Source organism: Bubalus kerabau, chromosome 3 (genome assembly GCF_029407905.1).
Source record: "Bubalus kerabau isolate K-KA32 ecotype Philippines breed swamp buffalo chromosome 3, PCC_UOA_SB_1v2, whole genome shotgun sequence".
NCBI lineage: Eukaryota > Metazoa > Chordata > Mammalia > Artiodactyla > Bovidae > Bubalus > Bubalus kerabau.
In genome coordinates this window covers 26,540,187-26,612,275 of record NC_073626.1, presented here as the reverse complement: position 1 = coordinate 26,612,275, position 72,089 = coordinate 26,540,187, and the positions used below count along the sequence as shown (strand labels likewise).

The 72,089-nt window shown below is 40.1% G+C and overlaps 1 protein-coding gene and 2 pseudogenes across 1 annotated transcript; all 3 read left to right on the top strand.

Moving 5' to 3' along the window:
* Nucleotides 1-9,379: 9,379 nt before the first annotated feature.
* LOC129645787 (DLA class II histocompatibility antigen, DR-1 beta chain) lies at nucleotides 9,380-21,514 on the top strand. Its single transcript, XM_055571194.1, has 6 exons — nucleotides 9,380-9,554; nucleotides 16,292-16,561; nucleotides 18,716-18,997; nucleotides 19,740-19,850; nucleotides 20,327-20,350; nucleotides 20,635-21,514. Exons 1-6 carry the CDS (start codon nucleotides 9,455-9,457, stop codon nucleotides 20,646-20,648), a joined length of 801 nt encoding a protein of 266 aa, XP_055427169.1. The 5' UTR covers nucleotides 9,380-9,454; the 3' UTR covers nucleotides 20,649-21,514.
* Nucleotides 21,515-35,327: 13,813 nt separating this feature from the next.
* Nucleotides 35,328-45,447, top strand: LOC129645790 (DLA class II histocompatibility antigen, DR-1 beta chain-like; annotated as a pseudogene).
* An 8,590-nt stretch (nucleotides 45,448-54,037) lies between these two features.
* Nucleotides 54,038-65,258, top strand: LOC129645791 (DLA class II histocompatibility antigen, DR-1 beta chain-like; annotated as a pseudogene).
* The last annotated feature ends 6,831 nt before the right edge of the window (nucleotides 65,259-72,089 follow it).

Genomic DNA, 72,089 nt, shown 5'->3' with positions numbered 1-72,089 from the left:
AACTATTTTCTGGATTTCTGAACTTACACAGAACTAAGTTTGGATCCTAATAATTATGACCTTATATTTCTTAAATTCACTCATTCTTAGTTGCTTATTCATTTATTGATTATTTGCCTAGCTAGTTATTGCATGTTAAGAACTATTCTGGGTGCTACAGATTCAGCTATTAAAAAAATGCAAGACTGTCATGATGATTAATAGAGAGAGATAATACATCTGGAAGCACTGCTTCTCTAGAGCAAAATCATCAGCATGTGGTAATGCGACTTTCCCCCCAATTGTCCTGTGACAATCAGCAGGTGGGCTTGTGGACTTTTTCATAATTTCCATCTCGTCCACCACAGGTACGTATGCATCAGAAGCAGGGAAAGTTCAGTGTCATAACTGTTTCCTCCTCTTTAAAACCTGAGCAGGGACTTCCCACAGATGCACAAAAAAATCAGGTTCCCTCTTCTTTTCCACCCAACACTAAATACTTAGATGTGTGTATGCATGCTCAGTCTGCAACCTCATGGAGTATAGCCTGCCAGCCTCCTCTGTCCATGGGATTTTCCAGGCAAGAATACTAAAGTGTTCTTGCCATGCCCTTTTCTAGGGGATCTTCCTGACCCAGGGATCGAACCCACATCTCTTGCATCTCCCTCATTGGGAGGCAGATTCTTTATCACTGAGCCACCCTGGGAAGCCCCGTACTTAAATACTCATCATATACTCTGCTTCAAACTACAAAATGTGGTTTCTTGGTACTTAAACATGGAATATCATTTTTTCCCCATAACACTAGGTTGTCAGCCACTCCTCTCACCATATATGAGTCATTCCATCCCTTCAGCTTCTCTCCAAGACCTGGGATCAGATTGCTGCTGCTGCTGCTGCCTTCTTAAAAGATTCATCTGCTTAGAGACGAGTGATGCTGCTTCGTTTTCTTTTCCTATTGGTTAAAGACAAAGTTCAAAGGGGTGGGGATTTCTGGAAATGCTTTTCTTTCTTAAAATGCCTCAATGTGAAAAGCTCTAATACCTTCCTAAAAAGGAATTAACCTGGACCTGAATGAATGGATGAGGCAGATCCTGGGTTTGAGTGCTGAGCCTGTAGATGCTGCCTTTGAAAAGATATGATTCAGAAGAACAGTAAGGAAAAATAAATAACCATGAATCACATGAGCAAAAATAGTACTGGCTTGGGGTTGGAAGTACTGGAGGAATGAAGGGTGATGCAATTTAAGGAGAAGCCCTGATTGACTGGAGTGAATGTCCACATTGAAGAACAGTGTGGGATAAGAGTAGGCAGAATAATGCTACTGCAATAGTCCTAGTATTAGTCTGGTTTCAAGATTCTGTGAGAAAGGGACGGGTTATGAGTTATCTGCTGAAAGGAGTTTGTGAAAAGAAACAGGATATGACTATGTGGATTGCCAAGAACTCTCGCCTTTCGGTTTTAAGCATAATTTAGATAGGTGTAGGGCCATCTATGGGGTCGCACACAGTCGGACACGACTGAAGCAACTTAGCAGCAGCAGCAGCAGCAGAGTGCTATAAGGGTTTTCCAGGTGGCGCTACCCGCCTGCCAATTTGGGAGACATAAGAGACACGGGTTCAATCCCTAGGTCAGGAAGATCCCCTGGCGGAGGGCATGGCAACCCACTCCAGTATTCTTGCCAGGAAAATTCCATGGACAGAGGAGCCTGGCGGGCTACAGTCCATGGGGTCACAAAGAGTCAGACACAACTGAAGCAACTTAGCACACGTGTGTACACACACACACACACACACACACACATGCAGAGAGTGCTGTAATCAGGATATCTGTTCCTTTTTGAGCATCTCTGGAAAGCCCCTGGAGGGATTAAATGGAAAGGAAATTGCTATGATACTATTATCTCATTGCTGGTAAAAATTTAATCTTTGGGGTGAGGATAAGATGGAAAGGGGAGAGAGGTATTAAGGGCTATCTCTCCACCTGCTGGTTATCATGAGAAAGTGCAGGGACAATGATAGAGAAATCAGTAGTTCCAGGCCCTGATTAAGCATTTTTCAATTGTCTCATTAGCGACCCCATGGACTGCGGCCCACCAGGCTCCTCCAGCCATGGGATTTTCCAGGAAAGAGTGCTGGAGTGGGGTGCCATTGTCTTCTCTGTTAATCTTTATAACAGATCTGCAAATAACATTTTATACTATTTTTTGGAAGTGATAGTAGGAGTAAAGAATTTCTATCATGATTTCAAAAAGAAAAAAAGATTCTTTCTCTGGAAGCTATAAATTAGTAAAAATGTATTAGTGTTGAAAATTGAGCAAAGTGTTCTTCAAGGCTTCCTGTGTGGCGCTAGTGGTAAAGAAACTGTCTGCCAATGCAGGAGATGTAGGAGACTCAGGCTGGATACCTGCGCCAGGAAGATCCCCTGGAGGAGGTCATGGTAACCTATTCCAGTACTCCTGCCTGGAGAATCCCCTGGACAGAGGAGCCTGGTGGGCTACAGTCCATAGGGGCACAAAGAGTCGCACACGACTGAGGCAACTTAGCACACACTTAGCACACACACACGTTCTTCAAGGTGCTGGCATTGCCAGCATGAATGGGACCTACAGACTTGTACCTAGGAGTTCAGAGCCTACCTACTCTTGTTATAATGCACTGTAACAAGAGCTGTGATAGATTTGCAGTTAACTGAAAATATAATGTGATACGACACAGCTATTTCAAGGTTATGATGAGAACTAAATGAACTAAAGCTTCTGGAAGTACATAACTCAGTGCCTTGTAGAAAATAATTGACAATTTGTTATTTGATTTTCCCTTCATTTGTCTGTGAAACCAGAGTTGGGACAGTAGACCTCATTCACAGTCTCCATCTCTTCTAGGCTAGGAACAGTGGGGAGACACCAACATCACAGCTTTTTATTCGTGCTTTTAAATCATAGGAAGGGACTTCTCACATAGTTTGAAAAGTCAGGCATCATATCTCTATTATTCTAGATGCTTATCTCCTCCAGTCCTCATTCTACACTTTGCTTTACTCTGCAAACCCTCTTTCCTTGACAACCACCTAACCATGTCCAGGATATTTTTGGCTTTTATTATCAATATCTAAGTTAGTCATCCCATCCTTTCCTAATTTCTATCCAAGACTTTAAATAAGACTTTGTGGTTGTGTGTATATTAGTATCTGCTGGAGATAGGTGATGCTGCCTCATTCTTCATCTCCATTGGTTATATATATAAACACAGTTATCTGAGAAAGGATGTGGTTTTTCCAGAAAATCTTTCTCTTTCTCTTTATATTTCTCCAAAGTCTTACTCAGAAGAAAAGAACCAACACCCAGACTAATACGAGGAATGATCTTTTGGGTGCTGTATCCAAAAGGAAATAAGAGACACTTATTAAAGACCTCAGGTTCCTCCCTTTTTTTAAAATCCAATATTAGTTGTAATACATGCCTGGAAGTCCAAAAATGCATAATATTCCTACTGTTATCACACTAATCTCTTTGCCCAACTCATCATAACTAACCTTGTACTGCTAAATGTTTTCCTAGTAAATATTTTTTCTAATCTCATTCCTTCCTTTCTAAACAATGTAACTTCTTTATACTTTTTCAATGCCTTACCTAGCATAGTTTAAACTTTGCATATCAGCTCTGATCGCCCAGTGTTACTAAGGAAAAAATTTTAATTCTGTCAAAAGGACTCCTCACTATTTACCACCTCCTGACCATCCCTCCCCCTAAACACATGATTTCACTGTGGTTCATAATCCCCAGATGCCTCTAGACAATCTGAAACATAACCCCTTCCTCTATGTTCTAAGTCTCACTTCCTCCAGAACTCACATCTCTACAAATACTTCCTTTTTGTTGTAAAGTATGTTTTTACTTATTTTTAATTACTTTGTTTTATCTTAAATTAGTGTCACCAAGTTGTGTTTTGTTTGTTTTTTAACAGATGTGTCTATGGTAGGTTTCGTCACATTAAAAAAAAAAAATTTTATATCTCTATCTTTACTACGGGCTTTAGTCTTTTTAAAAGTAGAATCTAAGTCATGTGTATATTTTAAGCCTTAGCATTAGAAGAATTCTATGCATATCGGAAGCACTCAATAAACATTGTGAATTGAATACCCCCAAAACTAGGGCTTCCCTGGTGGCTCAGTTGGTTAAGAATCTGCCTGCGATGAAGGAAACCTGGGTTCAATCCCTGGATCAGGAAGATCCCCTGGAAAAGGAAATGGCGACCCACTCCAGTATTCTTGCCTGAGAAATCCCATGGACAGAGGAGCCTGGAGGGCTACAGTTCATGTGGTTGCAACAGTCGGACATGACTTACTGACTAAACCTACCTACCTAACTAGATTGCATGTGTAATGTACCTGTACATGTGGTAGGTTCTCAGCTAAAATTTGTTAAATGGTGGTGAATGGTTAGTATCATTAGGGAAAATATATGAGGGATAGGCATCAAGAACATTTTGATATTTGGCAAAACTAATACAATGATGTAAAGTTTAAAAATAAAATAAAAAAAAAAGAAGAATATTTTTTTGACTGAGAGGATATGAGATTCGGAAATATGTGAAAGAGGGACAACCCAAAATTGTCTTTTCACCAAATTACTGCTTCCTACTGCCAATCTGTGTGATGCCAACAATTTCTCCTGTGTAGAAACAGATAATTATTTCTTCCTAGAAAATCAGAGAATAAACTGACTAGTGACCAAGGGTTAACAATCTGGTTAATAATCCAGTCCCAGGATCATTTCCCAGATTACACCCAGTGCTCCTCATTTCATAATTTCTTATTAATCACAAAACATTTTCTGGATTTAGGTTGTTTGGTCTTTTGGATGTCCTTTATTCTACTTTCCCCGACTCCTCAATGTTTCCAAAAAAGTCTCATCAAAACATAATTCTGATATTTTATAGAACTATCTGTTTCAGAGTGTCTTGAGATTGATCTCTTGTCTCTATTCTCCTATACCAGTGGAGAAGTGAAAAGAGACTCTTAAAGGGCAGATTCATTTGCTCCAGGCACCAACACCTTAGCAGACATTGAAAAGTGCCCATGTGCAAAAGATACTCAACCTTAGAGCGTTGACCTGAGGGACAGGGACCTGTTGGGATCCTTTCTAGGGACAGAGGCAAGAGCAGGCTCCATTTTGACCTCTCCCTCTGCCTTGCTAAAGCTGGCAGGCACTATTTTATTTTATTATAGATTTTACTCCAATTTTTTTTCCCTTGGTGAATGCTACTTCACATTTCAACCGACAAGCATTATCTCCATGCTCTCGGTCTGCCTTACTAAACCTAGTGGGCACCATCTTTTTTTTTTCTCCTTCAGCAGGTGCCAGCTTCATGCTGTCCATCTGTCACACTCCACAGATCCAGTGTCTCCCAGACTGGGGCTCTTACTCATGTCTGGTGCTCCTGCTTTTATGTCTGGTGCCCTGGTTTGTGGAACTGTGACCAGGGGATACCTCCAGATTAATTGGTTCTGGTGGTTGTCAGGGTTTATGCTCACAGGTCCTGCAGGACAATAACCAGCAGAGAAAGATTTCTTAAATAGCTCCCACCCTTAGGGCGCAGCAAGAGACAACAGACCCAGGAGCTCAGTGTTTTTGTGAAAGAAACCTCTAATTTATTATCATACTTGCAGCCTGAAGGGCGCGGTTTTCGTTAAATACACACCTAAGGGCTAACTGGGATAAACATCTACTTCTGCTTTATTGACTATGCCAAAGCCTTTGACTGTGTGGACCACAACAAACTCTAGAAAATTCTTAAAAAGATGGGCATACCAGACCACCTGACCTGCCTCTTGAGAAACCTATATGCAGGTCAGGAAGCAACAGTTAGAACTGGACATGGAACAACAGACTGGTTCCAAGTAGGAAAAGGAGTATGTCAAGGCTGTATATTGTCACCCTGCTTATTTAATTTATATGCAGAGTACATCATGAGAAACGCTGGGCTGGAAAAAGCACAAGCTGGAATCAAGATTGCCAGGAGAAATATCAATAACCTCATATATGAAGATGACACCACCCTTATGGCAGAAAGTGAAGAAGAACTAAAGAGCCTCTTGATGAAAGTGTAAGAGGAGAGTGAAAAAGTTGGCTTAAAGCTCAACATTCAGAAAACGAAGATCATGGCATCTGGTCCCATTACTTCATGGCAGATGGGGAAACAGTGGAAACAGTGACAGACTTTATTTTGGGGGGCTCCAAAATCACTGCAGATGGTGATTGCAGCCATGAAATTAAATGACACTTGCTCCTTGGAAGAAAAGTTATAACCAACCTAGACAGCATATTAAAAAGCAGAGACATACTTTGCCAACAAAGATCTGTCTAGTCAAAGCTATGGTTTTTCCAGTAGTCATGTATGGATGTGACAGTTGGTCTATAAAGAAAGCTAAGTGCCTAAGAATTGATGCTTTTGAACTATGGTGTTGGAGAAGATGCTTGAGAGTCCCTTGGACTGCAAAGAGATCCAACCAGTCAATCCTAAAGGAAATCAGTCCTGAATATTCATTGGAAGGACTGATGCTGAAACTGAAACTCCAATCCTTTGGCCACCTGATGCAAAGAACTGACTTATTAGAAAAGACCCTGATGCTGGGAAAGATTGAAGACAGGAGGAGAAGAGGATGACAGAAGATGAGATGGTTGGATGGCATCACCGACTCAATGGACATGAGTTTGGGTAAACTCCGGGAGTTGGCAATAGACAGGGAGGCCTGGCATGCTGCAGTCCATGGGGCTGCAAAGAGTTGGACGCGACTGAGCGACTGAGCGACTGAACTGAACTGAACCAAAGGGCTAACTGTAAATCTTTCCAGGGACCCCAGAAGGCAGGGGCTGTCTTTGTGCTCTTCCTGTGCCACCCCAGAGCACCAGTGTCTCTCAGAGGGACACTCTTACAAATATCTGGTTTTTCATCTGCTTCCTTGTTTATTTTTTGTGGCTGCCATTCAGGGATACCTTTTGATCTCTTGACTCTGGTGGCCAAGGGGGCTTGAATCCCTGTACACATTCCCAAGACAGTTTGTATTTAGGCTCAACAGGTGATATTATGACACTGATTTGCCAGAGGAGTGCTAAAGATTCATACTGCCACAAGTTACTCCCAACATTTCAAGGCCTCCTTAAACATTCCTGAAACTATCTCATTTCAGTTCGGTTCAGTCGCTCAGTCATGTCTGATTCTTTGTGACCCCATGGACTGTAGCACGCCAGGCCTCCCTGTCCAACACCAACTTCCGGGGCTTGCTCAGACTCATGTCCATTGAGTTGGTGATGCCATCCAACCATCTCATTCTCTGTCATCCCCTTCTCCTCCTGCCTTCAATCTTTCCTAGCATCAGAGTCTTTTCCAATGAGTCAGTTCTTTGTATCAGCTGGCCAAATATTGGAACTTCAACTTGAGCATCAGTCCTTCCAGTGAATATTCAGGACTGATTTCCTTTAGAATTGACTGGTTGGATATCCTTGCTGTCCAAGGGACTCTCAAGAGTCTTCTCTAAACTATCTAGAATTTTACAATTCACTTAACAGTTTGAATCGCTATCTTAACTAATAGAAAGGGGCAAACAGAGATACCCTTAGAATCCTATCTAGGTATACACTCCAGTGAATTGTTCATACAGGAACAAAACAAGAAATTGTTTTGGATGGTGTGAAGTCACATAGCTATAAGATCATATAATAGATGAAAAGAACACTGTCAAGACTAGAGATATTGTATTTAAGAAAAGCAGTAGCATTGAAGGAATTGTAGACAGCTAAACACTCCTGGTGTTTCATTCCTGTTCTGAAAGGAAAATAAACCAACTGCTATATATTTTGCTTGGATGGCAGAAACAATCCGGTAGGACTGATTCTTGTCATGCTTTTGCGTTTCCCATAGCTTAGAATTTTTATTCAGTAAAAAGCAACAAGTATTTGTCACTCCTGAAGAAGCTTAATATTTTGAATAGTCATTATGTTATGTTCTGCTATGATTATTAAAAAGCATTTTTCTCTTGTTATTGATGTAGGCATGGTTTAGATGATTTTTTAAATTAACTGGCCACTTCATTCTTATTTTAACAGTTTACTAAACTCCTCTCTCTTCTGAAAGTATTTTTCAAGGTCAGATTCCAAATTCTGAACTACAGCGACTGACAAGCGTTTCTGCACCTGGATCACCTTTAGCATCTCTGAATGGGTATTAAATAACACCAAGTTTTCCTCCTTTACCTTGCTTGTGTAACATATGGTATGAACATATGACTTAAAAGTGGATGCTAGCAATAATTATTGAGGGTCATTTGCTTCAGTGTTCTCAAAATTGCTCTACAGTATTGAAAAATTGATTTTTTTGACAGGTACACTACGTAGGAAGAAATGTCCTTTCCCACTGAGGGAGAATCATTACTAATAAGCTTACTTTGTGAGGGTACAAACTTGTTTATAAGGATGGAGTACTAGCGAAATAACTGCTGAAATATTTTATTGTGTATTGTGAGTAAAACAGACAACATTCCAGACATACACCTGAAATCACCTGGGAATTTGCTAGTGGAAAATCTGAGTGGAATTTTGAAAAATAATTAGACCAGTATTTGTACTTTTAGTAAAGAGGTGGATAGTTTGACACAGCACAGTTAGATGAATATTCTGGCGATGCCACTAAACTCAGTGACAGCATCAGGAACAAATGTGAAAGATCTTTTCATTCAGGTTAATTATTGACTAACTTTAAATTTTCTTTTGTTTATCAGAGACACCCCTACCTGTTAGGAAGTACAGACTATATAGTCTCCAATCAACAATTATAATTCTGTAACATCATCTGTTACCAGAGATACTGTTTCTTGAGGTGTTCACAGAACCATAGCACATGCAGTACTGAAATTCCTGGAAGACTGAAGTTACTTCTTTTCAATTATGAGAGTTTAAGTAACTTTCCAAAATCTGCACCACTAAGTTATGGTGCAAGTAGGACAAGATTTAAGATCTTTACTTGCAATCATTTTCTCTCCACTCCCTTATCTCCTAACACACTCACATACATTTGTCAGAACAGCTCTGTTTCCAAGTGAGAGGAATGAATGCTCCTAAAGAAACAAGTGTGTGAACATCACTGACCAGCACAAAGCTAGATCACAATAGGGGCCCAGTTAAAATATTTCAGATGCAACAGGGTCAAATCTTTAAAGTACTAAATTAAAACAATCCTTTTAGTGGAGAAAATTCTACGTTTCAAAAGAGGACCTTCATATTGAATCTCTGACAAGCAACTGATGATGCTATTTGCCTCTGATGTTGATTGGTTGCCTAGACTGGGCTCACCCAATCCAGGAGCAAATGAGTTCCTTGGTTGGTATTATTTGGGATGTGGGTGGAGGAGGGTCACAGTACCCATTTGAGAGGGACTTGCCTGCTCCTCTCACTCTTTATTCTCTGCTGTTCTCCGGCATGGTGTGCCTGTATTTCTCTGGAGGCTCCCGGATGGCAACTCTGATAGTGATGCTGATGGTGCTGAGCCCTCCCCTGGCCTGGGCCAGGGAGATCCAACGTAAGTATATACCTTGGATGGTGACCTATCATGGGGTAGGGGGGTGGGGAAGAACGGAGTTAACTTTGTCACTATATGCAGGCCAGGTCCCTTAAAAATGTGATATATTCTTATTGACCACCTATCTTTATCATATGGATCCTCAGTTATTTCCACAGTAAAGGAGCCTGGGTACTTGCCCACTTAATGAGAGTTGTATAAGTTGCCGCCGCATATATGAACCATTTCTTTTCAACTCTCCTCCGATAAAACCTATCCAGCCTTGCATTCAATTCTCTTAGGGTTTTAAGATTTATAAGTAAGAATGTCAAAATAATTCCTCATACAGTAGTTTCCTTTATTTATTGTGTGTGTGTGTGCGTGTGTGTGTGAGTCAGTCAGTCATGTCCGACTCTTTGTGACCCCATGGACTGTAGCCCACCAGGCTGTTCTGTCCATGGGATTCTCCAGACAAGAATGCTGGAGTGGGTAGCCATTTTCATCTTCAGGGGATTTCATGACCCAGGGATTGAACCTGGGTCTCCCACATTACAGGCAGACTGTTTATGATTTTAGCCACCAGTTATGCCAAAAAAGGGCTTCCCAGTGGTGCTGGGGTAAAGAACCTGCCTGCCAAAGCAAGAGACATAAGAGATGGGGTTTGATCCCTGGATCGGGAAGATCCCCTGGAGAAGGAATGGCAACCCACTCCAGTATTCTTGCCTGGAAAATCCCATGGATGGAAGAGCCTGATGGGCTACAGTCCATGGGGTTGCAAAGGGACAGACACGACTGAAGCAATTTAGCATGCATGCCAAAAAAAGGGAAAGTTTCACCAAAAATTTTCTGTGGATTCAAAAGGAATTAGAAAGATCTCTCCTAGAAGATCCTCTGTTGTGTTCTCAATAGGACCTATGCTGTCTCTCCTTAGTATGTAAGAATATATCAAAAGGTCTCTTCCCATTAAGCCGTTCCCTTTCTCCTGAGCTCCAGTGTTTATAAGGATTATGTCCCTGTGAAGTCCTCTGACAAAAGTTGGGGTTGGTTTTCTCTCTATTCTCTCTATTCTCTAAAGCTTAAGCAGAGATTCTTAGTACTTGGAATGACTCTATAGATAAGGAGCACCTTATGGGATGTTCTATGACACTTAAGGAATTCACATATATTCTGAAAACCTGACATAGGTTAGTATTCATCACGAATCTATTTTGAATCTTTCTGCACAATCAGTTTCTCCTACGTCTCCCCATTCTCTGCCCTGAACCCATGAGAAGGAATTTAACTAGTGGAGGACAAATTATATAAAATTCTGTTTTTGTAAGTCAATAGCAATCAATTATCAGCAATTTCATGTTGTTCAAACCATAAACCCTAAGCAGGGTACAGAGTATGAAGGTGATTTCCATCCCATAGGGTTGAAAGTCAAAAAGCAAGTCAAGGGGGTTCATTGGCCTATTGAGGTCTTGGCCTCAAATTTCATAGCTTCATTTATCATGTAGTCTCTGTTCCTTAATTATTCATGTTAATAAATCTTTCCAGTTATTCCCTACTCCTTTTCCAGTTATGTGATCACCATTATTAAAAATCCCCAAGTTTACACAGACCATCAGCACTGTATAGTCCATTAGATGAGATGAAATTTAGTGAAATTTTCTCTCTTTCTTAAAAATCACCTTTTACTTAACTTAGAATGTTTCTTACAACCAGTGGGAGGAGAAAGAGGAAATTTGTCTGAATTTGTCATAGAAGGTAGAAGGAATTTAATGTGCCATCAGAATAAAAATGTTGGAGCTGGAGCCCCTTCTAGATGCTTTCCAAGATCCCCACAAAAATCAGCTTCCAAAACTCAGGGTTTATTTGTTTAGACCAAAAATCTGTTTTGTTTTTTTTTTTTTTCCAGAACAGCTATTATATACTGGGCTCTGCTCTAGGCCCAGAAAATTCTATTTGAATAAGGAAGAAAAGACCCTGCTATCATGGAGACAGGAGAGAAAGACAACAACCCAATAAAGTTTAACAAAGAAAAAACATTTCAGAGACAAATAAGTGCTCTGGAAAAAAAAAACACAAAAAACATGTCAGGGTCATGGAACAATGAGAATGGCGTTCACCTGATTTCAGTTCAGGTGGCTAGTAAAAATGATATTTAGTTGAAATACGAATGATGGAAAGCCAGTCATGTGAAGGATGTAAGGGAACAGGGAAAGAATGAAGTGAGGAAGATATTTGATTTTCTAAAGGGACAAAAAGAAGGCAAGAAAGTGGCTGAAGCATAGAAAGCAAGTTGGCATGTGGAATAAGATGAGGTTGAAGATGAAGTCAGGGGACAAATCATATTAGGTCCTGATGATGGCTGTGGTAAAACATTTAAATTTTTTTTAAAAAGATATGTGAATGCTGCTGAGGGATTGCTTCCCAGGTGGCGCTAGTGTTAAAGAATCTGCCTGCAAATGCAGGAGATGTAAGAGACGTGGGTTTGATCCCTACGTCAGGAAGGTCCCCTAGAAGAGGAAATGGTAACCAATTCCAGTATTCTTGCCTGGGTAATTCCATGAACAGAGGAGCCTGGTGGGCTACAGTCCAGGGGGTCGCAAAGAGTCAGACATGACTTGAGAACAGCACAGCACTGAGGGATTAGGAGGAAAGTCACTTGGTGGTGCTGTTTATTGAAATAGGAAAAGTTTTGGAAGGAAATAATTTGAAGTGGGTGGATAGAAGAAAAAGTTTTGTTTATTTTAAGTTTGAAATAATTTATTAACATGTATGTGGAGCCTTCAAGAAGTCAGTTGAAAACATCAAATTGGAATTCAAGGGGAGGCCAGAGCCGAAGGTATGAGTGTCAGGGTCATTGACATATGCACTATGTTAAAATATAAGAAAGTAGGGGAAGGAGAGAGTGTGTGTAGATCAGAAAAAGAGAGCAAGGGCCATGTCCAGAAGGCCAAGGGCTTTTGAGCCTATAAAAGAGCCTGAAAAGGGGTACTGTTGATGTTGGGGAAAACCAAGAGAGTGTGATGCATGCAAGTGAAGAAAATAGATTTTCAAGAAGGGAAGGAGTGGCAGTTGTGGTGAGTTTGACTAAGGAGGGTCAAGCGAGAACATGACAAAGAAATCAACACTGGGTTTGGCGGACTTGTTGTTTACACTCAACAGAACATACAAGACAGGAACTAGATTGGACCCTTTGAAGAAAGAATGAGAGCTGAAGAAGTGAGGAATGGATTACAGATGCCACATTTGAGTAGCTTAAATCAGGGGAAAACTGTGCCCTGGAATCAGAGAGTAAGCTGGACCTAAAGTATAAGAATAAAAGAACCTGAAGAAATGCTGGGAGGACTTGAGAACCAGAGAGGTTCATTCACCAGCAAAAAACACTAGAATTCCCTTGTATGTATGCAGGGGTGACTGGTTATGGAAAAAGCCATTGATTTATACAACCTTATATTTATTAGTGACCTAGAGTACAACAGTTATTCCCCTAGCTGATGAGGATGGAGTAACAAACAAAACAACCCAATCTCTATCAGCATGGAACATCAAAACACTTCATAGATGTTATGTACCAGGTCCATAAATTTCAGTATGTGATTCTTATAACTGTCCTATCAAATCTGTAGCAATTAAAATATATCTATGAAATCTAATATTCAAAAAGTTTCATTAATTTACCCAATGTCACAGAGTTGCTGCTAGAGCCCAGATTATATAGTATGAAATCGAGTTTATGGAAATTCCTTTTCTTTTATGTCGGCATACTCTGTGTTAGATTCATATATACATTATTATTTTATAGAAAGCAATGTTTCGGCTCTTTTGTGCTCAAAATGGTAATTAGTGATAAAATTAATTGAAGACAATTGCCAAATGATGATGAAGATATCACTTGCTTTAGAAAGTAAACAAATAGATCTTGTGAGCTTACATTCATAGGGTTTCTAAAAATTAAAATGGCAATGTATTTATTGAGTACTTATGATATGAACAACACTAGAAAGACTGCTAGAAGCAATAAATAGGAGGAATATTCATTAATTTTGCATTTATTTTACAAGTTTCATATGGGTTCATAGTGTATGTGCAGGCTGTCATGGGCATGTGAAGAAGAAGAAAAAGAAGTACTCCTTCTGAAATTTTGTTAGCAAGTTGGGCTAAGGTTGCCAAATATAACACAGGATCCAGTTAAATTTAAATTTCAGCTAAACAGCAATAATTTTTGAAATACAAACTTAACTGGGAAACCTATATTTTTATTTACTAAATTGGCAACCTTAAATTGGGCACATGAGTTGCAGTAACAGTGCTAACCATATAAGCTACCATAAAAAAATTGACTTCACACAGTTTTATTTTTTAACTTTGTCATTGACAAGAAGGTATTAGAGAATTTCTGAATATTAAGATAGACTTGATCTGATTCACAGTGCACTTTCTGCCATCATTTATAAGTGAAAGTCTCTTCTCAGAGTCTGGGGAATTGCTAATTTCTTGTTAACTGTCAAAATGAGGTCACTTTTTCCCTTACTTTCTTCCTTTCCAATGGGACTTGACTACAGAAATAAGAATTCTTTGTATGACCAAGGCTGATAATTTAATACCTACTGGTATTATTGGGAGTAGGAGACAAAGTTAGAAAATGAATTATTTGGGGCTTTGAATGGGAATAAAATGTCTGTGACTATATACTTCTATACTGTAGACAAGTAGTGGGCCAGTGGCAGAGAAATTAAGAAGGAAGATGATGTGAAGGATAAATTACATGACTTTGTAATTTGTTGGTGAGGGAAACAAGGCTTTCTACTGAATAAATGTGTTTTACTGGAAAAGTAGCTCTCCTCTGGGGCTGGATTCTTAAAAAGTGTAGATTTGATATAGGACCAAAACAGACTATTGGCAAAACTTTCAATGTAATTCTCAGCTGCTCCAAAATTAACAATGGCTTTTGCACCGTAGATTCTTTCAGATGGTTTATACTGATGGAGCTCATCTGGTAACGAACCACCACTCCTTACCCCTACTCCTTGACTCCTAAACATTTGGAAACATCTGGAGGCATTTTTGGTTGTTACACTGAGGGTTTCTTCTGACATCCACTGTGTAGGGGCTAAGGGATGCTGGTAAACAGCCTACCATGTACTGAACAGAGCCACCCCAACCCTCAGAGCCATATTTGACCCCTTAACTCATCAAGTCAGATTTGCCAATTGAGATTTGTCACCAATTTTTAAAAAATCTGTTTTTCTGAGCTTTCTTAATTTGAAAATGCAGAAAAGAGATTGTAGCACTGTATTAGGGTTATGGTTTTAATTTTCTTAAAGCTCCTCAGTAGTTCTCCTTACATGTAGTATGAAGTCAAAATCCTAACATCACCTACAGGACTTTTAAGTTACTGGCTCAAGTACTTGATTTCTCCAGTATAGTCTACTTTCTCCCTCTCACTCTCTGCACTTCAATGAAATATTTTTTCTAGTTCTTTAAAGAAGTCCGTCACTTCTTCCAAGCTTTTGTACATGGCATTAATGTACAAAATACAGATACCTGAAATGTGTCTCCCTTTTACCCTAAACATACGCACACACCCAGTTTCCTCCCTCAGTGCATGCCAACTTAGCCTTTCAGGTTACATTAAATGTCACTCTTCAGTTCAGTTCAGTAGCTCAGTCGTGTCCGACTCTTTGCAACCCCATGAATCACAGCACGCCAGGCCTCCCTGTCCATCACCAACTCCCGGAGTTCACTCAGACTCATGTCCATCCAGTCAGTGATGCCATTCAGCCATCTCATCCTCTGTCGTCCCCTTCTCCTCCTGCCCCCAATCCCTCCCAGCATCAGACTCTTTTCCAATGAGTCAACTCTTCACATGAGGTGGCCAAAGTACTGGAGTTTCAGCTTTAGCATCATTCCTTCCAAAGAAATCCCAGGGCTGATCTCCTTCAGAATGGACTGGTTGGATCTCCTAGCAATCCAAGGGACTCTCAAGAGTCTTCTCCAACACCACAGTTCAAAAGCATCAATTCTTTGGCGCTCAGCCTTCTTCACAGTCCAACTCTCACATCCATATATGACCACAGGAAAAACCATAGCCTAATGTCACTCTTAGAGACCACTTTTTGGCACCTAATGTAATTCAGGTCATCCTATAATCATGACAGAAGTGTAGCACTTCTGATATTTCTCACTCTTGTATTAATTCTTTTATGGTTTAATTTTGTCCATCATTTTCACTAAAATTTAAGCTCCATGATTGGAGGGGACATGTCTGGTTTTGTTTCTTTGGATTCTCAGAGAGTAGCACAGGCCTGTGGCAAGGTCAGCCCCAACCTAACATTTGCAAAATGAGGTGAACATGTTTAAGGAACTGTTAAAAGAGCTGTAGGATGATGGGAGAGCGCTGGTTTTCTGGTGGAGGATTTAGGAAGAGGTGGTGAAGAGGCAAATCCTCTAAGTCCTCAGGCTTAGAGGACTCAGGCCTAGAGGGCTCCAGCCAAGCGTGGAAGCTGGACTAGGTCGGGAAAGGCTTGGATAAGAGAGATTTCCCCAAGCCTCCCGCAGCCTCCGTCTGTTAAGCGAAGACGAAAGAACCCAGGGCGTGCTGGTAGTTGGGGTGCCGGTGGAGCCAGTGATGGGGGTTAGGGCTAGTCCTAGTGGCCCCAACTGAGCCTGGGCGGCCCGCATTGGTGGGTGTCGCCCCTGCCCTCCATCCCTCATTAGCCTCTCCCCAGGAGTCTGCTCCTGTGACCAGATCTATCTTGTCTCTGCAGCACATTTCCTGGAGTATTATAAGAAAGAGTGTCATTTCTTCAACGGGACGGAGCGGGTGCGGTTCCTGGACAGATACTACTCTAATGGAGAAGAGACCCTGCGTTTCGACAGCGACTGGGGCGAGTTTCGGGCGTTGACCGAGCTGGGGCGGCCCGACGCCGAGCTCTGGAACAGCCAGAAGGACTTCCTGGAGGACAGGCGGGCTGCAGTGGACACATTTTGCAGATACAACTATGGGGTCGGTGAGAGTTTCACTGTGCAGCGGCGAGGTGAGCGCGGGGGTGGACGGCCAGTGTGGAGCAGTGTGTGTGTGTGTGTGTGTGTGTGTGTGTGAGAGAGAGACCGAGAGAGAGAGAGTGTGAGAGAGAGAGAGAGAGAGACAGACAGAAACAGAGATACTTCACTCAATTTGGGTCAAGTGTGTACGACTGTGAGTGAGTACAAGTTAGGAAGGTTCCTGTGAGAGCATGTTGTCAGCAGACACTGATTTTGTCAACGCGTGATTGTGAGACGGGAGAGACAGAGAGAGACAGGGCCGGAGACAGAGGTAGACTGAGTCCAGGGTAAGTATTAATATGTAGGATGTGAGCAAGTAGAAGTTGGGGTTCCTGTGAGAGTGTGTTGTTGGAGAGATAGTGTGTGAATTTGTCAGTGACTGTTGAGGGGAGTGTGTGTGTGTGAAGTGGGACGAAGAGAAGAGTGTGTGTGCCAGGAACTGTGCCCTGGGGTCTGAGTGGGCCTGGAGAGAGGGAAGGTGTTGGGGAGGGATACAGGAGGGAGGTTAAGAATTTGTCCATGTCTTCCAGGTTGTCCATTTTATTGGTGTATAGTTGCTTGTAGTAGTCTCTTATGATCCTTTGCATTTTGTGGTGTCTATTGTTAACTTCTTTCTTGTTTTCTAATTTTATCGATTTGACTCCTCTCCCCCACCTTTTTTTTCCTTGATTGAATCTGGCCAAAAGTTTACTAATTTTATTTATCTTCTCAAGAATCAGCTTTCAATTTCATTGATCTTTGCTATTGTTTTCTTCATCTCTATTTCATTTACTTCTGTTCTGGTTGTTATGATTTCTTTCCTTCCACTAACTTTGCATTTTGTTTGTTCTTCTTTCTCTAAAGTTGTAAGGTTGGGTTGTTTATTTGGTATCTTTCTTGTTTCTGAGTTAAGATTGTACTGCTATAAACTTCCCTCTTAGAAACACTCTTGCTGTGTCCCACAGGCTGTGAATTGTTGCATTTGCCTTGTCATTTGTTTCTAGGTATTTTTTTATTTCTTCTTTAATTTCTTCATTAATCCATTGATTATTCAGTAACATACTGTTTAGCCCCCATGTGTTTGTGTTTTTTAGTTTTTTTTTTTTCCTGTAATTGATTTCTAATCTCACAGTGTTGTGGTTGGAAAAGATGCTTTAGGTTAATCTTAAATCTTTCATCTTATGATACTACAAAAATGTCTTTTCCTCAGATTTCATTTTTTTTTATTGAACCTGTTAGCTTTAGGGATTGTATCAGGCACTAAGCATACATATTAATGAGTCTCCCATCCTCTCTTGAACTCAAATATGAGCTTAAAAAGAAATAAGATTGTAAAATAATAATAGTTCCAATAGTAAATATGCTTGTTTTGCAAAGGAGATGGATTGATCAGTGGTATGTAAGAATTTATATACATTTTTAAAAAATTAATGGCTTTTCCTCTCCTTCAGGACTCACCCTTTTCTTGAGATTTAACTCACAGAGTACAATCATATGCATCTTTCATAGGGTAGAACCATTTCTGAGATATTCTAAGATATGAGTGCCTTGAGAGAGCTTTCTCAGGATTTGGTCCTTTCTCTCCACACCTATCTTACTGCTTTCCCCCAGTTTATCCACATGGCTTTGAATTAAACAATGATAATAATAGCTAACATATATTATAGGGTAAATTCCTGTTATTGTGTTACATACTTTAGGTATATTAATCATCACCTAATGAATGCTAAGAGATAAGTTAGTACTATTATCCTCCTTTATAGATGAGAAAGTCAAGATACAGAGGAATGTAAAAATTCTCCCAGGGTCAATCAGTAAGAAGTAGAATCTGGATTTGAACCCAGGCAGTCTGGCTTCAGAAATTATGCTTTTAATTAATATGCTATATGCCTTGCAAAGATGTATAAACACTTTAATTCAACAATGAATAACTATTTCACTGCATGAGGAAACACACATTTTCTCAACATCTTTCAAACTAATGGTCCAGTGTGTAAATGTTAAAGATAAAGCTCATGGCACTAATTCCTCCTGTGCCACTGGGCCAGCTATGAGGGAGGCCTACCCAAGGCTGCAATCTGGAACTTTAGAGTGGGGGCTGGAAGGCAGCTAACCAAGGAGACTTACTCTGTTTTCCTCACTGATTCCCTCTGCCTTTTCTCTCCTAGTGGAGCCTACAGTGACTGTGTATCCTGCAAAGACCCAGCCCCTGCAGCACCACAACCTCCTGGTCTGCTCTGTGAACGGTTTCTACCCAGGCCACATTGAAGTCAGGTGGTTCCGGAACGGCCGTGAAGAGGAGGCTGGGGTGATCTCCACAGGCCTGATCCAGAATGGAGACTGGACCTTCCAGACCATGGTGATGCTTGAAACAGTTCCTCAGAGTGGAGAGGTCTACACCTGCCAAGTGGATCACCCCAGCCGGACGAGCCCTATCACAGTAGAATGGAGTGAGCTTTCTGATCTCATAAATCCCTCACCCACCATGGAGGGGGCTTGCTTCCCCCTGAGTGTCCCCTGAGTGTCTCCTCTCCCTACACCATGTGATCATTTGCTCCTTGTTCTTCTGTCCTTCAGCTGAGGTTATTGGGGGAGCCCTGAGATAGCCTATGATAGAAATCCTTTGATAGTTTACAGATATCCTGGGATAGTTTCTCCAAATACCTACACCCCCTGGGGAGGCACTTCTGCCTGACAAGGAGAAAAGAGGTGTCCCTGTTCTGAGCTTCCTGTGATATCACAAGTCATGGATACTACATGGCCCTGGGCACCAGTCCCCTACCTCAGATTGGGCTTCTGACACTGTTGCTCTGAGTTCTTCACTGTGATCTGAAAAGAGATGCACCCTCTACGATGTACAGATGTCTTGAAATGAGTGGAGTCCAACCTCAGCTATGCTTTTTATTACATCTGTCACCTTAGACAAGCTACTTAACCTCATTGAGTCCTTGGCTCCTCATCCATTAGATGTTGAAGTCATGTGACCTAATAGCATGGCTATGATATTTAAATAAGTTCACTGAACCTTGTAACTACTCAATGTGATTTTTAATCTTTTTTCCAGAAATGGCCAATTATTCTAATTCTTCCAGGGCAGCCTTCTTTCCTCATTCCCATAGTTCACAATTTCAGCGTCACAATTAGAGAAGATAATTTGGGATAAAAATGACTAAAACTGGCTTCTTTTCTCAGGGGCACGGTCTGACTCTGCTCAGAGCAAGATGATGAGTGGAGTCGGGGGCTTCGTTCTGGGTCTGCTCTTCCTTGCGGTGGGGCTCTTCATCTACTTCAGGAATCAGAAAGGTAAGGAGCCTTTGGGCAGCTGAGCCTCCCCACTGACTTTTGGAGGAAGACATACGGTTTTGCTCGTTAGGTCTCTGTATATCAATGGCCTTGTCTAAAGCTTATTTCCCTAACTGACTTTAATATCCTGGAGATCCAGAAATCTGTAGTCCATGGTTACTTACACGTGAAACATAAGAGACTGTGGCTTGTAGAGAAAAGGAAAGGTTAACATGCATGGGGATTTGGGGTGAAGATCCTGGGACAAATGCAGGAAGAGACAATAAGGCTGACTTAATTGCATTGGATTGGTATGAGAGAAACTTCATGGGTCACATGCTGTCAGTGTTTGCCCTCATATAAACCCTGAAATCAGATGATATGGGTTATGGTATTAGGAAGATCTCTGGTGGGGCCCCAGGGCTTGGGACATTGTGTTTTGGGGATGGATCAACCTCTATATCTTTTAAGTATATATCTTCTTTTGTCTCTCCTAGGACGCCCTACACTTCAGCCAACAGGTATGCTCTTTATCTTTTAGAATCGTGTTTAGTCTCCCTGGAACAGATGGTAAAGGAAACAAGACAGAGGCAGAAATAATGAAAGACTTTGGATCTGACTTCTCATCAGGCAGTTTACACTGAAGCTTCTCTCTTAGCTAAATAAAAGGCTTGTGCTCTAAAGTACCTTTGCCTCAGGAAACTTAAGGATATTTTCCCTTTCTAACTGTAATGCTTTAATATTAACATTAACATTCCCCTGTAGAGTTATGTCTGGAAGCAATCCTCTCCTCTGTCTCTTGCAGGGCTCCTGAGCTGAAGTGAAGATGGTCACACTCAAGGAAGAACCTTCTGTCCCAGCTTCTTCACAGCATGGAAAGGTTTCCTGCTTAGCGCTAACTCTTCCACAATGAAGTACTTTCTCAGGATCTCATTTGCTCCTGGCTCAGTGACCCTGTAGAAACTGTCCTCCTTGATGGCTTTCTCAGTCACCCCCAGCCCTTCTGCCCTCAGCCTTTGACCTGGTAGTTCTCAATATTGATTCCAGTACCTTATGTTCTTTCTTCCTTGGTTCCTTTTGTTTTCAACTTCTGTTTCCTGTGCATCTGAGCTCATCTGTTCATTTTACTTTATAATGTGTTCCCTCAAATAAATACAGAGTGAAAATCATCTGCTTCATATATTTCAAATAAAGAAGTCAAAGAAAAGATAAAGGGAAGATTACATCACACAGCAATAACATTTTTATTTATATTCCTGAATTTTGGTCACCTGTAAATCTAGAAAGTTTCCTTTCCTCCTTTATTTTTCTCTTGGATTTTCTGCATTTGATTATTAGACATGTTTTCCTGAGCTAGCCCTTAATGAACACGTTTTCCTGAGAAAACCCTTAATGAACCCATTTCATGATGGTCCTTTATGTCTTTGCATTTTCAAAGACAAGTTCCTTTACACTATTGGATACAGAATTGGGACAACAAATGTAAGAAATGCAGGTAACTTGTAAGGATGTGATGCCCTCAACATTTTTGTAATCATGCTATTTTTGTCTCTTTTCACTGATTTTTTAAAAGAAAGTATATAAACTAGGGTATTTCTTGAACACTTTTTTTTTTGTTATACTGATAGTGGGCTATAATACTTCAATCTTTTTATGTCTCTCCAATAAACATCATTGATGTGCTGGTTCTTTGGCTGGGATGCATTCTTCACCATAAATAGTTCTCAGAAGTGTATCAGGACAAAGCTACAAGTTGATAACATGCATTTCTGAGGCCCTCCAGTTTCTGTTACAAACTTACTGTCTGTCACAGGGAAATCCCATATGAGCCTTAGCAGAAATCAGAGACCGTGCTGGGAAACAAAAGGGGTTATATGAATAAAGTGATGTACATCCAACAATGGAATACTCTGTATTTTTAGAAAAAAATGAGACTGTCTTGTTATGGAGTAATTTCCAAAATTCACTTTCAGTATGTACAGAAGTGTGTGTAACATACACAGCATTTTGTTTAATGTAGAAAAGGATAATAGGCACATGTAACTAAACCCATTCATTCAATGTACTTACATATCATCATCTGCTGCTGCTACTGCTGCTAAGTCGCTTCAGTCATGTCTGACTCTGTGCGACCCCATAGACTGCAGCCCACCAGGCTCCCCTGTCCCTGGGATTCTCCAGGCAAGAACACTGGTGTGGGTTGCCATTTCCTTCTCCAAAGCGTGAAAGTGAAAAGTGAAAGTGAAGTCTCTCAGTCGTGTCCAACTCCCAGCGACCCCGTGTACTGCAGCCTACCAGGCTCCTCTGTCCGTGGGATTTTCCTGGCAAGAGTACTGGAGTGGGGTGCCATTGCCTTCTCCAACATATCATCTACTTACATTCATAAGTAGAGACAAAGGAAGGATTTTTTTAATGTTGCCTTTAAAGCAGAGTGAGGGGATAAGTTGAAGGGGACAAAGATGAAAGCTGGACTTTTCCAAATAAATCTTATTTAATATTTTATCGAGGCATTTCTGAATATTTTGTGTAATAAAAATTTAAATAATATGTAAAAGGTGATATCAAAAACTAAAAACAAGCTGTAATGATTGAAACAGACTTGTCAAAAATATATGATGAGAAACAAGCTAGAAAAGTAATTTTTTACTTTTCTTTTTTAGCATTTTTTTTAACTCTTGCATAGAACATTGTGGAACTATAATTGTAAATCAGCATTTATCTATAAATTCCACAGACTTCAGTTGTATAAAGGAGTTGGGTAGGTTCCGAGAAAGGTGACTACATTGGATAGGCAGATAGTGGGTTTTGCTTTTATATTCCTTCTGAAGAGTCAGCTTTAAATGTAAGTCAATAACCCTGTGTACGAGACAGCAAAAGAGACACTGATGTATAGAACAGTCTTATGGACTCTGAGAGAGAGGGAGAGGGTGGGAAGATTTGGGAGAATGGCATTGAAACATGTGAAATATGTATGAAACGAGTTGCCAGTCCAGGTTCAATGCACGATACTGGATGTTTGGGGCTGGTGCACTGGGACGACCCAGAGGGATGGTATGGGGAGGGAGGAGGGAGGAGGGTTCAGGATGGGGAACACATGTATACCTGTGGCGGATTCATTTTGATATTTGGCAAAACTAATACAATTATGTAAAGTTTAAAAAAGAAAAAAAAATAAATGTAAGTCAAATCTAAAGAGTAGATAGTAGATTCAGAAGCTCATTTCAGAGTAATGGTAATTTGAACACAATTTCTCCATAGTCAGAAGCAACTATTATTTTGTTTTCAACCATAGTCAAAATTTATTTTAGGCATATGTTGATTATGTGTGAAACAGGTTATCGTCTTATAGGAATTTGATAAGCTGATAGTCATATCTGCCTTATGTATACATTTGGTGTAAATTTTGTTTGATGCTAGGGTTGAAGATTTACTCTCGGTTTGTTCTTCAAGATGAGGAAATAAATGGCTTGTCTCATTTTGTTTGAGATCAGTGTTCTGAAAAATAATGTAGAAAAGTGAATGGTGTGAATATCTGAATTAAGATGCTTTCTGTTAGAAAACCCATTTTGACTGGCTTTACTTTTAATTATTATCTCACATAACACATAGACCTAAGGTAGTAAATCTGCAGAGTTGGTTATCAGGCTGGTGGCATCACCAATTATCTGAAATGCAGGAAAAGGCAACTGTTTCTTCTCCTGTGCTTTCATAGAAGGAAGGTGTAACTACATTTAGAGTAGCTAAAAGACTGCAAAATGCTGAAAGATGGTTGTCTTCACTGAGGAGAACAATTGGACTATTGCAGGGTTTATAAAGCTATTTAAGCAGAGATTAAAATAATGGCTATTAGAAGATAATATCAAGAGGCAGAAATATGCATTTTAGCCAGGGCCCCTATGAACCAAATCATTTTGTACCAAATAAAGAATGTACCTAAAGACATAAATTTCATCAAGTAGCTTGTTAGTTCTTTATTGTATTTGTATTTCTTTAATAGCAGAGGTATTAAGCCAGGTATAACAGGAGATATTTGTATAACAGGAGATATTTGTGATGGCACAGACTCCTCTTTGTTCAGCCAACAAGTAATCTAAAACAATTCTATTATCTAAACCCCTATAAGCTCAGAATAATTCTTAGGCCTATAGGCATATTTTGGGGTAGCATACTTTGCTCCCCTTCAAGGCCAGGCTGCCTTGCTTTCTGCTTTGTGATTTTATTTTACTTATCTCAGATTTTTATCAGCAAGCTGTAAAAATTTTGAGAAAAATAATGGAATTATATTTTTTGCAACTTTATTATTACTAAGCAATGTATCAAATTACTTTGCTTGAATTTTTCTGTTAATTCTCATTACAATTCATCAGTGTTTTCGTAAGAGGAATCAGGCTAATTTAAGTAGACACCAGTGAATATCTAACTAGCAAATGACAGAGTCAAGATGAAGCCCAAGTTGAATTCATTTCAACAGCATAATTTGCCAGTCTACCACACTATCAGGGATAATTTTGTTGAGTCACTTAGTTGCGTCCCACTCTTTGTGACCCTGTGGACTGCGGCATGCTGGGCTTCCCTGTCCTTCACTATCTCCCAGCGTTTGCTCAGACTCATGTCCATTGAGTCGATGATGCCATCCAACCATCTCATCCTCTGTTGCTCCATACTCCTCCTGCCCTCAATCTTTCTCAGCATCAGAGCCTTTTCCAATGAGTTGATTCTTCACATCAGGTGGCCAAAGTTTTGGAGCGTCAGCTTCAGCATCAGTCCTTCCAAAGAATATCCAGGACTGATTTCCTTTAGGATTGACTGGTTTGATCTCCTTGCTGTCCAAGGGGCTCTCAAGAGTCTTCTCCAACACCACAATTTGAAAGCATCAATTCTTTGGCACTCAGTTTTCTTTATGGTCCAACTTTCACATCCATACATGACTGCTGGAAAAACTATAGCTTTGACTAGACGAACCTTTATCAGCAAAATGATGCCTCTGCTTTTTAATATGCTGTCTAGGTTAGTCATAGCTTTTCTTCCAAGGAGCAAGCATCTTTTAATTTTGTGGCTGCAGTCACCATCTGCAGTGACTTTGGAGCCCAAGAAAATGAAGTCTGTCCCTGTTTTCATTTTCCCCCTATCTATTTGCCATAAAGTGATGGGACCAGATGCCACGATCTTAGTTTTTTGAGTGTTAAGTTTTAAGCCAACTTTTTTCACTCTCTTCTTTCACCCTCATCAAGAGGCTCTTTAGTTCCTCTTTGCCCTCTGCCATTAGGGTGGTATCATCTATCATCTATATCATCTCAGATATATGAGGTATATCTGAGGTTGCTGATATTTCTACTGGCAACCTTGATTCCAGGTTTTGATTCATCCAGCCAGTACATCACATGATGTACTCTGCATATAAATTAAATAAGCTGGGTGACTTAATCCCTTTGATTTGGGGTAGGTTCTGTTGATCATTTTGGAAATAGGTTAATCAAGTCATAATTTCAAAGATAAATGAGAAATAGCTCATTGTGACTCAAACATTCTTTGCCCCCACTTTAAGCTGTATCTCCCCCAACTTTTACTCAGGTTTTCCACTCAGGAACAGATCTTCAAAAACAAGATGGCTCTAAGAATAAGGCAGGCTAGTCTCTTGTTAATGAAACAGGTATCCCAGTATATATGAATGAAATGGGTAATGTCAGTCCTCAGTGTCCAATCTCAATCCTCATTAAGTCTGGAGTGGGTGATGTTGATGTATAAATTCTGTTGTATGTAAATAGATACTCCTCTATTCTGCTCCCCAATCCATTGCCATTTCCTTCCCATGATCTGTCTTACTCCTTATCAGAGGCCAAACCCTAGGCTTTCAGATTCATTCTATTGAAGGCACAAATATTTCATTGACCTGGAGAATCAAGAACCAAAACCAAATACTGAACCTAGAGCTAAGTAGAGATCTCCCAACAAACAAACACTGCTCTAGGTTTTTCCAGATGAGAACTGGACCACAGCAACTGGATTGTTTGCAGATCCTCTGAATGAGACTGAGCCCTGATAAACTGGGACTTTATTTGGAAAGTTAGCTGACTGAAAAGATGGCAGGCTAGTGCCTGAAAATAACCATCTTGTCAGGGCCTGAATGTTGGGTTCTTTTCAGAGATGGGTGGAGATGAGGAAACAAAGTAAAAAGACCATTTAATTCTTGCAAATACTCCTAGAATGGCAAGCCTCCAGCAGGAAATATGTTAGCTTCACTTCTTTATAGCCCTTCACAGTGGGCAGGGTCAAGCTATCTCCCCGTTAGCCAAAAAAAAAAAAACCACCTTAGAAAAAGGGTCAAGTGAAAGGGGCTGGGCAGGGCTCCCTGAGGCAGGTTGTTATGTATGCCTATAATAAGAAAAACCAAATAAGAATTGAAGTCACAGATGCAGATCCAGTGTGGATTCAAATGAACCCTTACAGTTACAGAGTTACTATGGAGTTTAAATTGAATATATTGTGCTCTCATCTTTAGATTCCTGCCTCTTCTCCCCTCATCCTTTGATTTTGGAAAAGTCTCTCAATAGTCTCACCTATAACAAATACAATATTTCCAAATGAACTGCTATTCCCTATACACTCCATGATTTCAAATAATAATACAAAGCTAAATATTGGCAGAGAAATAGACACAAACAGATAAGAAAGAGAAGAGAGAGCCCAGAGATAAACCCATACTTATACAGACAATTAATTTAAAACAAAGGAGCAAAAAATATAAAATGGAGAAAGAATAGTTTCTCCAATAAAAGATGTTGGGAAACAAGACGGCCACATGCAAAATAATGAAACTAAACCACCTTCTCACACCTTATACAAAAACAGCTCAAAATCAATTAGAGACTCCTACATTCATAGAAAGTGAACCCATAAAACTCCTAGAAGCAAACATATGTTTGATGTGTATGCTCTTTGATGTGAATCTTAGTAATATCTTTCTGTGTATGTCTTCTTGGGAAAGGAAATCAAAAGCAAAAATAAATGAATAGAACTGCATCAAATTAAAGAGTTTCTGCACATCAAAGGCCAACATCAACAAAAACACACAACCTACTAAATGGGGGGAAATGTTTGCAAATCACATATCAGCATAAAATATCCAAAACAGATAAATAACTCACACAACTCAACAATAACAAAAACTCAAATTTAAAAAGATACATGCACTCCAATGTTCACACCAGCATTATTTACAGTATCCAAGATAAGAAAGCAGCTTAAGTATCCAACAACAGATAAATGGTTAAAGAGGGTGTTTTACATGTATGTATACATATATAATATATACACAATGGAATATTAGTCATAAAAAGAAATGAAATCCTGCCATTTGCAACAATATGAATGGTCCTAGAGGATATTATGTTTAGTGACATAAGTCAGAAAGAGGAAGACAAATACCGCATACTGTTACTTCTATAGAAAATATAAAAAACAAAAAATGAATTAATATAACAAAATAGAAACAGATTATCAGTGTAGAAAAATACTAGTGTTTACCAATAAGGAGAGAGAAAGGGGGAAAGACAAGATAGACTAAGACTAAGAGGTACAAACTACTATGTATAAAATAAATAAGCTAGAAGGATATATTGTAGAGCACAGGGAAATAAATCCATTATTTTATAACTTTGAACAGAGTATAATATACAAAAATATTAAACAACTATGTACACCTGAAGCTAATATAATATTGTAAATCAACTATACGTGTCCTTCTCCTTCTTGCCTTTCATGATTGATCTCCTGAGAGCTTGCATGCCACTGGGAGGTGACCCCCTTTCCATTGTTACTTCATAGTAGAAAGAAAATTAATGAAACTGTGAGAACTGATCGGAGGGTGTCTGATTGATCGCTTAGTTTTCACAGGCCGAGGCAACACGGATCTGTGGGTGTCACCCTCATGACCGCACCCACAGTGGCCTTCCCTGCCTGTGGGCAGTGCTTCCTGACAACAAGTACGGCGTACTTATCAGTGAAGGGCCTGCGACATAACGCCTTACAGAGAAACACACACACGGGAGAAAATTGTCCAACCTTGAACACTGTTATTTATATTTTTAAAAATGAAAAAGATCATTGTGTGCTAACCACTTACTGGATTCTGTTCTGTGGTGGATGTGGACAGTTATGTTTGAGCTTTGTATTTTGTGAGAACCTTAATGAAACGAAGAACTCCAAAGACAGTCAAAAAAAAAAAAAAAAAACTATACTTGTTTTAAGAATAAATACTAGAACATTAACTTATTTTATTTTTATAACATATGTGGCTAAATTACTTAATCCACTATGGTTCCTTATAATTTTAAACTTTGGAGTTCTATCATCTGCATTTTTTGTCCTAAACAACATTTTTTGTCTTTTTTGCTGTGTTAAGATTTTAGGACTTTCTTTTCTACTGAATATCTCTCTTTTCAACCTACAACAAGATTTAATTTATTTTACCTAGTGCAATAAAAAGCTATGCAATTTATTGCATTTAATTTTATCACTGTTAATTTTTAAAGTTAAAAACATAACACTATACACATATTATTCACTTCAAGGAAAAATACTCCTACATATATAAAACAGATTAGAAGCCTGTTGCTTCTGTTGTTCTTTTCCCACTGACTTCTAAATATTTAAAAAATAAAGAATGTTTATATACTATATTAATTAGGAATTTAATTCACATATTAATAAAGTAATCTTACACATGATACCAATAATAGTTATTTCTAACAATTATATATTTCATTAAATGATTTTGCATTTGATTAAAGTTTGCAAAACACATGTTACAAACTGGACCAAAGCCTTGTATAACACAATGGAACTATGAGCCATGCCATCTAGGACCATCAAAGATGGATGGGTCATGGTGGAGAGTTCTGACAAAATGTGGTCCAATGGAGAAGGGAATGGCAAACCTCTTCAGTATTCTTGCCTTGAGAACCCCATGAACAGTATGAGAAGGCAAAAAGATAGGACACTGAAAGATGAACTCCCCAGGTCAATACGTGCCCAATATGCTACTGGAGATCAGTGGAGAAATAACTCCAGAAAGAATGAAGAGACAGAGCCAAAGCAAAAACAACACCTAGCTGTGGATGTGACCAGTGACGGAAGTAAAGTCTCATGCTGTAAAGAGCAATATTACATAGGAACCTGGAATGTTAGGTACACGAATCAAGGCAAATTGGAAGTTGTCAAACAGGAGATGGCAAGAGTAGATGTCAACATTTTAAGAATCAGAACTAAAATGGACTGGAATGGGTGAATTTAACTCAGACCACCATTATATCTACTACTGTGGGCAAGAATCTCTTAGAAGAAATGGAGTAGCCATCATAGTCAACAAAAGAGTCTGTGCAGTACTTGCATGCAATCTCAAAAAAGACAGAACAATCTCTGTTTGTTTCCAAGGCACACCATTCAGTATCATAGTACTCCAAGTCTATGCCCCAACCAGTAATGCTGAAGGAGCTGAAGTTGAACTGTGCTATGGTGACCTACAATACTTTCTAGAACTAACACCCAAAAAGATGTCCTTTTCATTATAGGGGACTGGAATGCAAAAGTAGGAAGTCATGAGATATCTGGAGTAACAGGCAAATTTGGTCTTGGAGTACAAAACGAAGCAGGTCAAAGGCTAACAGAGTTTTGCGAGATAACACACTGGTCGTAGCGAACACCCTCTTCCAACAACACAAGAGAAAACTACACATGGACATCACCAGATGGTCAATACTGAAATCAGATTGATTCTATTCTTTGCAACCAAAGATGGAGAAGCTCTATACAGTCAGCAAAAACAAGACTGGAAGCTGACTGTGGCCCAAATCATGAACTCCTTATTGCCAAATTCAGACTTAACTTGAAGAAAGTGGGGAAGACCACTAGACCATTCAGGTATGACCTAAATCAAATCCCTTATGATTATACAGTGGAAGTGAGAAATAGATTCAAGGAATTAGATCTGATAGACAAAGTGCCTGAAGAACTATGGACAGAGCTTCATGACATTGTACAGGAGGCTGTGATCAAGACCATCCCCGAGGAAAAGAAATTCAAAAAGGCAAAATTGTTGTCTGAGGAGGGCTTACAAATAGCTGAGAAAAGAAGAGAAGTGATAAAGGAAAGATATACCCATTTGAATGCAGAGTTCCAAAGACTAGCAAGGAGAGATAAGAAAGCTTTCCTCAGCAATCAGAGCAAAGAAATAGAGGAAAACAACAGAATGGGAAAGACTAGAGATGTCTTCAAGATAATTAGAGATACCACAGGAACATTTAATGCAAAAGGGGCACAATAAAGGACAGAAATGGTATGGACCTAACAGAAGCAGAAGATATTAAGAAGAGGTGGCAAGAATACACACAGAAGAACTGTACAAGAAAGATCTTCATGACCCAGATAACCACAAGGGTATGATCGCTTACCTAGAGCTAGACATCCTGGAATGCAAAGTCAAGAGGGCCTTAGGCAGCATCACTACAAACAAAGCTAGTGGAAATGATGGAATTCCAGTTGAGCTATTTAAAATTCTAAAAGATGATGCTGGGAAAGTGCTGCACTCAATATGCCAGCAAATTTGGAAAACTCAGCAGTGCCACAGGACTGGAAAAGGTCAGTTTTCATTCAAATCCCAAAGAAAGGCAATGGCAAAGAATACTCCATCTACCGCACAATTGTACTCATTTCACACACTAGCAAAGTAATGCTCAAAGTTCTCCAAGCCAGGCTTCAACAGTACACGAACCGTGAACTTCCAGATGTCCAAGCTGGATTTAGAAAAGGCAGAGGAACCAGAGATCAAATTGCCAACATCCACTGGATCATAGGAAAAACAAGAGTTCCAGAAAAACTTCTACTTCTGCTTTATTGACTACGCCAAAGCCTTTGACTATGTGAATCACAACAAACTGTGGAAAATTCTTCAAGAGGCGGGAATACCAGACCACTTGACCTGCCTCTTGAGAAAACTGTATGCAGGTCAGGAAGCAACAGTTAGAACTGGACATGGCACAACAGGTTGGTTCCAAATTGGGAAAGGAGTACGTCAAGGCTGTATATAGTCACCCTGCTTATTTAACTTATATACAGAGTACATCATGAGAAACGCTGGGCTGGAAGAAGCACAAGCTGGAATCAAGATTGCCAGCAGAAATATCAATAACCTCAGATATGCAGATGACACAACCCTTATGGCAGAAAGCAAAGAGAAACTAAAGATCCTGTTGATCAAAGTGAAAGAGGAGAGTGAAAAAGTTGGCTTAAAACTCAACATTCAGAAAATGAAGATCATGGCATCCGGTCCCATACTTCATGGCAAATAGATGGGGAAACAATGGAAACAGTGACAGACTAAATTTGGGGGCTCCAAAATCACTGCTGATGGTGACTGCATGCATGAAATTAAAAGACGTTTGCTCCTTGGAAGAAAAGCTAGGACCTACCTGGACAGTGTATTAAAAAGTAGAGACATTTCTTTGCCAACAAAGGTCCGTCTAGTCAAAGCTATGGTTTCTCCAGTAGTCATGTATGGATGTGAGGGTTGGACTATAAAGAAAGCTGAGCACCAAAGAATCGATGCTTTTGAACTGTGGTGTTGGAGAAGACACTTGAGAGTCCCTTGGACTGCAAAGATTTCCAACCTGCTCATCCTGAAGGAAATCAGTCCTGAATATTCATTGGAAGGACTAATGCTGAAGATGAAACTCCAATCCTTTGGCCAATTGGTGTGAGGAACTGACTCATTTGAAAAGACCCTGATGCTGGGAAAGATTTGGGGCAGGAAGAAAAGGGGACGACAGAAGATGACATGGTTGATGGCAAATCTGACTCAATGGACATGAGTTTGAGCAAGCTCCAGGAATTGGTGATGGACAGGGAAGCCTGGCGTGCTGTGATTCATGGGGTCGCAAAGAGTTGGATGCAACTGAGTGACTGAACTGAACTGAACTGAACTGAATGTATACAACACATAGAATTTAGGTTGCAGTAATTGATTCATTCTTTTTAAAAATAAATTAGTATGATTTGTAAATTGTGTAATTTGTATGAACAAGTTTTGATAGTGTTCTCTTTAATTGTAATTCAGAATGTTCTTGATATAGAATTACATTTTTTTTTTGGCCAGTCCTATTATTCTATGATATGGTGGACTTTAACTTGGCTTTACCCGATTACCATGTCACAGTAGTGAACTCTGAGTAAATTATGATTTTCTATTTGCCAAATTAAACATGATATTTTCCTGGTTGCAATAGCACAATTTCCAATAGTACTAATTATTGTTGGTATCTAGCAACATAGCGGAGAAGGCAATGGTACCCTACTCCAGTACTCTTGCCTGGAAAATCCCATGGATGGAGGAGCCTGGTGGGCTGCAGTCCATGGGGTCGCTAAGAGCTGGACACGACTTCACTTTCACTTTCATGCATTGGAGAAGGAAATGGCAACCTACTCCAGTGTTCTTGCCTGGAGAATCCCAGGGATGGGGGAGCCTGGTGGGCTGCCATCTATGGGGTCACACAGAGTCGGACACGACTGAAGTGACTTAGCAGCAGCAGGGACATAGATTCTTCTCAGATCTAGAAACAATGGTGACTGCTACCCAACCTCTCCAAGAAGTGTGGAACTTTCCATATTAGGAGAAATACATTTTTCCAAAATAAGGGAGATACTATTTATATTGAATTCCAAAATTTCAAACTTGCATTACATTATGCTGAGAAATCGGAAGTAGTGGTTGAGAACAATAGATCGGATTTAGGAATTTTAAAGACACTGTTATCTTCAATGAGGTGGAGACTTGTGGGGACCTATGGGGTCATTACATAAGATCAACTCAAATTTTATTATTTCCAGAGGAGAGTAACAATGCTGATGAGGGCAGTCTTTAAGTAACTAGAATTGCTATAAGTAGCTGCCTCAATTTATATCAAGAGCAGTCCAGCTCGGTTGCTCTGTCATGTCTGATTATTTGTGAGCCCATGGACTGCAGCACGCCAGGCTTCTCTGTCCATCACCATCTCCTGGAGCTTGCTCAAACTCATGTCCATCAAGTCGGTGATGCCATCCAACCATCTCATCCTCTGTTGACCCCTTCTCCTCCTGCCTTAAATCTTTCCCAGCATCAGGGTCTTTTCCAGTGAGTCAAGTGTTGGCATTCATTAAAAGTAGTTTTATGGATATGCATATCCAGGAAATTAAAGTTATAAAAATAGATTCAATATAAGGGGCACTATTCTCTTTGGAAATTGAACATAAGGTGGTATGATGCAATGGCTGAGCTTGTGGAGTTTGGAATCACATAAAATGGCTCAATTTAGCAGCCTTGCATCATTGCAAAAGTTACCTTCCATTCATCATTTTTTTATCTCCATCTGTAGAAATAGAAAGTGTATTTCACAGAGATGATGTGAGAATTAAATTTTCAAAAGATGTATTAAAAAGCTTAGCAAAATTAATTCATGGTAGAAAATAAAAGGCTTAAAAGTTGGTCAATAAATCTTGGTTATTTTTATTGTGATATGGCGAGTATTGTCACAAGAACTATTAAGGTATGTAAAGAAGGATTGCTTATCAGAGTTGTAGTGAAGTGTAAATTAATTCAGAACTTTAAGATGATAATTGACCTCTAAAGTCCATTCTGAATGTGAGATATTTACATTACTGTGTACTGTTTATCTGAAAATAAAATTATGTATTAAATTATATATCACAATACGCAATTCATAGTTTTTCCAAGGTGTTCCATTTCCTGAACACTCTGTAATATATTCATTACCAAGGTCTATTAATTTATTTTCTTTTTTTTAATTTTATAAATTAAAAAATTTAGTTGGGGAAAAATTGCTTTACAATGTTGTGTTAGTTTCTGCTGTACAACAATGTGAATCAGCTATAAGTATACATATATCCCTTCCCTCTTGAGCTTCCCTTCAGCCCCCTTCCCCATGCTACCCCTCTAGGTCATCATAGAGTACTGAGCTGAGCTTCCTGCATCATACAGCAGTTTCCCACTAGCTATCTATTTTACACATGGAAGTGTAAATATGTCAGTGCTAGTCTCTCAATTCGTCCCACTTTTCCTTCCCCTATTGTGTCCTTAAGTATTTTCTGGAGGTGCCGCTAAACTCAGTGACAGTAACAGGAGACAGACCTGACAGAAAAAAAAGAAAAACCTTTTCACTCAGGTTAAATAATTGACTAACTTTAAATTTCCTTTAGTTTATCAGGGACATTTTGACCCGTACGGAAGTACAGACTACGCTCTAATCAACAGCTATAATTTTGTCACATCATCTGTTACCAGGAGATGCTATTTCTTGAGGAGTCCACAGAATCACAGCACTTCTCAGTATTGAAGTAACTGAAAGATTATAATGCTTTCATTTCTACTGTAGAGGATAAGTAATTTACCCACATCTGCAACCCTAAGTTATGGTGCAAAAAGGGCTGGATTAAAGGTCTCCTAACTTGCAATCATTTTCTCTCCAGCACCTCAACTCCTAAACACATGCACACATACATTTGTCAAAATAGCTCAGTCTCCAAATAGAGAGGAATGCAAGCTCCTAAAAGGCTCAAATGTGTGATTCTTCACTGATCAGCACAGAACTGACTCACAATAGGGGCCTAGTTAAAATATTTCAGACCCAACTGGATCAAACCTTTAAAGCACTAAATTAAAACAATCCTTTTGTTAGAGAAAGAGGACCATCATACTAAATCTCCGACCAGTAACTGATGATGCTTTTCATCTGTGATGCTAATTGGTCTCTAATACTGAGATCACCCAGTTCAGTTCAGTTGAGTCACTCAGTATTTTCCGATGCTTCGCGACCCCATGGACTGCAGCATGCCAGGCTTCCCTGTCCATCGCCAACTCCCAGAGTTTACTCAAACTCACATCCATTGAGTCAGTGATGCAGTCCAACCATCTCATCCTCTGTCACTCCCTTCTCCTCCCGCCTTCAATCTTTCCCAGCATTGGGGTCTTTTCAAATGAGTCAGTTCTTCATATCAAGTAGCCAAAGTATTGGAGCTTCAGCTTCAACATCAGTCCTTCCAATGAACACCCAGGACTGATCTCCTTTAGGATGGACTGGTTGGATCTCCTTGCAGTCCAAGGGACTCTCAAAAGTCTTCTCCAACACCATAGTTCAAAACAATCAATTCTTCAGTGCTCAGCTTTCTTTATAGTCCAACTCTCAGATTCATACATGACTACTGGAAAAACCATAGCTTTGACTAAACAGATCTCTTTTTGCAAAGTAATGTCTCTGCTTTTTAATATGCTGTCTAGGTTGGTCATAACTTTTCTTCCAAGGAGCAAGCGTCTTTTAATTTCGTGCCTGCAGTCACCATCAGCAGTGATTTTGGTGCCCCCCAAAATAAAGTCTGGATTGGATCACCCAATCCAGGATCAAATACTGAATTCCTTGGTTGCTATCACTTGGGTGGAGGAGGATCACAGAACCCATTTGAGTGGACTTGCCTGTTCCCCTCACACCTTGCCCTTTCCTGTTCTCCAGCATGGTGTGCCTATATTTGTTCAGAGGCTCCTGGATGGCAGCTCTGACAGAACAACTGGTGCTGAGCCCTCCCCTGGCTTGGGCCAGGGAGACCCAGCGTAAGTATATACCTTGGATAGTGAGCTATTGTGGGGTAGGGGAAGAAAGGAACTTAGTTTTGTCACTGTGTCCAGGTCATGTCCCTTAAATATTGTGATATAATCTTCAGTGACCAGCTATCTTTGTCATATGGATCCCCAATTCTTTCTACAACAAAAAGTGTGTAGATAAGTTGCCCTCTATAGAGCTGCATCAGGGGCTTCCATATGTATAAGACACCGTTTTTTTTTTCTCACTTCTCCTCCAATAGAACATCCCTAGCCTTCCATCCCATTCTTTCAGTGTCTTAAAAGGATTTAGAAATAAAGTTGTCAAAATAATTCCCTATTGGCATTTTCCTTTATTATGTTGAGTTATGACAGGGAAAGGGAAAATTTCTCTCAGAATTTTATGAGAAACTGTAAAGAATTAGAAAGATCCCTCCTAGAAGACTCTGTGTTATGTCCTCAAAAGCATCTGTGATGTTGGTGCCTCTCTCTAATATGTGAGAATATATCAAAGGGTCTCCTCCATATCTTTTCTTTCTCCTGAACCCTAATGTTAAAAATGTCTGTATCCCTGCCCTGGAGGTTCTCTGGCAAAAGCTGGGACTAGTTTTCTCTCTGTGTCTTCAGGATAAAGCTGGATAAAGTTTAAACAGCTTCTAGTAATCTTTAGTACTTGAAATGACTCTTTAGATGAGGACCATACATGGGATGTTCTTTGATGCTTTAAAGAACTTACAGCATCTTCTGAAAACCTAACACAGGTTAGTGTTCACTAGGAATGTATTTTGAAACTTTCTAGATTATTTCTCCTACATCTCTTCATTCTTTGATTTGAGCACATGAGAAGAGATTCAACTAGTAGAGAATAAATAAAAGGTTCATTCATCATGCCTACTATGTTCCTTAATTAATCATGTTTTGTTATCTCTCCTTCTAGTTCTTCCCTACTTTTCCCCAGCTTTGTCATTGCCATTACTGAAAGTCCCCAACATTTGTACAGACCCATACAATTATAATAGATCCACTGGATGAGATAAAACTTAATGAAAATTTCCCTTTTGCTTAAAAATCACCTTTTTCTTTCCTGTGAATGTTTCAGGCAAATAGTAGAAGAAGAAAGAGGAATTTTGTCTGAATTTGTTACAGAAAGTGGAAGGGACATAATATCATTAAAATGAGAGTGTTGGAACTGGAGCTCCTTCTTCTTTTCCAAGATCCTCATAATAATCAATTCCCCAGACCATGAATTTATTTGTTTAGGTCACTGATGTTTTTCTGAGCAACTATTATATATGGGGCTCTGTCTGGACTCAGAATTCTATATGAGTAATATTGCTAAAAAAATCCCAATTATCATGGAACTTGGCTAGTGACAGGAGAGAAAGATAATCCAATTAAAAAAGAAAAATATTTCAGAGAGCAATAGTGCTATGATAAAAAATATATCAGGGTCATGGGACAGAGAAAATGGGATTCACTTGACTTCAGTTCAAGTGGCTAGGGAGGCCTCCCTGAGACAGTGACTTTTATTAATAGATGAAAAATGAGTGATGAGAAGGAAGTGGTTATGTAAAAGACATAAGACAACTGAGAAAGAACCAAGTGTGGCAAGATATGTGCTGTGTTTAAAGGACTGAAAAAGGCTAGAGTGGTTGAAGCAGAGTAAGTAAGTTGATGAGTAGAAATATGAGGTTGGAGAGTAAATTAGGAGCCAAATCATTTGGCCCTGATGGCTAAGGTAACATTTTTTTTTAATTTATGGAAAAAGATATGTGAAGCTACTGAAGGGTTACAAAGAAAGTCAGTTTATATTTACCAAAAAAATAATTCTAGTGTATATTGGATTATAGGGATTCATCAGGGAGACCACATAGGGTTGCAATAGAATTCTCCAGGGAAGATGTGCTTAAGTCCTCATTTATTGTGGTGGTGACAAAGACAGTGGTAAAGAGAAAGGGAATAGATTTGAAATAGATATTTGTATATAAATTATATTAGGGAGGAGTAGAAAATCAAGCTTATCCCTCAAGACTCTGTCTTGAATTGCTGGAATAAATGTAAGGATCCTGCTTATTGAGATAGGGAAGACTAAGGGAGGAAAAAACTTGAGGTAAGTGGTCAGGAATAAAAGTTTTATTTAAGCTTAAAATAATTTTTTGGACATTTATGTGGAGCTGTCAAGGGACTAGTTGTATTTATGAGACTGGAATTCATGGGGAAGCCAGGGCTGAAGATATATATATATGTTGTGGTCATGGACAACTGTGTTAAAGTTGCACATGGAGAGGGAGTAAGTAGCAGAAGACAAGAAGCAAGCCAGGGTCAGTAAGTCAGCAAAGGGGTCTTAGTAGGAGTACCAGTGATATTGATGAAAACCGAGAGAATGTGATGCAGAGAGCAAGGGAATTTAGATTTTTCAAGGAGGGGGAGAGTGGCTATTTGTGGTATCACTAAGAGGAGGGTGAAATGAGAAGAAACGTGACAGAAGTGAGCACTGGGTATGGTGGACCTGACATTTGCTGTCACTGCAGGAGACCCAGATTTGGCCCCTGGGTCAGGAAGATCCCCTGGAGGAGGGTAAGCAACCCACTCCAATGTTCTTGCCTGGAGAATCCCATGGACAGAGGGGATATAGTCCATAGGGTCGAAAAGAGTCGGACCTGTCTGAAGCAACTTTGCACATATGCACGCAGTATTTAAGACAGAAGCTTGACTGGATTGTTGAGGAAAGAATGGGAGCTGAAGAAGAGAGGAATGGATTACAGATGACTCTTCTGACTAGCTGACCTCAGGGACAAACTGTGCTCTAGGACAAGGGAATCAACTGGACCCAAAGCATAAAGATAAGGGCTTGACGAGAAGCTGGGAAAACCTGAGAATCAGACATGTTTAGTCACCAGCAAGGAAGCATTAGAGTGCCCTTGAATGCTGAGGTGACTGGTTATGCAAAATGTGTTTAATCAATACAGCCAATATTTATTAGTGTCCTAGACTACACCACTTATTTTACCCTAATGTTGGAGTAACAACAAACCTGATTTCTGTCAACATGGAGCATCATAACATTTTGCAGCTACTTTGCACCAGGCCTATAAATTTCAGTATGTAATTCTTATAAGTAGCATATCATATCTGTAGCAACTAAAAACATGTATATCTATGGAATCTAAAATTCAAAAAGTTTGAGTTATTTACTCAGGGTCACATTGTTAATTCTAGAATCTAGATTGTATTATCTAAAATGAGTACATAGAAATTCCCTTTCTTCTCTTTCAGCATAACCCTTTTATGTTAGATTCACACATACTGCATTATGATATATAAAATGTTTCTATTCTTACTTCGGAGAAGGCAATGGCACCCCACTCCAGTACGCTTGCCTGGAAAATCCCATGGACGGCAGAGCCTGGTGGGCTGCAGTCCATGGGGTCGCTGAGGGTCGGACAAGACTAAGTGACTTCACTTTCATGCATTGGAGAAGAAAATGGCAACCCACTCCAGTGTTCTTGCCTGGAGAATCCCAGGGACGGGGGAGCCTGGTGGGCTGCCGTCTCTGGGGTTGAACAGAGTCGGACACTACTGAAGCGACTTAGTAGCAGCAGCACTCTTACTTGCTCAAAATGGTAATTAGTGATAAAATTAGCTGAAGACAATTTCCAAATGATGATGAAGATACTTCTTGCTTTAGGAAGTTAAGTAATAGAAAGATCTTGTGAGTTAACATTCATAAGGGTTATAAAAGTCAAAATGTCAAAAAGTCAATATATTTATTGAGCACCTATTTTGTGATCAGCACTAGGAAATGCCGCTCTTTAATTTCACACTTAATAACATTCTGTGAGGAATATACTATCATCAAATCTGTTTTAGAAATAAAGAAAAAAGGCTCATGGATGGTAAAACAGAGCCAAGTAGAAGAGCTCATGTTCAAATTCAGAAGCTCTGATTCTACAACTTGTGATTCTAACTACCGTTAGTGAACAGTGGCTTGATTGTGTCTGAATTACTGATAAAATTTCTGATATTTATATACACAGTGTCTTGGGCATGTGTATATTTGTGGTTCAGTGGTGCTATAAGAGCTGCTAAATCCAATATAAATGAGAAATTTGCATTCATTCTGCATTTATTATTTGACGAGTTCATATAGTAGGTTCACATGAGCAGATGGTCATGGGCAAGTGTTAAAAAATACAAAGAAGTTTTATTTTCCTTCTTGTGAGATTAACAAATTGGGCTAATGTTACCAAATTAAAAACAGCATGCTCAATTAAATCTGAATTCAGATAAACAACAGTAATTTATCAAAAGTACTGAGAATCCTGTATTTTTTTTGCTGAATCTGGAAACCTTAAGTCGGAGACATGAACCGGATAAACAGTGCTAACCATACAAGCTGCAGTGAACAGTAACTTCACACATCTTAATTTTGTAAGGTTGTCATGCCTCAGGAAGATATTTAAGAATGTCAGAATAGTAAAGTAGATCTGGTCCACCCTTCTTTCTGCCATCATTTCTAAGTGATGGTGTCTACTTAAAGTCTGAGGACCTGCTCGTTTTTTGTAAATTATCTATATGAGAATATCATCTTCTTAGTTTCTCCCCTTTGAGGGGACCTGACTACAGAAACAGAAGTTCTGCATCTGACCAATGGTAGTGTTTGATGCCTATTTGTATTGTGGGAACTAGGAAACAAAGAAAATGAAATCGCTGAAGAATGAATAGGAATAAAATGTCTGTGCCTGCAGTTTACTTCTGTAGAGAAGTAGTGGACCAGAGACAGATAAAATAAGAACAAAGAAGATGTGAAAGATAAATTATGACATTGCAATTGGTTGGCAAGCAAATAAATGAATAAACCTTGGTCCTGAACAAATTAACTTTGTTAGAAAAACAGCGCTTCACTGGGTCCTGATTCTTAACAAATATAAGCTTCGGTGGCACCAATATTTTCAACAAATATAATGGGTGCGCGTGGGCCTGTGGGCCCCACAGCCTGACCGAGAGGCTGTCTCCTCTCAGAGCATTTCGTGCACCAGTTTAAGGGCCTGTGTTACTTCACCAACTGGACGGAGCAGTGTGGAGTGTGGTCAAATACGTCTACAACAAGCAGGAGTACTCGCGCTTCGACAGCGACGCGGGCGAGGACCGCGCGGTGACCGAGCTGGGGCGGCCTCAAGCCGAGCACTGCAACAGCCAGGACGTCCTGGAGCGGACGCGAGCCGAGGTGGACGCGGTGTGCAGACACATCAACAGGACTGGTGAGCTCTTCATGGTGCAGCGGCGAGGTGAGCGCGGGGGGTGGGGGTGGGGGGGCGGCGGCGAGCGGGGTGTGTGTGTGTGTCAGAGAGAGAGCGCGAGCGCGAGCGAGAGATAAACGGACAAAGAGATACAGAGATACTTGACTGAATCCAGGATGAGTGCATACAATGGGAACCACTACAAATCACGAGAGCCTGTTGCAGAGGAGACAGTGTGAATTTGTCAGTGATGGTGAGGGCCGACTGTGTGAGGTGTGCGCTGTGAGGTGAGGTGTGATAGAGAGCGTGTGCCTTCCGGGCAGTATCCTGAGCGGAGCGCTGCAGGAGGGAGGCTCCAGGCACTTGGTGTCGGGGGAGGTGAGGGGAGGGGAGGAAAGGCTGACACGGGTGGGTGTTCAGAGGGGCCAGCTTCTAGGTGGCTGTGCTTGCGGGAGGGTTTGAGGAGGAGAGGTGAGGAAAGGAAAAGGATTGGGAGCACGTGAGAAGAGTCACAGCCTGCTCTTGGCACCCACCCTCTTAATACTGACATCCCAGAAATGAGTGTGCAGGCATTTGTGTGCAAGAGTGTTTCATTGAGAAAAACTTAACAGACTACTTTCTGAAAGGTGGGGGAAGGGAGCCTCTGTAGCTCCTCTGATCTTTCTGAGACTTCTTTTCTGTGTAAATCTTTTCCTCTTTCTCCCTTTAGTCTATGTATTTTTACATAGTTGAAATGATTGTGTAACCGACTTTTGAATTATGATTTTTTAATATACGGACATTACTATTTTTATAATGCTAATACTATTAGGGTAGTTTCATATCATTTGTTTTTATAATTGTAAGAGTTTACCTCACAATACCCTTTATCAGATATCAGATCCTTTTTCAAAGATGTATAGTGCCAAGTACTCAGTTTAAATTTTACATTTATTAAAACATTTGTATTTCTTTGATTTCTAAGATTCTTGAACAGCTCTCACATATTTATTGGCCTCTTGTTGTTATTGCTCTAGCAATTATTTATTCTCTATTATTTCTAGGGTCCTGGTATTTTTCTCAGTGATATGGGTTCTCTATCCAGCAAAATTAACACTATTGATATTTGATTCATCTTTTTCTCGTGTGGTTTATATTTTTGACTCAGTTTATTATTTTCAATGACAGAAATTTAAACATTTTGTTTAATGAAATATGCTGCAAACTTGTTAGGAATGATTTACCATCAATTTTAAACTTACCATTTTAGAATATTTTAAATTGTTTTCTTCCAAGTTTCTCCATTATTGTATTTTAAAATTGTATTTATTAAGGCTGATATTGTCAGAGATTATCTCAGACACTAGGCACACATACTAATGAGGCCCAGACCCTGCCCCTAACTCAAGTGTCAGCTTAAAAAGAATGTGCATGCTAAGTTGCTTCAGTCGTGTCTGACTCTTTGCAACCCTATGGACAGTAGCCCTCCAAGCTCCTCTGTCCATGGGATTCTCCAGGCAAGAATACTGGAGTGGGTTGCCATGCCCTCCTCCAGGGGATCTTCCTGACCCAGGGATGGAACCCTCATCTCTTATGTCTCTTGCATTGGCAGGCAGGTTCTTTACCACCAGCTCCACCTGGGAAACTCTTGAAAAGGGAGAAAATTATAAAGTGATAATAATTCCAATAGTAAATTCACTTGTTTTGCAAAGAAGAGGGATTGACCAGCAGAGTTTAATTACAAGAATTCTTTTTTAAATTAATGACTTTCTTTCCTTCTCCTTCTGGACTCATGCTTTTTTTGGAATTCAACTCAGAGTTAGAGATTCACCTGTGTCTTTCCATCTTACCAGGGTAGAACCATTTCTGAGGTGTTCTAAGGTGTGAGTGCCTGGAGACAGCTTTCCTCCAGGACTTCATCCTCTGTCCTTGTAGCTACCCCACTGCTCTTCCCTAATTTACCCACCCCACTTTGAATCATAGTTTCTCTCAAATTGAACAAGGATAATAAATAGCTGTGATCCACTGAAGGCTAAATTCCAGTTACCGCTTTATATACTTTGGGTGCTTTAATCTTCACATAACCCTAGGAGGTGAACTAGTATTATTATTTGTTTCTGTAGGTGAGAAAGATGGGCACAGAGCAATGTAAAAATCTCCCAGGATCAATCAGTAAGTGGCAGAGTCTGGATTTGAGTCCAAGAACATGGATTCAGAAATGACACCTTTAATTAAATACTATATGCTTTACGCAGATTTGTAAAAATTCAGCAATAAATGTTTCCTGAAATGGGAAAAAAAAAAGACACATAAGTATGCTCAACATCTCTCAAACTAATGTGCCAATGCTGTAAAGGTTAATCAGGGTCGTGGCACTAACTTCCAAAGTTGGCCAGTTGGCTGGTTTTGAGGGAGACCTGCCCAAGGCTGCAGTCTGGAAATGGAGAGTGGATTCAGAAAGGCAGCCAACCGGGGAGACTTACTCTGCTTCCTCACTGATTCCCTCCATCTTTTCTCTCCTAGGGGAGCCTACAGTGACTGTGTATCCTGCAAAGACCCAGTCCCTGCAGCACCACGACCTCCTGGTCTGCTCTGTGAACGGTTTCTATCCAGGACATGTTGAAGTCAGGTGGTTCTGGAACAGCCATGAAGAGGAGGCTGGGGTAATCTCCACAGGCCTGATCCAGAATGGAGACTGGACCTTCCAGACCGTGGTGATACTTGAAACAGTTCCTCAGAGGTCTACACCTGCCAAATGGATCACCCCAGCCAGATGAGCCCTCTCCCAGTAGAATGGAGTGAGAAGCTCTCTTATCTCATAAATTCCTCACTCACCAAGGAGGGGGCTTGATTTACTCTTGAGTGTCAGGTGTCTCCTCTCCCTGCAGCCTATTTTCATTTGCTCTATTTTCCTCTGTCCTTCAGCTTAGGTTATTAGAATAGTCTAATGAATACCCTGTGATAGAAATCCTTTGATATTTATAGATATCCTGTGATAGTTTGGACTAATACCTATATCCGTCATGAAGGCAGTTATGCCTGACAGCAGAATAGAGTTGTTCCTAGTTTGAATGTCCCAGTGATATCACAGTTCATGGTCACCCCATGGCCCAGGACACCAGTTCCCTTTGTCAGGCTGGGCTTGTAATTCTGACCCTGTTGCTCTGAGTTCATTGTTATTTGACAAGGGATACATCCTCTACAATGTAGGGCCCTTCTGGTTATGAAGTGAGTCCAGTCTTAGCTCTGCCTTTTATTAGCTCTGTGATGCTAGACAAATTACTTTATCATTGAGTTCCTGGCACCTCACCCTTAAGATGTTGAAGTAGCAGCCTTATGTGATATTTAAATGAGTTTAATGCTCAGCTTGTATCTGCTCCATGTGATTCTTAAATCTCTTTTCCAGAAATGGTGAATTATTCTTCCAGGGTAAACTTTTTCCCCCCTAATCTCACAGTTTTGAATCTCAAAGTCTCAGAGAAGTTAGAATTGGGCTAAAAATCACTAACACTAGCTTCTTTTCTCAGGGGCACAGTCTGACTCTGCTCAGAGCAAGATGATGAGTGGAGTCGGGGGCTTTGCTCTGGGTCTGCTCTTCCTTGTGGTGGGGCTGTTCACCCACTTCAGGAATCAGAAAGGTAAGGAGCCCGTTGGCAGCTGACACTCCTTACAGACTTTGAGGGGAAGAAATATGACTTTGCTCAGTTAATTCTCTATAAAGGGTCTCTCAACAACCCTTTATAAAATCTTTCTTTTCCTAGTTGACCTCGAATTTCCTGAAATCCGGAAATTGACAGTCCATGGTTAACTATGGTTAAGTATGAGGTGATGGCTTGCAGATATAAGAAAAATGTTAACATGCATGGAGATTTGTGGTAGAAATCCTAGGGTAAATGCAGGAAGAAACACTAAGACTGAAGAAGTTACACTGAATTTATGTGACAGAAGCTTCTTAGGTCACAAGCTCTCAGTGTCTGCTCTCCTTCTTGCCCTGGCATCATGTGATATGGGTTTGGTATTAGGGAAATCTGAGGTCAGAGGCTGGGAATATTGTATCTGGGGACTAACTTGCCTCCATATATTTTTAGCATGTATCTTCCCTTCTCTTTCCTGGGACACCCTGCACTTCAGCCAACAGGTAATGTTCTTTAACTCTCTTTTAGAAACACGTGTAGTCTCCCTAGAACAGGTGGTAGAAGCTACAAGACAGAGACTGAAATAATGGGAAGGACTATGGATCTGACATATGATCAGGTGTTTCCACTAAAGCTTCTTCTCTCTACTAAACAGAAGGCCTATGCTGTAAAGTAGCTTTTGGCTCAGGGAGACTTAATTTGTGTTCCTTCTTACTACAATGCTTTAACATGAGGCCCTTGAAAGAGGAGCAAAAAACTGCTTGCAGAATTAGATCTGGAAACAACTGTCTCTTCTATCTTTTGCAGGACTCCTGAGCTGAAGTGAAGGTGGTGATACTCAAGCAAAAACCTTCTGTCCCAGCAGCATAAAAAAGTTTCCTTATTCACTCAATTTTTCCACAATAGTACTTCTTAGGGTCTAGTTTCCTCTTGGTTGAGTGACCCTGCAGAAGATGTGCTTCTTGATGGCTTCCTCAGCCCCTATTCTTGACCTGGAAGTCCTCAATATTGATTGCAATACCTTATGTTCATTTTTTTTTCTGGTGATTTCTGTTTTTAACCTTTACTGCCTCCTGTGCATCTGAACTCATTTTCTGCCCACATTCTTCATAAAGTCTTTCTCAAATAAATATGGAGCAAACAACTTCTACTTTATACAATTTCAAGGAAGGAAGTAGAAAGAACAAAAATGCATCATAAAATAATAATGGCTTTATTTACATTACTGAAGTTTTGTCACTCCAAAGATTTTCCTGTTTCCTTTCTTGTTTTTTCTTGGATTTTTTTGTATTCTCTAATTAGGAATATTTGCTTAAACTAGAACAAACCCTTGTTGAACCCATTTCATGGCAGTCTCCTACATCTTTGTGTTTTCAAAGACAAAAACACAAGTTTCTTCATACCATGGGCTACAGAAAGGGGCAAAAAAAATCTAAGAAATATAGGTGACTTGTCAGGGCTTGATGCCCTGATAATTTCTGTAATCCTGTTCTTTTTTCTCTTTTCCTTGTTTTTTTTTTTTTTTTTTAAAGAAAATATCCAATCGTGGGTATTTCTTGAACTCTTTTATTAGGCTAATGATGGGCTTCAACACTTACTGAGTCTAAGCTCCTACGGCTTGCCAATGCAACAGGCCAGTCAGTCAATTGAGAGACAGTGTGTTAGGACAAGGAATAGGGACCTTATTTAGAAAACCAACAGCCCAAGAAGGTGGTGGGCTGCCGGCATTCGAAGTATTGGTTAACTCTGGAGCAATGAACAGCCAAACTTGAGTTCCATAACATTCATTGTGGTGGCATGGGAAATTGGAAAGTAGATGAAATGAAGTATTAGTCGCTCGATTGAGACCTACTCTTTGCGACCCCATGGGCTGTAGCCCACCAGGCTCCTCTGTCCATGGAATTCTCCAGGCAAGAATACTGGAGTGGATTGTTGTTCCCTTCTTCAGAGGAAGTAGATAGAAGACAGAAAAACATCTCTGTAGATTCATGCAAACAAATATAAGTAAAGAAATCAAAGATGTAAAGAAGCTAAAATTTTAAATTTATAGCTGACATGAATTTGACTACCTCCAATAACTACAGGGTATGTATTTCCTTAATTGTTACAAAGAATATCTACAAAATAAACCATATGCTATGGCCATAAAACAAGTTGCACAAAGGGTCACAGGAATACAATCATATAGAATATATTCCCTGACAACAATCTGTTTAAATTATAATTAATAACATTGAGAAAATAGCCAAACTTTTGGCAGTGAGGTAATACACTTCTAAATAATATATGGCTTATGAAAGAACAAATCAAATGAGAAATAAGAAAATATTTTAAAGAAATAGTAAAACAGGTTTTTGAGATTTGTGATATGAAACCAAAACTGTTCCTAAAGAGAAATTTAGAGGTTTAAATGCTTAAATTATAAAAGGACAAATACACAAAAATCAGAGATACAAAAGCTTAAGTTAATCAGGAAAAAGTGAATTTAATTTTAAAAAGTAGAATAAAAAATAATGCAAGAGAGAAAATAAATACAGTTGAAAATTGATGTTTATTAAAAAAAGAAAGAAACAGAGTCAAAAGTTGTTTATTTTATTTTTTTTAATAAACCTCAAAGATTGATAAGGAAAAAAAAGAAGAATCCAAATAATGAACATTTGGAATTTAAAAGATGCAATTCTTTCAGATTCTATAGGTATTAAAAAGATACCAATAGGATATTATAAAGAATTTTGTGCCAGCAGATTTGCTATTTTAGGTGAAATTCATTGAAAGACAGGAAATTTCAAGATTTATTTCTATATAACAAATCATACCTTGAGGTTTATCCAATGAAGAGAGGACTATCACTGCTGCCCCATGACAGCAGTCCCCAGCCTTTTTGGCACCAGGAACCAGTTTCGCAGAAGACAGTTTTTCCATGTACAAGGGCAGTGGGAGAGGGCTATGGTTAAGGCGGTAAATCCAGTGATGGGGAGTGCCAAACTAAGCAGCTTTGCTCACTAGCTGGCTGCTCACCTCCTGCTGTGTGGCCCAGTTCCTAACAGGCCAGTGGTCCACAGCCTGGGGGTTGGAGACCCCTACCCTATGAGATAAGTCTGAATTATCCAGGTTTCTGGTTTTATTTCAGGGCAGATTTGTACAGTCACAATTTTCAACACTTCTTGCTTAGGAAAGCTGTGGAGAATTTTTCTACATCTCTTTGCTTTCGCAAGACGTTTTATAGTTAAACTTCACCGATGATACTTTAACAGTGATTTACCAGAAATGGGCCACAAGTTTTCCCCAACATTTCGTGGCTTACTTCAGTGTTATCAAGACTATCAAGAATTTCACAACACACTTAGTGTGAATCTTCTTATAGCGACTATGTCTTTAACTAACAAAGAGGGACAACCAGAGGCACTCTTAGATGCCCATCTGGGTAAACATTCCAGTGATTTGTCCATATAGGAGCATAACAAGGAGTTTGTTTTGCCGAGCTTGAAAACACATGCCTATAGAACTCTAGGGTGTGGAAAGGATCATGGTCAGACTGGAGATATTGCAATTATCCCAGTTAATAACAGCAGTAGCACCAAAGGAGATGATGACAGCTAAAAGAGGTTAGTTTTAACTCTTGTTCTGGAAGAGTTAAAACCAACTGCTATGTATTTTTCCCAGATGGCAGAATCAATTCCTATAGGACTGATCCTTTTTATCCTTCTGTGTTTTGCATAGTTTACAATTTTTAGAAGTAGTAAGTTTTCCTCACTTTTGGAGAAGTTTAATGCTTCTAATAGTTATTATGTTATCTTTTGCTGTAGTTATTAGAAAACATTCCCTGCCCCCCTCTGGTTAACAATATAGCAAGGTAATTTTTTAAATTAACTGAGCCATTGGTTCTCATTTTAACAATTGACTAGAAGCCTCTGAAAGACTTTTCTTTAAGGTCAGGTCCCAAATTCTGAACTATAAATTCTGGCAGGGTGTCTTTCTCACACAGCTCATCTTTAGATCTCTAGGTGGATGTTTAATAACATCAGTTTTTATACACTTATCTTCCTGGTGTAACTTATGGAATAAACAAATGACCAAATTATGCATCGTAGCAGTTTATTAGTGAGGGCTACACACTAGTAAAGTAATGCTCAAAATTCTCCAAGCCAGGCTTCAACAATATGTGAACCATGAACTTCCTGATGTTCAAGCTGGTTTTAGAAAAGGCAGAGGAACCAGAGATCAAATTGCCAACATCCGCTGGATCATGGAAAAAGCAAGAGAGTTCCAGAAAAACATCTATTTCTGCTTTATTGACTATGCCAAAGCCTTTGACTGTGTGGATCACAATAAGCTGTGGAAAATTCTGAAAGAGATGGGAATACCAGACCACCCGATCTGCCTCTTGAGAAATCTATATGCAGGTCAGGAAGCAACAGTTAGAACTGGACATGGAACAACAGACTGGTTCCAAATAGGAAAAGGAGTACATCAAGGCTGTATATTGTCACCCTGCTTATTTAACTTCTATGCAGAGTACATCATGAGAAACGCTGGACTGGAAGAAACACAAGCTGGAATCAAGATTGCCGGGAGAAGTATCAATAACCTCAGATATGCAGATGACACCACCCTTATGGCAGAAAGTGAAGAGGAACTAAAAAGCCTCTTGATGAAAGTGAAAGAGGAGAGTGAAAAAGTTGGCTTAAAGCTCAACATTCAGAAAATGAAGATCATGGCATCTGGTCCCATCACTTCATGGGAAATAGATGGGGAAACAGTGGAAACAGTGTCAGACTTTATTTTGGAGGGCTCCAAAATCACTACAGATGGTGACTGCAGCCATGAAATTAAAAGACGCTTACTCCTTGGAAGGAAAGTTATGACCAACCTAGATAGCATGTTCAAAAGCAGAGACATTACTTTGCCAACAAAGGTTCATCTAGTCAAGGCTATGGTTTTTCCTGTGGTTATATATGGATGTGAGAGTTGGACTGTGAAGAAGGCTGAGCACCAAAGAATTGATGCTTTTGAACTGTGGTGTTGGAGAAGACTCTTGAGAGTCCCTTGGACTGCAAGGAGATCCAACCAGTCCATTCTGAAGGAGATCAGCCCTGGGATTTCTTTGGAGGGAATGATGCTAAAGCTGAAACTCCAGTACTTTGGCCACCTCATGTGAAGAGTTGACTCATTGGAAAAGACTCTGATGCTGGGAGGGATTGAGGGCAGGAGGAGGAGGGGACGACAGAGGATGACATGGCTGGATGGCATCACTGACTCGATGGACGTGAGTCTCAGTGAACTCCGGGAGTTAGTGATGGACAGGGAGGCCTGGCGTGCTGCGATTCATGGGGTTGCAAAGAGTCGGACACGACTGAGCGACTGATCTAATCTGACATACTCCTCCAACATTCTCAAAATTGCTCTATGATATTGAATGTAATATTCTCCTGGTTGCAACGACACAACTTCCAATTGTACTGAATTCTCACTGGGGTCTGGGGACATAGCTTTTCCTCAAATTCAGGGTCAATAATGATGTTCACCTAACCTCTTCAAAAAGTTTTGAACTTTCCACGTTACTAGAAATATATGTTTCCAAAGTAAGTGAGATACTATTTCTGTTCTATTCCAAAATGTTCATACTCGCACTACATTATACTGATAAATCCTGAGTTGAAAACAAAATTTGATATAGGAATTTGGAGTGCTCTCTTATCATCAGTTAGAAGGAGATTAGTAGGGAGCTATGAGTATCATCAGGAAATGTCAACTCACTCCAGTGTTCTTGCCTAGAGAATCCCAGGGACAGGGGAGCCTGGTGGGCTGCCGTCTATGGGGTCACACAGAGTCGGACACGACTGAAGCAACTTAGCAGCAGCAGCAGCAGCATAAGTATCATCACATAAGAGAAATGCAACTTTTTTTCATTTCCAGAGGAGACTAACAATGCTGGTCATGGGAATATTCTGAATAAACTGTAATTGTACCATATCAGTTCTCTCAATTCATATAAAATGTTGCCATTTGTTAAAAAAAAGTAGTCTGATTGATACATGTATCCATGAATTAAAGTCAGGAGAATGGTTTTGATCTAGGGGCACTATTTTCTTTAGAAATTCAATGTGAGGTTGTATGAGGTAATGGCTGAGCTTATGCGGTTTGGTGTCACCTATCTCTTTGCGACCCCATGTACTATAGTCCTAGGAATTCTCCAGGCCAGAATACTGGAGTGGGTAGCCTTTCCCTTCTCCAGGGGATCTTCTCAACTCAGAGATCAAACCCAGGTCTCCTGCATTGCAGGTGGATTCTTTACCAGCTGAGCCCCAAGGGAAGCCCACAACTTACTAAAACTTGACTCAATGAGGGTTTGTATCCTTGCAAAGGTTGTTTAACCTCTGACAACCATTTTATTCTTACCTATGTATTTTGAGACGACTACTTAAATCACTCAGATGATGTGAGAATTAAATTTTAAAAATGTGTAAAATGCCATTGTGAATTCCGTATACAAAGTCTCAAATATTGCTCAATACATTTTAGGAATTTTAATTGTAGCATGGAGAGTACTCTGTCACTAGACATATTAAGACGTGTAAAGGAGGCTTGCTTATTAGAACTGGGGTGGAGTGTAAATTAACACAACTTTAAACAGGGAGTTGTACTTTAAAGTTCATTCTGCATCTGAGAGATTGTATTTATATTCACATAAAGTGTAAGAAACCTAAAAGTAGAATTATAGTGTTTAAAATTATATAACTATAATAAAGGCTGTAACATAGTTTTTCAATAGCATTCTGTTTTATTTTAAATTGAAGTATAGTTGATATACAATATTATATGATACAGGTATACAACATAGTAATTCACAATTTTAAAAGGTTAAACTCCATTTATAGACATTATAAAATATTAGCTCCACTCCTTCTGTTGTACAATATATCCTTGTAGCTCATTTTTTATTTTATACATAATAATTTGTACCTCTTAACCCCCTTCCCTTTTTTGCCCCTCCTCATTTCCCTCTTCCAACTGGTAACCACTAGCTTGTTCTCTATATCTTTGAATCTGATTCTTTTCGCTATAAATCCTAGTTTGTTTTGGGCTTCCCAGGCGGCACTAGTGGTAAAGAACCCACCTGTCAACGCAGGTAGACATAAGAGACACAGGTTCGATCCCTGGGTTGGGAAGATTCCATGAGGAGGGCATGGCAACCCACTTCAGTATTCTTGCCTGGAGAATCCCATGGACAGAGGAGCCTGGCAGGTTGTAGTCCAGAGGATCGCACAGAGTTGGACACGACTGAAGCGACGTAGCATACAAGCACATGCTAGTTTATTTTAGTTTTTAGATTTCCACATATAAGAGCTATCATACAATATCTGTCTTGTTCTCCCTGACTTCACTTAGTATAACACCACTCCAATTCCATCTATGTTGCTGCAAATGGCAAAATTTCATTATTTTTTGTTGGCTATATATACCACATCTTCTTTATCCATTCATCTGTTGATTGACACTAAACTTGTCTCCATACCTTGGCCATTATAATGAATGCTGCATCGATCATTTTGAATTAGTGTTTTCTTTCCTTTTTCTTTTTAGATATATACTCAGGAATGGAATTGCTGGGTTCTATTTTTAGTTTCTTGAAAAACCTCCATGAAATCTTCCACAGTGGCTGCACCAATTCACATTCCCACCAACAGTGTACGAGTGTTTCCTTTTCTCTACATCCTCTCCAATATGTGTTACTTGTGTTCTTTTTGATGATAACCATTCCTACAGGTGTGAGATTATATCTCATTGTGGTTTTAATTTGCATTTCTTTGATGATCAATGATGTTGAGTATGTGGGCCGCAGTCCATGGGGTCGCTGAGTCAGACACGACTGAGCGACTTCACTTTCACTTTTCACTTTCCTGCATTGGAGAAGAAAATGGCAACCCACTCCAGTGTTCTTGCCTGGAGAATCCCAGGGACGGGGGAGCCTGGTGGGCTGCCGTCTATGGGGTTGCACAGAGTCGGACACGACTGAAGCGACTTAGCAGCAGCAGCAGTGGCCATCTGTATGTCTTCTTTAGAAAAATACATATTCAGGTATTTTGCTCATTTTTAAATTGGGTTGTTTGGTTTTTTAATTTAATTTTGAGTTATATGAGCTGTTTATATATTTTTGATATTAATTCCTTATCATTTATGCTATTAGCAAATATTATCTACCATTCAGTCTTTTCATTTTGTGAATGGTTTCCTTTACTATGCAAAAACTTTTAGGTTTAATTAGGTCCCATTTGTTTATTTTTGCTTTTATTCCCTTTGCGTTAGGAGTCAGGTCCATAAAATTCTGCTATGATCTATGTCAAAGAATGTTCTGCCTATGTTTTTGTCTAGAACTTATGTGGTTTCTGGTCTTACATTTAAGCCTTAATCCATTTTGAGTTTATTTTTGTATATGGTGTTAGAGAATGCTCTGATTTCATTTTTTTTACATGGAGCAGCCCTGTTTTCCCAGCACTAATTATTGAAGAGACTGTCTTTTCTACATTGTATATTTTTGTCTCCTTTTCATAGTGTTCTATTTCTTGAACACATCATAATAAATTTAAGAGCAAGGTCTTTTCATATCTTTCCTTAGGATAAAGCACAAGAGGAGATGTATTTAGGGGACATATTTCCAATAAAATGAGGAAATCATAATGAGCACTGGAAGTAAAAAATTGAACACATTTTCATACAAACACTAATTATGCTAAAACTGAGTTATAGGGCCAGAGATTGACTTTGAGTCCTTTATCAATTCTTCAGTTCCTTGCATATTTTGATTTGGACAGTTGGCCTTTTCACACTGTTAGATTGTGTACTCTACAAAGGTATCTTTAATACCTTCTAGTCCACGAGATTGTCTCTTTTAAGCTTCTTTATGTGTTTTCTGGAGGTGTCACTAAAGTCAGTGACAGTATAAGGAGTCATATTTGAAAAACCTTTTTACTCGGGTTAAATTATTGTCTAGCTTTAAATTTTCTTTAGTTTATTGAGACGTCTCAAGCTGTTAGGAGGGACAGGCTGCTGTCTAATCAACAGCGATAATTCTGTCATATCATCAGTTACCAGGAGATACTATTCCTTGAGGAGTCCACAGAATCACAGCACTTTTCAGTACTGAAGCAACTGAAAGGTCACAGTGCCTTCATTTCAACTGTAGAGGGTAAGTAATTCCCCCAAATCTGTAAGACTAAGTTGCAGTGAAACAAGGGACTGATTAAAGGTATCCTAACTTGCACTCATTTTCTATCCACCACCTCAACTTCTAAACACATCCACACATACTTGTCAAAATAGCCCTTTCCAAATGCAGAGGAAAGAAACCATCCTAAAAGTCAAACTGCTGTATATTAATAATTCACTGGACAGCATACGATGGCTCACTACAGGGGCCCAATTAAAATGTTTCATATGTGACTGGACAAACCTTTGAAGTAATAAATGAAAACCATTTAAGAGAAAAAATTCTAAAGTTTCAGAAGAGGACTCTCATACTAAATTTCTGATCAGCAACTGATGATGCTTCTCATCTCTGGTGCTGATTGGTTCTCCAATACTGAGCTCACCCAATCCAGGAACAAAGATATGAGCCCTTAGTTGGTATCACTTGGAATGTTGGTGGAGGAGGGCTCATGTCTTCACTAAATGAGACTTCCCTGCTCCCCCACACCTTGTCGTTTCCTGTTCTCCAGCATGGTGTGATTGTGCTTCCCCAGAGGCTCCTGGATGGCAGCTCTGACAGTGGTACTGATCGTGATGAACCCTCCCCTGGCTTGGGCCAGGGACACCCCCACATAAGTGTCTGCCTTGGGGCGGGGGGTGAGCTATCATGGGATGGGGGAAGGAAGGGAGCTAGCTTTGTCACTGTGTTCAGGCCATGTCCCTTAAAATTGTGACATATTCTTCATACCTATATATAGTGGCTAAGCTGGGTCTGAATAATTGGTAACATTTCTGATGTTCATATGTAATATCAGTGCGCCTTATGGAATATTTCAATATGTAGGGGAAATTTTAATTCATTTCACATTTATTATTTGAAAATTTCCATAAAGATTTACACTATGTACTAGAGATCATGGCTATGTGTTGAGGAACATGAATTCTTCTCTGGAGTTTATTATCAATTTTATTATCAAGTTGAGCTTTGGTTGCCAAATAAAATATAGGACAGTCAGTTACATTTAAATTTGAATTTCAAATAAACAGCAAATAATTTATCCAGAATCTTTAATTGGGCACACTGTATTTTTATTTGCTAAATGGCACGTGGCCAAGGGATGGCCAACTATATGTATGGCCATACATATAGTTCTGTTACTATATAGACAGAACATGACTGTGGACTAACATTGCTCACCACAACCATGTAGGTTGATATATATAAGCTACAGTGAACAGCAACTTCACACTTTATTTTTTAACTTTCTTGTCTGTTAAGTAGGACCTCAGAGGATTTGTGAAAAGTAAGACATGGATGGTTTGATCCAGGTTCCTTTCCTCCCTAAAATCATACCTAAAGGGCTGGAGAGCTTTAGGAAGGTCTGTTCAGTTTTGCTAAACTGTCTAATCGAGAATGTCATCTTTTCTTAGTTTCCCCCTTCCGAGGGGACTTGATTACAGAAGTGAGAGTTCTATATCTGACCAAGGCTGGTGATTTGATATCTACTAGTATTATTGAGAGTAGGGAATCAAAAGTTAGAAAATGAGTTAGTTTGGTCCATTGTACTGGATGAAATGGCTGTGGCTGAAATTTACTACTAAATATAAGTAATGGCTCAGTGGAATGAAAATCAAGAAGGATGATGATGATGTGCGGAATAAATTAACATGGCTTAGTGACTGGGACTTCCAGGTGGCACTAGTGGTAAGGAGATTTAAGAGGTGCGGGATCGACCCCTGGATGGGGAAGATCCCCTGGAGGAAGGCATGGCAACCCAGCTCAGTATTCTTGCCTGGAGAATCCTATGGACAGAAGAACCTGGCAGGCTACCATCCATGGTGTAGCAGAGATGGACACAGCTGAAGCACAACTTAGCACACATGTACTGACTTGTTGACAAGGCAAAGAAATCAGTAAACCTTCCTTTCAAACAAATTCAGTAACAAATGTGCTGGAAAAATAGCTTTGCACTGGGTCCAGATTTTAAGAAAACACATTTAATGTAACATCAATGTTTTTAACAGATATAATATTGCATTTAAAATGCAGTTCTCAACATATCATCATTAACAATGTTTTTCTTTTTTAATTACAGATTTTTCAGATGGTTTACCCCATGATTCTTATCCAGAGACAGTACATCCCTTTCATCTCCTTCCTTTGCCAAGCAACTTTAGGCAATATCTGGGGCTATTTTTTATTGTCACAACTGGCGGATTGTTCTGATATCTATCAGAGTATAGAAGCCAGAGATGCAGGAAAACAGACTAAAATGTTCAAAACAGCACATTCACAGCAAAGAATTACCTGATCCAAAAATGTCAACAGTGTTGAAGTTGAAAACATTGAATTGTACTGTGTTATATCTAAAAAGTCTAGACCCATACTTTTACTCACCTTTCAATTCAATTCCTTACTTTACCATGTTTTTACCAAAAAAGCTAGGCAGTTGTATACAGTCACCATTTTCTTGAACTTGTTCAATCAATGCAAGTTCAGTTCAGTTCAGTTCAATCACTCAGTCATGTCCGACTTTTTATGATGCCATCCAACCATCTCATCCTCTGTCTTCCCCTTCTCCTCCTGCCTTCAATCTTACCCAGCATCAGGGTCTTTTCCAATGAGTCCGTTCTTCACATCAGGTGGCCAAAGTATTGGAGTTTCAGTTTCAGCATCAGTCCTTCCAATGAATATTCAGGACTGATTTCCTTTAGGATGGACTGGTTGGATCTCCTCACAGTTCAAGGGACTGTCAAGAGTCTTATCCAGCGCCACAGTTTAAAAGGATCAATTCTTCGGTGCTCAGCTTTCTGTACAGTCCAACTCTCACATCCATATATGACTACTGGAAAAACCATAGCTTTGACTAGACAGACTTTGTTGGGAAAGTAATGCCTCTGCTTTTTAATAAGCTGTCCGGGTTGGTCATAGCTTTCTTTCAAGGAGCATCTTTTAATTTCATGGCTGCATTCACCACCTGCAGTGATTTTGGAGCCCCCCAAAATAAAGTCTGTCACTGTTTCCATTGTTTCTGCATCTATTTGCCATGAAGTAATGGGACCGGATGCCATCAGATCAAATCAGATCAGTCGCTCAGTTGTTTCCAACTCTTTGCGACCCCATGAATCGCAGTACGCCAGGCCTCCCTGTCTATCACCAACTCCCGGAGTTCACTCAGACTCATGTCCATCGAGTCAGTGATGCCATCCAGCCATCTCATCCTCTGTCATCCCCTTCTCCTCCTGCCCCCAATCCCTCCCAGCATCAGGGTCTTTTCTAATGACTCAACTCTTCGCATGAGGTGGCCAAAGTACTGGAGTTTCAGCTTTAGCATCATTCCTTCCAAAGAACACCCAGGCTGATCTCCTTTAGAATGGACTGATTGGATCTCCTTGCAGTCCAAGGCACTCTCAAGAGTCTTCTCCAACACCACAGTTCAAAAGCATCAATTCTTCGGCACTCAGCCTTCTTCACAGTCCAACTCTCACATCCATACATGACCACAGGAAAAACCATAACCTTGAGTAGATGAACCTTTGTTGGCAAAGTAATGTCTTTGCTTTGGAATATGCTATCTAGGTTGGTCATAACTTTCCTTCCAAGGAGTAAGCGTCTTTTAATTTCATGGCTGCAGTCACCATCTGCAGTGATTTTGGAGCCCCCCAAAATAAAGTCAGCCACTGTTTCCACTGTTTCCCCATCTATTTCCCATGAAGTGATGGGACCGGATGCCATGATCTTCGTTTTCTGAATGTTGAGCTTTAAGCCAACTTTTTCACTCTCCACTTTCACTTTCATCAAGAGGCTTTTGAGTTCCTCTTCACTTTCTGCCATAAGGGTGGTGTCATCTGCATATCTGAGGTTATTGATACTTCTCCCGGCAATCTTGAATCCAGCTTGTGTTTCTTCCAGTCCAGCGTTTCTCATGATGTACTCTGCATATAAGTTAAATAAGCAGGGTGACAATATACAGTTTGACATACTCCCTTTCCTATTTGGAACAGTCTGTTGTTCCATGTCCAGTTCTAACTGTTGCGTCCTGACCTGCATACAGATTTCTCAGGAGGCAGGTCAGGTGGTCTGGTATTCCCATCTCTTTCAGAATTTTCAACAGTTTATTGTGATCCACACAGTCAAAGGCTTTGGCATGGTCAATAAAGCAGAAATAGATGTTTTTCTGGAACTCTCTTGCTTTTTCCATGATCCAGCGGATGTTGGCAATTTGATCTCTGGTTCCTCTGCCTTTTCTAAAACCAGCTTGAACATCAGGAAGTTCATGGTTCACATATTGCTGAAGCCTGGCTTGGAGAATTTTAAGCATTACCTTACTAGCGTGTGAGATGAGTGCAATTGTGTGGTAGTTTGAGCATTCTTTGGCATTGCCTTTCTTTGGGATTGGAATGCAAACTGACCTTTTCCAGTCCTGTGGCCACTGCTGAGTTTTCCAAATGTGCTAGCCTATTGAGTGCAGCACTTTCACAGCATCATATTTCATTTGAAATAGCTCAACTGGAATTCCATCACCTCCACTAGCTTTGTTCGTAGTGATGCTTTCTAAGGCCCACTTGACTTCACATTCCAGGATGTCTGGCTCTAGGTCAGTGATCACACCATCATGATTATCTGGGTTGTGAAGATCTTTTTTGTACAGTTCTTCTGTGTATTCTTGCCATCTCTTCTTAATGTCTTCTGCTTCTGTTAGGTCCATACCATTTCTGTCCTTTATCGAGCCCATCTTTGCATGAAATGTTCCGTTGGTATCTCTAATTTTCTTGAAGAGATCTCTAGTCTTTCCCATTCTGTTGTTTTCCTCTATTTCTTGGCACTGATCGCTGAGGAAGGCTTTCTTATCTCATCTTGCTATTCTTTGGAACTCTGCATTCAGATGCTTATATCATTCCTTTTCTCCTTTACTTTTTATTCTCTTCTTTTCACAGCTATTTGTAAGGCCCCCCCAGACAGCCATTTTGCTTTTTTGCATTTCTTTTCCATGGGGATGGTCTTGATCCCTGTCTCCTGTACAATGTCACTAACCTCATTCCATAGCTCATCAGGCACTCTATCTATCAGATCTAGGCCCTTAAATCTATTTCACACTTCCACTGTATAGTCATAAGGGATTTGATTTAGGTCATACCTGAATGGTCTAGTGGTTTTCCCTTCTTTCTTCAATTTAAGTCTGAATTTGGCAATAAGAAGTTTTGTCAAGAGGCTCTTTAGTTCTTCTTTGCTTTCTGCCATAAGGGTGGTGTCATCTGCATATCTGAGGTTATTGATATTTCTCCTGGCAGTCTTGATTCCAGCTTGTGCTTCTTCCAGCCCAGCGTTTTTCATGATGTATTCTGCATATAAGTTAAATAAGCAGAGTGACCATATGCAGCCTTGACATACTCTTTTCCCAATTTGGAACTAGTCTGTTGTTCCATGTCCAGTTCTAACTGTCGCTTCTTAACCTGCGTACAGATTTCTCAGGAGGCTGGTCAAGTGGTCTGGTATTCCCATCTCTTGAAGAATTTTCCAGAGTTTGTGGTGATCCACACAGTCAAAGACTTTGGCATAGTCTATAAAGCAGAAGTAGATGTTTTCCTGGAACTCTCTACATTTTTATTTTTTACTTTATTCAATGTTTTTCAATATTGCATGAGTTCATCATCTGTTAACTTTCAACAACTTGCTTTTGTAAGTCATAAGTAGTAGTGACTGCACAAATTTTTCAGTAAAATGTTTCAATCTTCTGTAGTAATTGTATATTCTATGTTATTGAAAGGGCTTCCCAGGTGGCTCAGTGGTACAGAATCTGTCTGCCATGCAGGAGACACGAGTTCGATCCCTCTGTCAGGAAGATCCCCTGGAGAATAAAATAGCAACTTACTCCAGTATTCTCACCTGGGAAATGTCATGGACAAAGGAGCCTTTGCGGGCTACAGTCCCTGGGGTCACAAAAGAGTCAGACATGACTTAGTGGCTAATCAACATATTGAAATTGTTAAATATTTTCATTTATTCATCTTAATCGCAGGATTATTCTTTAACTCTGTTTTGACATTTTCACAGTTCAATTAAACAGAAAGATAAAAGAAAAATATATACATATATATGATATAAAGGGGTATTTATGCATGTGTGTGTGTTAGTCACTCAGTTGGGTCCAACTCTTTGTGACCCCATGGACTGCAGCCTTCCAGGCTCCTCTGCCCATGGAATTATCCAGGCAGGAATGCTGGAGTGGGTAGCTTTTTGCTTCTCCAGGGGATCTTTGCAACCCAGGGGTTGAACCCATGTCTCCTGTATTGCAGGCAGATTCTTTACCATCTGAGCCAATCCCAAATATATGCATACATATATGTATGATGTTTAAAATATTGATTCCCTGGAGGAGGAAATCGCGGCCCACTCCAGTATTCTTGCCTGGGAAGTCCGATTGTCAGAGGAGCCTGGTGAGCTACAGTCCATGGGGTCACAAAGAGTTGGACATGACTGAGCAACTAAGCACGCACACGCACACGCGCGTGCGCACACACACACACACACACAGCCTTTAGAGAGGTACAACAATTTGAGCTCCTGGCAGCCACTATGGATTCCTATCAGTGAGATAGCTTTGGACTGTGAAGTATTTTCTTACTTGAATCCTTATTTTTAAAGGTCTTCTTAATAATCACACTTAAAAGGAATCCCTTTTATGATCACAAATTATTACCTGCTTATCAGAAAGCTTGTAGTTTAGTTGCTAAGCAATGTCTGATTCTTCGCAACCCCATAGACTATACATACATACATACATACATTAAGTCACTCAGTCGTGTCCGACTCTTTGTGAGCCCATGTACTGCAGCCCACCAGGCTCCTCTGTCCATGGGATTCTCCGGGCAGGAGTACTGGAGCGGGTTGCCATTTCCTTCTCCAGGGGATCTTCTCGACCCAGGAATCGAACCCATGTCTCCTGCATTGCAGGCACACACAGGCAGACACTTTAACCTCTGAGCCACAAGGAAGCCCAAGTTTGGGGGGAAAGTGAAGTTGTTTCTGCCTATAGCCCACCACAAAATTCCTCTGTCCATAGAATCTTCCTGGCAAGAATACCACAGTGGGTTGCCATTTCCTTCTCCAGGGGATCTTCCCCACCCAGGGATTGAACCTGGGTCTCCTGCACTGCAGGTGGATTCTTTACCAACCGAGCCACCTTTTGATAAGGGAAGCCCAACTTATCAAAAAAACTTAAAGACAATAAAAAATTCTACTGAAAAAAAAAATAAAATATTGAAAATATAGAAGCACATATGATGATAAGAACTGAAACACATCTAACCTTCTCAGGTCAGATCTTCCAAATGGATTTTTGCACCAATTTTTTTTAATCTGGTTTTCTGAGTTTTTTGGATTTAGAAATGCTATTGTGGGATTTTGGACCTGTATTGCGATGTTACTTTTAATATCCTCAAAACTCTTCAGTAGTTTCTCATTATATTTTTCGATACCATAAAGCCAAAATCCTAACACACCCAGCTCCCTGTGATTTCTCTTCTTTACTCTCCTTCCTCTCATTCTCAGTGCTCCAGTGAACTGTTTTCTTGTCATTTCTTGAACTGATGAAGAAATTCATCAATTCTTTCATATTTTGGTCCATTGTATTATTTTATCTAAAATGTGACTCCTTTTTCCCAAAAGTGAGATTCATACCCACTTTTTCTCTAGCTCATATCCACTTAATCTTTCATATCACATCATCGCCATCTTCCTTTAGACATTACTTCTTTGGCACCCTAATGTAATTTAGATCATCCTGTAATTCTGTTATAAATTTGCACATTTCTCTTTTGACATTTCTCACTCTCATATAAATCCTTGTATGGTTGAATTTTTTCCATCACTTTTACTAGATATTAAGCTTCTTAGGATTCTTAGGGGGCAGCGCAGGCCTGAAGCTCACCAGTAAAGAAGTTAAATGCTCTGGAGGAAGAGCTAAAGAACTTGTGGGGGTGAGAGGAGGGAGTCATGAGTGTCTTTCTGGTTGGGGCTTCAGGGAAGGGTGGTGATGGGGAAAATCCAGTCAACCACTGAAGCCACTTGGAGAACAGAGGGGGCTCCTCTGCCCACCTTCGCCTCCCTCCACTGTATGCAGATGAAAGAAGGACCCGTGGTAGTTCAGGGGTGCCTGTGGAGCCAATGAGGGAGCCCTAGTGGCCCTCCTGTGCTTGGGCAGCCCCCATTGTTGGCCATCACATCAGCTCCTTCCTGGAAGCCCACCAGGGTGACCGAATCCTGCTGTTCCCACAGCACATTTGATGGTGCAGGGCAAGTCCAAGTGTCATTTCTCCATCCAGACTGAGCAGGTGCGGTTCTTGGCCAGATACTTCTATAACCAGAAGGAGTTGGTGCATTTTGACAGTGACGACGTGGGTGAGTTCAGGGCAGTGACCGAGCTGGGCAGGCTCTTTGCTGAGAGTTGGAGTCACCAGAAGGACTTTGTGGAGTGGACACGGGCTGTGGTGGACACGTTTTGCAGACACAACTACTGGGTTGGTGAGAGCTTCACGGTGCAGCAGCAAAGTGAGCGTGGGGGTGGGCGGCCAGGGGACTGGGGACAGTGTGTGTGTGTGTGTGTGTGTGTGTGAGAGAGAGAGAGAGAGAGAGAGAGAGAGAGAGACAAAGAGATAGAGAGACTGAGTCCCGGTGAATGTGTTGTATTATGAGCAAGTATGCTTAAGGAGGGTTCCTGTGAGAGCATGTTGCCTGGAGAAATGACACTCGGACTTGCCCTGCACCATCAAATGTGCTGTGGGAACACCAGGATTTGGTCACCCTGGTGGGCTCCCAGGAAGGAACTGATGTGACGGCCACCAATGAGGGCTGCCCAAGCGCAGGAGGGCCACTAGGGCTCCCTCATTGGCTACAGACACCCCTCAACTACCACGGGTTCTTCTTTCATCTGCCTGTGCGACTTTGTCGGTTATTGTGAAAGGAAAGAGACAGTGTGTGTGGTGGGGGGAGTACCCTGGAATCTGGGAGGACCAGGAGGGAGGCTGTGTGGGGGGAGGGGGGAGGGGTGCAGAAGGGAGACTCCAGGCATCCTTGATGGTCCTTCTGGGAGAAAAGAGGTGAGGCAGGGGAGTCAACACAGGTGGGTGGGTGGTTAGAGACGCGGGAGGGGACTTCAAGGTGTCTGTGGTTGTGGGGAGGGTTTGGGAGACGAGAGGTGAGGAATGTTCAAGGATTGGCAGCATGTGAGGAGAGTCACACCTGCTCTAGGTACACACCCTCTTAATACTGACCCCCCAGAAATAAGAAGTGTGCAGGTGTCTGTGTGCAGAAGCATTTCATTGACAAAGAGCTAGCAGACTAATTCTTGAGAGATGGGGAACTTCTGAAGCACTTCTGATTATTCTAAGGCTTTGTTTATGTCTAAATTTCTTGCTTTTTTGGTTTTCTTTATATGTACTTTTACATAGTTGAAATGCTTGTGAAACCAGCTTTCTGAATTATATTGATAGCTTTGCCACTTAACACACTGTTCCTTTTTTTATAATGAATGCTAATAGTATTTGTGTGGTTACATATTTATTTTTATAGTTGTAAAATATATATTACATTCCCTTTTGTTAGATATTTCTTTCATTATAGCCAAATACTTAATTTAAAATTTACTTTTTAAAATTTTTAATTAAAAATTTTTTATTTCCAAGATTCTTGAACATTTCTCACATATTTATTGGCTAATTGTTATTACTGCCTTAAGAATTACATATTGTCTCTTATCTCTCTGGTCCTAGTATTTTCCTCTGTGATTTTATGGGTTCTTTATGTGTTAAGATGAACACATTGATGATTTTCTCCAGTTTGTGGTTTATATTTTGATTCAGTTCATTATTTTCCATTTTAGAAATTTAAATATTTTAATTTAATGTAATAGACTGAGAAAATGTTAGTAATGGTTTACCATCAATCTTAAATCGTATTTTGTGAAATTGTAAAAATGTTTTCCCCCAGGTTTCTCCTTCTTGTTTTTGTTTGTTTGTTTGTTTTAACTGTGTTTATTGTGGCTGGTGGAGTTAAGAATGAGGCACTAAGACCATGTTTCAGTGAATTCCAAACCCTGTCCCAAACTGAGGTGCTCTGAAGTGTGAGTGCCTGGACACAGCTTTCCCAGGATTTCATATTCTATCTCTACACTTACCCCACTACTCTTTCCTAAGTTATCCACATTACTTTGAACCATATTTTCTCTCTAATGAAATAAAAATAATATGTAGCTAACACATATTGAAGGCTAAATTCCAGTTGTGGCTTAACATACTTTAGGTGCAGTCATCCTTAGATAACCTTCAGAGATCACTTTGTATTATTATCCTCCTTGGTAGGTCATAAAGCTGAGACACAGAGAATGCGAATATTACACTAGGATCCCTCAGTAAGAGAGAGAGAGCTTGGAACTGATCCCAGGCAGCATGGTTACACAAGTTGTGCTATTAATGAATATACAATTGCTTTGCAAAAAATTGTAAACACTTCAATTGAATAATGAATAAATGGTTCATTGGATAAAGAAACCCACAAATTTCCTCCACATCTCTCAAATCTAATGTGTTCACACTGTAAGGATTAAAGACAAGGCTCATGGCACTAACTGATATTTGGCCACATGGCCAGTTCTAGCGGGGCCTGTCCAAGCCTGCAGTCTGGAACAGCAGACTAAATGAAGAAAGGCAGCCAGTCAGGGAGACTTAATGTCTCCTTCACTTAGTCCCTCTGCTTTTTTCCTCCTAGTGGAGCCTGCAGTGACTGTGTATCCTGCAAAGACCCAGCCTCTGCAGCACCACGACCTCCTGGTCTGCTCTGTGAATGGTTTCTATCCAGGACACATTGAAGTCAGGTGGTTCCAGAATGGCCATGAAGAGACTGGAGTGATCTCCACAGGCCTGATCCAGAATGGAGACTGGACCTTCCAGACCGTGGTGATGCTTGAAGCAGTTCCTCAGAGTGGAGAGGTCTACACCTGCCAAGTGGATCACCCCAGCAGGACGAGCCCTCTCACAGTGGAATGGAGTGACAAGCTTTCTGATCTCGTAAGTTCCTCACCCACCAAGGAGGGGGCTTGCTTACCTCTGAGTGTCAGGTTTCTCCTCGCTCCACACCATATTTTTTATTTGTTTCATGCTGTTTCTTTCTTAGCACAAATTGTTGGGGAGTAGCTCTGTGATATCCTGTGATAGAAATCCTCTGATAGTTTACAGATATGCTTTGATAGTTTCTATCAATACCTATACCTGCTGGTGAGACAGTTCTTCCTGGCAGGCAGAGAAGAGGTGTCCCTGCTCTGAGTCTCCATGATATCACAGTTCATCAGTCCCCTTTGTTGGGCTGGACTTGTACATCTAATGCTGTTGCTCTGGGTTCACTGTTATTTGAGAAGGAGCACATCCTCTATAATGTAGGGACCTTCTTGATATGAGAGGAGTCCACTTTCAGCGCTGCCTTTTATTAGCTCTGTCATACTAGACAAGCTACTTTACATTTTTGAGTCCCAGGCTCCACAACCATGAGATGGAGAAGTCATGGCTTTATGTCAGGGTTGTGATGTTTAAATGAGTTCGATGCCTTAAACCTAGCTACTCTGTGTGATTTTTAATCTCTTTTTTGTAATGACCAAGTATTCTAATTCTTCCAGGCAACCTTCTTATCCCATCCTCAAAGCTTAGGGAAGTTGGATTGGGATAAAGATCACTGAAACTGACTTCTTTTCTAGGGGCATGATCTGACTCTGCTCAGAGCAGGATGATGAGTGGAGTCAGGGGCTTTGTTCTGGGTGTGCTCTTCCTTGGGATCAGGTTGTTCATCTACTTTAGGAATCAGAAAGGTAAGGATCCTGTTGGCAGCTGATACTCACTTTTGAGTGAAGAAATATGGCTTTGCTCAGTTAGTTCTCTGTATATCAATGAACTCATCTAAAGCCTTTCCTTCCCTTGCGTGCATGCCTGCTAAATCACTTCAGTCATATTTGACCCTGTGATCCCATGGACTGTAGCCTGCCAGGCTCCTCTTTTCATAGGATTCTCCAGGCAAGAATACTGGAGTGGGTTGCCATGCCCTCCTCTAGGGGATTTTCCCCACCTAAGGATCGAACCCACTTCTCTTATGTCTCCTGCATTGACAGGCAGGTTCTTTACCATTAGATCTACCTGGGAAGCCCCTATTGACCTCAATTTCCTGAAAGTCTAGGATTCAATAGGCCTTGGAAACTTAGAAACTTATGTTTGAAACATAAGAGATTATGACATTTAGAGATAAGAAAAAGCTTAGCATGCATGGTGATTTAGGGTGGAGACCCTGGGACAGATGGACACTAAGACTGATGAAATTACATTCCATTTGTGAGAGGAAAGCTTCATGCTCTTGATGTCTGCTCTCCTGTTTGGCCTTGCAGGTTGGCCTCATGTGATGTGGGCTGTGGTATTAGAGAAATCTTAGAAGACTGATCTGGGCTTGGGGACACTGTGTTTTAGAGACTGACTTTCCTCCATTTATTATAAGTATATTTCTTCCCTTCTCTTTCCCAAAACACTCTGGACTTCAGCCAACAGGTAATGCTCTTTAATTCTCTTTTAAACTAGTATTTACTCTCTCCATAACAGATGGTAGGGGGTAACAAGACTGGAAAGAGAAATAATAGAAAAGATTTTGAATCGGACTTTGATCAGGCAGTTGATATTAAAGCTTCTTCTCTCCACTAAACAGGAAGGACTGTGCTCTAAGGTAGCTTTGGCTCAGGAAGACATAAGAATTTGCTTTCCTTCTTAATATAATGCTTTAACATGATGCCCTGAAAGAGCATGCGTGCACACACACACACAGACAAAGCCTGCTTGCTGAGTTAGATCTGAAAACAACCCTCTCCACTGTCTTTTGCAGGACTCCTAAGCTGAAGTGAAGATGGTAACGCTCAAGCAAAAACCCTCTACCAGCTTCTTTGCATCATAAAAAGATTTCTTGATTAGCTCTTACTCTTCTTCAGAGAGTGCCTTCTTAGGATCTGGTTTGCTCTTATTCCAGTGACCCTGCTGAAAATGTTCACCTTGATGGCTTCTTCAGTCCCCAATCTTAACCTGGAAGTTCTTAAATTGAAGGCAACACCATATCTTCATTTTTCCTAGCACCTTTCTGTTTTCAGCTTTTACTGCCTTCTGTGTATCTGAACTCTTCTTCTGCCAACATTGCTTTATAATGTCTTTATCAAATAAATATGGAGTGAAAATCTTCTGCTTCACATAGTGTCAGGGAGTAAAATGTAAAAGGAAAAATGTAAAGAAAGAGTCAATTGCAATCTAATGATGTTTTTATTTATTTTCCTGTAGTTTGGTCACATTTGAAAGGTTCTTTGCTTTAGATCCCATTTTAACTTGAGTTTTCTACATTTTGTCATTAGGTAAGTTTTCCTGAGCTAAGAGAAAGTCCTTAATGAACTCATTTCATTGTGGTCTCCTACATCTTTGTGTTCTCAAAGACAAACACAGACATTCCTTTACACCGTGGAATACAGAAAGCGTCGTGTCTGACTCTTTGCAACCCCATGGACTGTAGCCTGCCAGGCTTCTCTGTCCATGGAATTCTCCAGGCAAGAATACTTGAGTGGGTTGCCATTTCCTTCTCCAGGGGATCTTCCCGACCTAGGGATAGAACCCATGCCTCCTGGCTTGCAGGCTGATTCTTTACCACATAAATCATTGTGAAAATATAATTGTAAGTCAGTATATAGTTCTAAATTCCATATATTTTAATAATATTAAGGAGTTGGATAGATTTCAGAGATAGATAACTTAACTGGTTAAAGTGAAAGTGTTAGTCACTCAGTTGTGTCCAACTCTCTGTGACCCCATGGTCTGTCCCTGGAAATCTTCAGGCAAGAATACTGAAGTGGGTTGCCTTTCCCTTTTCCAGTGGATCTTCCTGACCTAGGGATCACACCCGGCTCTCCTGTATTGTAGGCAGATTCTTTATTGTCGGAGCTACCAGGGAATTGTTTGAGAAGATGATTCAGTTCAGTCAGTTCAGTTAAGTAGCTCAGTCATGTCCAACACTTTGGGACCTCATGGACTGCAGCACACCAGGCTTCCCTGTCCATCAACAACTTGCAGAGTTTACTCAAACTCTTGTTCATTGAGTTGGTGATGCCATCCATCCATCTCATCCTCTGTTGTCCCCATCTCCCCCGGCCTTCAATCTTTCCCAGCATCAGGGTCTTTTCCAATGAGTCAGTTCTTCCCATCAGGTGGCCAAAGCATTGGAATTTCAGCTTCAACATCAGTCCTTCCAATGAATATTCAGGACTGATTTCCATTAGCATAGACTGGTTGGATCTCCTGGCAGTCCACGGAACTCTCAAGAGTCTTCTCCAACACCACAGTTCAAAAAGCATCAAACTTCAGCACTCAGCTTTATTTATAGTCCAACTCTCACATCCATACATGACAACTGGAAAAACCAGAGCCTTGACTAGACGGACCTTTGTTGGCAAAGCAATGTCTCTGCTTTTTTATATGCTGTCTAGGTTGGTCATAGCTTTTCTTCCAAGGGGCAAGCATCTTTTAATTTCATGGTTGCAGTCACCATCTGCAGTGATTTTGGAGCCCAAGAAAATAAAGTCTCTCACTGTTTCCCCATCTATATACCATGAAGTGATGGGACCGGATGCCATGATCTTAGTTTTCTGAATGTTGAGTTTTAAGTTAACTTTTTAACTGTCCTCTTTCACTTTTATCAAGAGGCTCTTTGGTTCTTCTTTGTTTTCTGCCATAAGAGTGGTGTCATCTGCATATCTGAGGTTATTGATATTTCTCCTGGCAATCTTGATTCCAGTTTGTGCTTCATCCAGCCCAGTGTTTCTCATGATGTACTCTGCATAGAAGTTAAATAAGCAGGGTGACAATATACAGCCTTGACATACTCCTTTCCCGATTTGGAACCAGTCTGTTGTTCCATGTCCAGTTCTAACTGTTGCTTCTTGACCTACATACAGATTTCTGAGAAGACAGTTCAGGTGGTCTGGTATTCCCATGTCTTGAAGAATTTTCCACAGTTTGTTGTGATCCACACAGTCAAAGGCTTTGGCATAGTCAATAAAGCAGGAATAGATGTTTTTCTGGAACTCTCTTGCTTTTTCAATGATCCAGTGGATGTTGGCAATTTGATCTCTGGTTCCTCTGCCTTTTCTAAATCCAGCTTGAACATCTGGAAGTTCATGGTTCACGTACTGTTGAAGCCTAGATTGGAGAATTTTGAACATTACTTTACAAGTGTGTGAGATGAGTGCAGTTGTGAAGTAGTTTTAACATTTTTGGCATTGCCTTTCTTTGGGATTGTAATGAAAACTGACCTTTTTCCAGTCCTATGGCCACTGCTGAGTTTTCCATATTTGCTGGCATATTGAATGCAACACTTTCACAGCATCATCTTTTAGATTTGAAATAGCTCGCTGGAATTGCATCACCTCCACTGGCTTTGTTTGTAGTGATGCTTCCTAAAGCCTACTTGACTTTGCATTTAAGGATGTCTGGCTCTAGCTGAGTGATCACACCATCGTGATTATCTGGGTTATAAAAATCTTTTTTGTATAGTTCATCCATGTATTCTTGCCACCTCTTCTTAAAATCTTCTGCTTCTGTTAGGTCCATACCATTTCTCTTTTATTGAGCCCATCTTTGCATGAAATTTTCCCTTGGTATCTCTAATTTTCTTGAAGAGATCTCTAGTCTTTCCCAATATATTGTTTTCCTCTATTTCTTTGCACTGATCGCTGAAGAAGGCTTTCTTATCTCTCCTTGCTATTCTTTGGAACTTTGCATTCAAATGGGTATATCTTTCCTTTTCTCCTTTGCCTTTTGCTTCTCTCCTATTCACAGTTATTGTAAGGCCTCCTCAGACAACCATTTTGCCTTTCTGCATTTCTTTTTCTTGGGGATGGTCTTGATCACTGCCTCCTCTACAATGTCATGCACCTCTGTCCATAGTTCTTCAGGCACTCTATCAGATCTAGTCCCTTGAATCTATTTCTCACCTCCACTGTATAATCATATGGGGTTTGATTTAACTTATACCTGAAAGGTCTGGTGGTTTTCCCTACTGTCTTCAATTTAACTCTGAATTTGTCAATAAGGAGTTCATGGTCTGAGCCACAGTCAGCTCCTGATCTTGTTTTTGCTGACTGTATGGAACTTCTCCATCTTTGGCTGCAAAGAATATAATCAATCTGATTTCGGTATTGACTATCTAGTGATGTCCATGTGTAGAGTCTTCTTTTGTGTTGTTGGAAGAGGGTGTTTGCTATGACCAGTGTGTTCTCTCGGCAAAACCCTATTAGCCTTTGCCCTGCTTCATTCTGTACTCCAAGGCCAAATTTGCCTGTTACTCTAGGTATTTCTTGACTTCCTACTTTTGCATTCCAGCCCCCTATAATGAAAAAGACATCTTTTTAGGCTGTTAATTGTAGAAGGTCTTGTACGTCTTCATAGGATCATTCAACTTCAGCTTCTTCAGCATTACGGGTCGGGGCATAAACTTGGATTACTGTGATGTTGAATGGTTTGCCTTGGAAACGAACAGAGAAGATGGTTAAGTTCTGCTATTGTATTCCATCTAAGGAGTCATTTCCAAATGTAAATCAAATCTATATACTAGATAATAGATTGAGTAGTTCATTTCAAAGTAATAGATATTTAAAGCAATTTCTCCACAGTCAGGGATAACTATTATTTTATTTTCAAGCAAATTCAAAGGTTATTTTATGCACATATTAATTATACAGTTTTTATAGGAAACAGTATATCATTCTGTAGGAGTTTGATAAGCTGATAATAACATCTCCAATATACATTCAGTTAAAATCACTGCAGATGGTGACTGCAGCCATGAAATTAAAAGACGCTTACTCCTTGGAAGGAAAGTTATGACCAACCTAGATAGCATATTGAAAAGCAGAGACATTACTTTGCCAACAAAGGTCCATCTAGTCAAGGCTATGGTTTTTCCAGTGGTCATGTATGGGTGTGAGAGTTGGACTGTGAAGAAAGCTGAACACTGAAGAGTTGATGCTTTTGAACTGTGGTGTTGGAGAAGACTCTTGAGAGTCCCTTGCACTGCAAGGAGATCCAACCAGTCCATTCTGAAGGAGATCAGCCCTGGGATTTCTTTGGAAGGAATGATGCTAAAGCTGAAACTCCAGTACTTTGGCCACCTCATGCGAAGAGTTGACTCATTGGAAAAGACTCTGATGCTGGGAGGGATTGGGGGCAGGAGGAGAAGGGGACGACAGAGGATGAGATGGCTGGATGGCATCACTGACTCGATGTGAGTCTGGGTGAACTCCGGGAGTTGGTGATGGACAGGGAGGCCTGGCGTGCTGCCATTCATGAGGTTGCAAAGAGTCGGACACGACTGAGCAACTGAACTGAACTGAATTGAAGATAAACTCTGTTTAACCCTGAGGTTACAACTTTATTTTCACATTGTTCTCTGAGAAGAAATGAGGTGTTATTTTATTTAATACCTTTACTATGAAATTATAAGGTAGAATTAAAGTATATGGTATGAACATATCACTGAAGATGATTTTTGCCACTAATAAAAGAAAATCCAATGTACTTTATTTTTCTTTATTATCTCACATAACAGATTTGAGGTAAGGAATCTCCAGAGATGGTTATCACCAACAATCTTAAATAAAGCTGGAAAAGAGAACTGCATCTTCTCCTGTGCTTTTAAAGGGAGCAACTGAACTTTTCCTAGAGTGTTCCCAGTAGACCCACTTCCCCATGTACTGGGAAGACCCTGGATCACAATGGCAGCTCAGACAAACTGTGATTTACCATTTGTCATGTGACCCTGTCTCCCCTGATGTATATGGCAAGAACAGGAGCAAAGCCATTTGTGTTAGAAAGAAAAGAATGGTAGATGGGGTGGGTAAAAATGAATTTAGGGTAAGAAAACTATTGTATCTGGTCCTTTTAGAGTGTATTTTTAATTATTCCCTCATGAAAGATGATAGATTCTTTTTTCTAATTTTCATTTTAATTTATTTAAGATGATAGATTCTTGATAGACCACATCAATTCAAAGTTTTTTTTTTTAAACACTCAGTATTAAATTCCAGCCATACTCCAAAAGCAAAAGGGTTATTATTTGTTTGTTTTAGAACTTAATATACTGACCCTAACCTTAACTCTAACCCTGCTTATTTAACTTATATGCAGAGTACATCATGAGAAATACTGGGCTGGAAGAAGCACAAGCTGGAATCAAGATTGCCGGGAGAAACATCAATTACCTCAAATATGCAGATGACACTACCCTTATGGAAGAAAATGAAGAAGAACTAAAGAGCCTCTTGATGAAAGTGCGAGGAGAATTAAAAAGTTGGCTTAAAGCTCAACATTCAGAAAACAAAGATCATGACATCCGGTCCCATCACTTCATGGGAAATAGATGGCAAAATAGTGGAAACAGTGTCAGACTTTATTTTTTGGGGCTCCAAAATCACTGCTGATGGTGACTGCAGCCATGAAATTAAAAGACGCTTACTCCTTGGAAGGAAAG

Coding starts and splice junctions, on each gene's coding strand:
- LOC129645787 (XM_055571194.1), top strand. CDS start 9,455: ATGGTGTGCCTGTATTTCTCTGGAGGCTCCCGGATGGCAACTCTGATA. Junction 9,555..16,291: donor CTGGGCCAGGGAGATCCAAC/GTAAGTATATAC, acceptor TTGTCTCTGCAG/CACATTTCCTGGAGTATTAT. Junction 19,851..20,326: donor CTACTTCAGGAATCAGAAAG/GTAAGGAGCCTT, acceptor TGTCTCTCCTAG/GACGCCCTACACTTCAGCCA.